Below are 69577 nucleotides of genomic sequence, written 5' to 3'. Positions count from 1 at the left end.
GGTAAGAGCTGTGAGGAAAAGACATGGCGGCAGGAGCTTTGGGGAGTGGCAGGGCCACCTTTGGGTCCGTAAAGATGACTCTCTGAGAAGGGACATTTGAGCTGGCACCTGGCTGATGTGACTCTCTGGAGGAAGGGTACTCCAGGCAGTGGAAACAGCCAGTGCAAGGGTCCTGGGGCAGGTGCAAATCTCCCACTAGAGTGAAGGCCAGTGCAGCTGGAACATGGCGAGCTATGTGGGGAAGGACCAGTTGACAAGGGGGTGAGGAGAGCAGGGCCAGGGCATGCTGGGTGAGTCTGGGTAAGGAGTTCGGCAGGTTGTAGCAGGATGGGATCTTCCTCTTCAACAGATGGCTCCGGATGCTGGCTGAGAACGGACTGGACGGCACACTACGGGAAGCAGGGTGGCAACTGCAGTTGTCCGGGTGAGACGGTCTGGTGTCTGGGCTGAAGGCAGGGCAGATGGGATGCAGGGTCCGATCAGGCATCCATTTGCCGGGAGGGTGGAGAGAAGTTTTGAATGGACCTGCCTGTGCTCTGTGGACAGACGTCCTGGGGAGCAACTCGAGGGCGGGGCCCGGTCTTACAGGGCTTTGTGCCCCCTTCGGAGGCCAGGCCCCGTGGGTACGGTAAGCAAATAACCTGCAGAGCGTGGGGAACTCCTAAAATGTCCTCGGGATGGCACAATGTGGCGAGAGATGGGCCAGGAGGAGCAGTGAGGGCGGGGGTGGGGCTGGGCCGTGACCTCAGCAGGCCCTGGAAGCTGGGCTCACCCCAGCTCTAGGGAGTCGGGAGCGTCCAGGGCGCTGCGGCGGGCCAGGCCCGGCCTGGACTTGATTAGCCGCCGGGAGGGGAGGGCGAGGATGTTGACCTTCGGAGGCAGGCTGGCGTCCCAGTGGCCCCGACACCAGGCCTGGCACCCACAGACATCCGGCCCCTCTCAAGCAGACCTGGAAGAAGCTCTAGGGTGAGGGGCGGAGGTTGGGTGCAGGTTGGTGGGGAGGATCCGGCTCAGACCTGGGAGTCCGGGGACCTGGCTTCCAGCCCCAGCTCTGTCCCCAGGCCCTGGTGACCTTGGACTAGTCCCTACTCACTTCTCGATCACTTCCCCCATCTACAAAAAGTGGTGGATGAAGCTGGTGGCCCCCTTCCAGGGGCTCCCTTCCAAACCTCACATTCCCTAGGCCTGAGACTGTGGGGAAAGTTCAGGGGGGATGAGAAGTCTCAGGGGTGGGGGAGGCCCGGCTGTGGGAGGACAGCGAGGTGACTGGGAGAGGAGGACCTGCAGAGTCATCAAGCTGCACTTGGAGGGGACCTTAGGGGATGCTCAGGGTGACTGCAGGGGAGGGGGTCAGAGGGCTCACAGCTCCTCTCCTGGCCCCTCCAGACCCTGACGGTGCTGCTTTACCTTCTTCCACAGGGGATGTGGCTCGAAGCAGCTTCTACTGCTAAAGATCAGCTTGCAAACTCCTGACCTAGGCCCATCCCATTTCACGGATAGAATGGCCCAGAGAGGGAAAGGGACCAGCTTGAGTCACACAGCAAAGAAGGCTGAAGGGACAGAGGTAAGAGAGGAGCATCCACGCCACCTCCCTTATCCCCTTAACACTAGCATGGTTGCCTCTCAAGAAAGATCTTTAATCTACCCAGGTGGGTTCATGCAGGCACAGAAGAGGCACCCAGAGGTGTACCCAGGCCATTGGCTCTTCTGACATCTTTGGGCAACCCAATCTCATTTATTCTTCGTTATTTGTCCCTACCTCCTCAGAACGCCAGGCTGGTAAATTTTTCACTTCATTCCACTCAGAGAGGTGGGATAAGGTGGGAAGATCTGCAAATGCCCCCGGCTTCCCTGGCAAATGCAGGGGAAACCTAAAAACAAGCAAGGAAACAAGAAAGCAAATCAAATCCTTATGGACTATCCAGTAGGGCCTGGATAGGATACCTATGTCCAGATGTAGCACTATTGCCCCCACTTGGCAGATGGGGAAACTGAGGCTTAGAGGGGTGAAGGGACTGTCTTGGTGTTCCCAGCTGGGACCAGAATCCAGGCCCCGGGACTCTACAGTGCATGATGCTTGCTATGGTGAGGCTTTCCACGCCTCTCCCAGTGTCTTCCCTTGGGTGCTGAACAACTCCCCTCCTGCCCATCCACTGGGTCAGCAGCATCTTCGGGCGTCACTTGCCCTTGCATGAGCCTGGACCACAGCGGCAAGGCCCAGAAGACCCCATTTCAGAGACCAGGGCGACCCCTGGTGGCAATTCATGAGTATGACATGCTGCTAAGTGCTTTGGGAGTAGCCCGGGAAGACGCCAGGAACTTTCACTCTCTCCTTTCCTCAGACGCTGCTCAGTGTGCCTGTATAGAAGGCCTGCTCTGTGCCAGGCATAGTCCAAGGTGTTAGGGACACAAAGCCAAATGTGATCTTTTCCTTCAAGAAACCTCCAGCATGCGAGAAGTTTCCCTCAAGAAACTTCAAGCATATAATATTGTTATATAATAATAATTGCAATGCAAAGCATGAAAACCAAATTTTCACATATTTTTTCCTCTTAATCAGGGCAAATTAAATCCTATATGGAAGGGTAATTTTACAGTAATATCCAACACTACTGGACATTTACTACAGGCCAGGAACTGTCCTAAGTGCTTTACCTGAACAAACTCATTCAATCCTCCCACCAACCTTAAGAGGCAGGCACTGTCATCAGCCCCATTTTCAGATAGTAAGTATATTACTAGCAACATGTGATATCATGTACATGGTAAGAATATTAACTCCATTTGCAAATGAGTGATCAGAGAAGCTGAGTAACCTGGCCAGGGTCACACAGCTTGTGAGACAGAGTCAGGATTTGAACTCAGGCAGGATGGCTCTAGAAGCCTTGCCCTTCATCTCAATGTCACACTGCCTCTGTGTACAGGTTATACAAGTGAGGCTTCTCTGGCTGAAAGGAAGGGGGGTGGCTGAGGAGTCATGCTTGTTCAGCCCACCCCTCACCTCCTCTGGACACCCAAGGGGTCATCAACAGCTGTTGACCTCAGTGTGGAAATCAGTGCACACCTGACATGGAGATGTTGACAGATTTTAAGCACAGAAGAGGAACAATTAGATTTGCATTTTGCAATGATTACTCCAAGGTGGGCTGTGGACAAAAAATACTGCCTGCCATTCCAGTAAACAACGAATGTTGCCTGCCATCAAGCCACCAGCCACTGCAGCCTCCCCCAGTGGTGTGCCCTGAGGGGAATTCAAGATGAAGAAAACAGGATACTGGCCCTAGATAGTTAAGAGGCATATCTAAGGAATAATTTCATTGAACTCAGACTCTTGCATCTTCCCATACATAGAAAAGCACTAAAATCATTAACTTGAGATGTCTGGGTTTTTATGATTAGCAGTAATCTTTTAATATTTGACTACATTTTTTTTTTTTCAGCAAAAACTCCTATATATCCTGGCTTCTCCCTTACCTTTTGGGAACTTCCTCAGAGCTAGCCGAGAGGCTCTTTCCCAGGCTATGGTCCTCAGTAAGGTCTCCGAATACAACCTAACTTGCAACTTTTAGGTTGTGCATTTTTCTTCAGTTGACAGGACCAAGGGGCTCAGGACTGGAGACTGTGATCAGAGTTAAGGGGCTGAACTGGGCCAGCAGCCACAGAAGCAGAGGGCAGGAGGGGAGAGGTGAAAAAGTGATTGGTCTTCACCATGGAGAACATATGGCCACAAGCCTAGTTTTTTTTTTTTTTTTGCGGTACGCGGGCCTCTCACTGTTGTGGCCTCTCCCGTTGCAGAGCACAGGCTCCGGACACGCAGGCCCAGCGGCCATGGCTCACGGGCCCAGCCGCTCCGTGGCATGCGGGATCCTCCCAGACCGGGGCACGAACCCGCATCCCCTGCATCGGCAGGTGGACTCTCAACCACTGCGCCACCAGGGAAGCCCTAGTTTTTAATTTACTTGGAGGTTGGGGGTGGGCTATGTTTCTAGTTTGCCTCAGGAGCCAATCAATTCGTTCAAAAGTATTTATAGAATCACTGCTATGTGTCAGCCATTGTTCTAGACGCTGATGATATAGTGGGAAACCAGAATGCATTGTGGGCTTTGATTTGCTAATATTTCGTTGATAATTTTTGCATCTATGTTCGTGAGAGATGTTGGTCTGTAGTCTTCTTTTCTTGTCACATCTTTGTTTTTGGTGTTAAGGTAATGCTGGCTTCATAGAGTGAGTTAGGGATTAGTCCCTTTACTTCTATTAATATCTTCTTTTATTTATGATGAAACTTAGAACACAAGTGTATATGAAAATGTGTCTACTACAAGGACAATGTTAAAATCAAATGTTTGTCTACCCAAGCCAGGAAGTGTGACCTTGGGATGGTTCCTCCGTTCCTCTCTTCTCTTTCCTCATTTGTAAACTAGCATTGATCATAATAAACATATCTTACCAATAGGCCTGTTTTAAGTGTCAAATAATTTACAGCACGTTAAAGGCTTAAGCACAGCCCCAGGACATGGGGAAGGCTCATTAATATTAGATAGCGTTATGACCAGGTCTTTAATTTTACATATAGAAGTGTGCCTCAGTATAAAAGTCTCATTCATGCCTAAAGTATCAGATTGTAAATTTTGCACGAGGGACTACATTCTTCTTTTTCTCAGTGCAAAAAATAAGAATGCAAATAATGCACTCTTAACCCATTCAAAATTCCCAACTGATTCCCCAAATATCATGTAAACATATATAATAATTGACTAAGGATTTCTGCATAACATGAAGCAGCTAAAACACCGACTGCCTAAATACTCAACCTCTGTTGGACTCACGAGCGGGTCTGTTTGTCCTCAGGGTGCAGCTGTGTGGATACGAAGCTCAGGCTCCTTCGTGGATGAAGGTTGCAGGCCGCCACGCAACCATTTCTCTAGGTTTTTCAAAAGCACCCCATCACGCTTCAGGAAATGCGGTAATGCATTCCAGAACCAATAACGTCTTTATAATTATCTTTACTTTCTTACACATGAAAAAAAATGCTACTGCTGGAGGCACACGTATGTGCAAATGCACCGTCTCATACCCTCATTTCCTCCATTGCCAAGCTTTTCTATTAAGTAGATTAGATAGTCCAGGTCTCCGGACTCACCTTCTTTCTTCTCAGGCTTTTTCCCTTTCGTAGGAAACATTTACACTTCATAACGTGGGGAAGACGACAGTGTCGGCTCATGGCCCGTTACACAGTGTAGACACTGGACGTGGATGTCCGGGAAGAACCGCTGAGCTGCTGCCGCTGCTCACACAATCTTTGTACCAGATCCCCCCGCGGTGTAAATGTCTTTACGCCGTGTTCCCGCAGAATCATTAGAGCAGGGTTTCGTTCTTTAGTCAGAGAGTGAATTTGGGGTAAATATTTTTTTCAGGTCCTTTTGAGAGTGTGTGTGTGTGTGTGTGTGTGTGTGTGTGTGTGTGTCACCCTTTCTTCAGAAGAAGTCTTATTGTGATATATACAAAACAGTGGAGCGCAGAGCTGCCCGAGGAACGGGGTAGTGGAGCCCGAAGCCCCGCCCCTGGAACCACCCTGGTGGACTCCAGGCACGTCCACAAAGATATGAAGATATACATCACCGCAAAGCTTGAAGAGCACTGAACCAGATTATTTTCATATTTACAGCACTGCAGTGGCTCGATTTTGTGCTCACTTGTTAGAGCTTTTCTCAACTGGGCTTTTTATAGATGTAATTTCTCTTTTCCTTTATATCATGCCCTCCATCATTTTTGCGTTTGTTGATAATGTCTGCTCTTGTGATTGCCGGTTGCTCCTGGGGATATAAGTAAATCGATAAGTGTACTTCTGAATGCTCGCTGGGCCCCCTTGGTCCAGGTCAACATCTCCTGCCTGGATTATTGCAGTAGCCTCCTCCTTGGTCTCCCCTCTTCTAGCCTTGCATCCCTAAGGTCTGTTTACAACCCAGCAGCCTAAGGGATCCTATTAAAACATGAATCAGATGATGCCATTTCCCAGCTCAAATGCTTCCCTCTGAGTAAAAGCCCAAGCTGGGAAGGCCCCCCATCATCTGGCCCTGACACCTCTCCGGCCTCATTTCCTATTACTTGCCCCTCACACACCCTATTCCAGTATAGCTTCAACCTCAGGGCCTTTGCACGTGTACCTGCTCTGCCTGGGATGCTCTTCCTCTAGGTAGTCTCACTCCCTCACTTCATTCAGGTCTCCGCTCACATGTTACCTCCTCCGATGGGCTTCTTTGATCTGTTATATGAAACAACTTCCCTCTTCCAGAAACTCCCTACCCTCTACCCTGCTTCAATATCTCCAATCCACTTGTTGCCACCTGCCATACTATATATTATTTTCTGTCCTTCACTGGAAGGTAAGAAGCTCCAAGAGGCAGGGCCTTGACTGTTCTGTTCGCTGCTGTCCTCTCAGTGCTAGAATATTGCCCACTACACACTAGACACTCAACAAACATTTATGGGATGAAGGAATGAATGATCATTAAGTGTGAGTTAGTGTTAAGCACGATTTTTTGCATTCGGTTGCTTTGCAACTGGTTCATATGGTAACTCGGCTACCTGGAATGCAGCTATGGGAGCTAGAAGAGCTGGTGGTAGAGTGTACTTTGGTTCCCAATTAACCACTCCCCATCCCTATAAGAGGATTAGACAGCCCTGCACATTGTCACATGACTAGAGGCACCTCCCTGAGGGAGGATAGGTCTCTGCCCACTGACGTGGAGCTTTAACCAACGGAATGTGGGCAGAAGGGACAGGTGCCACGTCCGAGCAGATGCTTTGAGAGCCATCATGTGGCTTGGCCATTGTTCTTTTTCCTTCCCCCATGAGAGCAGCATATCCCAAAGAGGGGCCAAATTTTCCTCTTGAATGTAGGAATGACAAAGACACAAGGAGCAGAGCCTCACCTGACACATGGCAATCTTCAGCAATCACTTAACATCAATGAGAACTAAAACTTGGTTGTTATTAAGTCGACAAGATTTTCAGGGTTCTTTGTTACTGCAGCATAACCTCACAAAAGCTGACTGATACAGGGCTAAGGAGTAGCACTAAAGAAGTAGTTAGGTTAAATGACCTCTGAATTCCCTTCTAGGCCCTCATTCTAAACTCCCTGGCTCATTCTCAGTAAATGGGACATGAGTCACTTTAGGAAAAAAGAGACACTTTAGGAAAACAATATAGCATATCTTTTAGGGTCTAGAGTCAGGCAGTCCTGACTTGCTCCTGGCTTTGCCACTCACCAGCCACGAGATCTTTTTTTTGAACTCACCAAGCCTTAGTTACCTTCTCCACAAAATGGGGATGGTAATTTCTCTGCCTCTGAGGGTCAGTATGAGGATTAGATGAGATAATGCCCAGTGCTTGGCATGTGGTACACCCTCCATCAGCGGGAGTTGCGGTGGACATCTGTCATATTCATAGCTGCCCTGCGTCTTTGGAACAGTCTTTCTATGTTTGAGGAAATGCCCACATTACAAGTTCAACCTCCCAGAGCAGGCATCAGAACTCTAACTCCCAGCCTCGCTGGCAGCCAGCCTGCAGGCCAGTGGCCTCGGTGCCTGGGGTCTGACACTTGGCTGCAAGGTTTGGATTCAGAGGCAGTAGGCTTTGTGAGGAGCTTCCGTGTTTTGCTGTCATGATGGACGTAACCTCCTGGTGGTAGGATTCCAGGGGTTTGCAAAGTTGACTTCCTGGGGTAGAGGGGCATCGGATGGAGGATGTGACAGTGATAGTTGTCTTATTAGGCTGGTGCTCAGCGTAGTCTGAGGTCTTATTTCTGGAAACTGAGCTCGAGCCTGACTCTCCAGCCAACCCCAGTTCCCCACTCAACAATTCAGGGGGCTTTGCAAGTACCTTGTAGTAAATTTTTCTGCATGAACAACTAGACTGTATTTCGCATGCTTACAATGCTTACTAGAATTAATATTATTTCATTACCATTATTAAACAAGAGTCATCGGTCTTCGAGGCCTCCAGATACCCAGGGGGACTGCAGGCCAACTAGCATTGGCTGGTAAATCCCACACCAAGTTCATTGTCTGGTCTGGGTGGGGAATCTGCAGTTGGAACCTGTTAAGGAGACCTAATTCCATGTCTGCCCTCGCCTGGCTCTCAAGCGGGGCCTACACTCTGCTCCTGGGAGCGTGAATTGACCTGAGGCCCAGGGTGGGAGGTGGGGACCCTCCCCTGTCCCTCCCGTCCCTCCAGGCTTTCTTCTCCTGGTCTCACTCCAGGTTTCTCTTGATTGGCTGCACTGGGTGGTATGGACACCAGAGGGCGCTAAATGCTCATTTTGGAGGGAAGCGTGTGGCCTTTTTTTTTTTTTTTTTTTTTTTTTTTTTTGGTGTGCGTATGTTTTAATCTCTACATTTCTGTTAGGGAAAGAAAGGACTTGGAGACAACTAACCAGTCTGTCTTATAACCCTAATGTAGCAAATGTATGTGCATTGCCTGCAACTTACAGGTGAGGAAACGGACCCAGACAGGTGAAGATGCAAGCTTAAGGTCACATGGCTAGAAAGTTATCAGGGCAGGAACTTGAACATAAACCATCTCTCAGAGAGGAGGACTGTGTCAACACCGTAGTTTTCTTAGGGAGGGTCATGGAGAGAAGGGAAGGAAAGACTGTGGTGTTTTCCTACAGAGATCTCTGTGGCAGCGCTGACACTCAGAGAGCTTTCAGTACAAATGCCAATTCAGCCAGCATCTGTTGAGCCCAGGACTGCAACCTCAGCTGCCCATGGGGACTAGGCAGGTCACAAAAATGAGGAAACCAGGTCGGGTGGGCAATGGGGAGTGGTGGGGACTGTGGCCATCTGTTACAAATGAAGGGGACACCACACTCATGTCCACCAGCTCTTGCCCTGTCAGGATGCACGTCAGGTTGTTTGGGTTTTTCTGTTTTTTATCAGAAGCTGTATGTCTAAATGTTATGAAATCCCCCAATGTTGAAATACCTGTGACAAATGCAAAACTTTTTCAACTCAACTCTCTGAGCCTTGGCGTTCTCAACCTTACAATGAGGAGACTGTCTACACCATTGGCTCCTTGGGCCACAGGAATGTTCTTTTTAGCCTTGTGCCTGTTTCAGGGAAGGATCTCACGCTGGTTTTGCGCAGCTCCACCCAATGGCAGGAGTGAGAGCTGCCATTTCTAGTCCCCTTTTGGTAGCAGCTCCCCATCCATCTCAGGGACTTAGGAGTATCTGGAGACACCAAAACAGGGTTGTCCAGAGAAGCCTTTTCTGTTTTCTGCTTTTCTGCTCCAACAACTCTTCCCTGTGGGCACAGAGGTCACAAGAAATGGTCTCTCATGGGATCTACTGGGGTTCAAGGAGAAAATGATTAGGATTGCTTTATATTTGTTGATTTTTATTTTTGTATATCTTGAATATTTTAAATAACTTTTTATCTTGTCTTTTCAAATTTTGCTTTGTGTATGGCTCAGAATAGGCCAAATGGTAGCAAATTAGTGCATACATCTCGATTAAAAATAAATAAACTAACATACATTGGCATGGGGGCTCATGACTGGTTGGGGTACCCAACTCCTGCCGTGGGGTTGACCTGATGCCTGAAAGGGGAAAACAACAGGCATAACAGGGAATTGTGGATGCGGAGACATCACTCAATAGTTTCAAAGTTACCCAAGTGCCACAGTTGTTAAAAAAAAAAACCTTCATAATATGTAAAGCACTACACAAATGCTTGTTATCAAATTAGTCAAATATACCCAGTCATTTTTAAATTGTCTGGAACATGGTAAGAGTTTGCTTTAAAAATGGAGGCTCTGTTATCATTTCTGCCGTTGCTCTTGGTATGGTAACACCGTGGGGCACCACTGCACTGGTTTCTGGGTCAGCTTGCCCACTGTGCTGAAAGCCCCACTGAGGCCAGGGCTGCGTGAGATTAACCCCTGGAACTTCAGATGTAGCAGGGGGCAGGGTGGGATTTGAGCAGGGGTCTAAATGATCTTTGTTAAATGGCTGAGAGGGAAAAAAATCAACGGCTCAGCCTCTTTGGTGGGAACTTGGATCCTGTCCCAGCTACAACCCAGCTCTAAGGGGCTCAGAGTTTAGATCCCCATCCAGCTCTTTGGAGAAGAAAGGCCCTGGCCCTGTTGAACCCATTCAAATGCAGGAGTTACTGTGCTTAGCAATAGACTCAGGCTTGATAAATTGCTATCAACCATTTCCTGGCCCAAGACGCAGCAAGAGGACAGAGTATAGAGCAGATTTATGTCCAGCGTCCGGGACCAGCATTCTTTCTGCTTCTCAGGCGGGAAGCAGGGTCCTTTCAAGGCCCTGGCGGGTGCTCTTTGATGCAGTGTGAGCCTTTAGGAATAGACCACATGGCTTAGTGTTGGTGGTCAGAATCTGGGTACCTAGGTCCTAGGCAACTTGGGCTTTTCCTGTTACGGTCAATTTCTGCAACCGAAAACTAAGTTGGCTATAAACTATTACTTCTCTTTCCTCTGTCACTTACTAGTTGTAGGACCTTGAGCTGGTTACTTACCTTCTCAATGCCTCCATCCCCACATCTTGGAAATGGGCATCGTAATAGTACGTACCTCCTAGGGTCGTTGTGATGAGGATCCAGGGGTGCTATTTAAGTGTATAATGTTAAGGAAACCATGCAGGGCGAAGGGAGGGAGGTGCTAAATCTGTTCTGAGTACTCTCTGAAGAAGGATGGTCCTAAGTAACCTAAACACTCAGGACTAAGCGTCTGCTGCCAGACCTCTGATTCATTTGTGCATAAATGGTTGTGTAAGAAAATATTGGGCCCCTTTTTCTTTACATCAGCTGAATTCAGACTCTCAGTTCCCACCAGAGGAATATCTACTCCAGTCATTCCGAGGTCCCACTTGGGACAGACTGTGTTTTCCAGATTGAGTTTCCCACCAACTAGAATATCTGCAACTATATTGTCTGCCCTGCAAGTGCTTCTAGAACTTTGCCACCCCTCATCGAGAGAAGGAGACTATGTCCCCTCCCCTTGAACCAGGTGGGCTTTCGTAATTGCCTCCACTCATAGAATACAAAGGAAGTGATACTACATGATTTCTGAGGCTAGGTCATAAAACGCCATAAACTGCCATATGCTTCTATCTTGTTCTCTGTTAGCTCTTGAAACCCAGCCATCTTGCTGTGAAGAGGCCCCAGCAGCCTGCCGAGAGGCCTCATCGAGAGGAACTGAGGCCTTGGGCGCCAGCTCTAGCTGAGCTCCCAGCTGACAGCCAGCACCAACTTGCTAGCCAGCTGAGTGAGTGCACCATCTTGAAAGTGGATCCTCGGGCTTCCCTGGTGGCGCAGTGGTTGAGAGTCCGCCTGCCGCTGCAGGGGACACGGGTTCGTGCCCCGGTCCGGGAAGATCCCACATGCCGCGGAGCGGCTGGGCCCCTGAGCCATGGCCGCTGAGCCTGCGCGTCCGGAGCCTGTGCTCCGCAACGGGAGGGGCCACAACAGTGAGAGACCCGCGTACTGCAAAAAAAGAAAAAAAAAAGAAAGTGGATCCTCAACCTCCAGCTGAATCAGCTGATATTGTCTAGAGCAGAGAGATAAGCCTTCCCCACTGAACGTACCTCAAATGACAGATTTATGGGCTAAATAAATGACTGCGTGGTTTGTTACCTAACAATAGGAAACAGATGCACCACTCTCCCCCATCCCTCTCCTCCTCTTTCCTCCCAGAGCTGTACAAGAGCCTTGGGGCTCTTCCTAGGCCCAGACACCGATGAGACCCTGACACCCATGTTCTTGTCCACAAGGACCTTCAGATCTCCTGCTTTGCCACCTTTGGGGTGGAGCATCTTTGGGAGGCTAGGAACCCCATGGCCATACCCTTTTGAGGTCTTATAACCACCATCTCCCCTACCTCCAGGTTGGCCATTTGACATTTTTTGGCCATGCCATGTGGCTTGAGGGATGTCAGTTCCCCGACCAGCAATTGAACCCAGGCCACAACAGTGAAATCCTGTAACCCTAACCACTAGGCAACCAGGGAACTCCCTAGAGTGGTTCTTCTTGCCCCTTTTCCTGCCTCCAAAACTCCTGGTTTCACCTCTGGAATGGACTGGAGAATTTCCCAAAAGATGGAAGTAATCTCTCACTAGAGGTGGCTGTGCTCTCTGCCTAGAAAAGTGACCGAGGTAAGTCACGGTGAAGCCTGACTCCCGCTGGAAGAGAGGAAATGCTGAAAAACCAACCCAATTTGACATTTCAGTAAATAACTGAGACACACATCTATTCATTGACTGTCCGTTAAGCTCCCAATGTGTGCCCAGCATTACGCTGGGTGCTGGGAAGACAAAGCTGAATGGCAGTGCCACCCACAGACCTGGACAGGAAATCCACCTGTGTCCACCCAAAGCCTGCACCCCACCCTCCTCCTCCATCATGCTTCAGGTATCTAAAAACCTAGAAATCTCTGCCGAAACGGCCCAAGCCCAGTTTTAGGGCTTTTACACAGCGACTTCTCCAGGTCCATCCGTCTGAGGGTACAACATGGCCCCGTGTGCACCCCTAGAGGGGTGACTTGAGTGGTAGCTATAGGCAAGGTGTGTGGACAGAGTTTGGGCATGTGAGCTGAGGTGTTCACAGGCCTGAGTCCTAGGCTACTTGTGACACAGGACACAGATGGTGCTAGGAAGAGAATTAGGGCGGGTGTGCTGAAGACTAGTGTCAGGGCTGACTCACCCCGACACCCACCATGTCCCTGCATAGAATTACAAAGAGTACAAGGATTCTAAATTTCAACATGGCCTCCTTGGTCATTATAAAGAATACTTCTCAAGGCAGGAGAATAGACATATTTTATTTTACAGTCTGTTAAATGTTTAGATATATATGTGGGCCTCGGTTTTCGCTATCAACATGTCAGAGTAGCTCTGTGGTACAGGACCAGTGCCCCAGGCTGTAACTCCTATGGGAAACCCTCTTCTATGGGCTGCAAAGGATGGTGGGAGAGTCTGGCAGAGATTCCAGAAGCTGCCTGCAGACTGCCCTCCATGTTGCCCCAGCTGCCTCCATCTCTAATCTGGAGTGACAGAGACAGGAAGGGGTGGCAGAAGGGACTCATGTGATCTAATGCCTGCCTGGGGGAAGGGGGGCATTGCTGATGGAATCCAGCTGTTTTGCCACCTGCCAATCACCATCACCAACACCCCCAGCTTGAGGGGAGGGGACCCGGAGCAAGGTAGGAGAGGAAGGTATTTCATGCGCATTTTGCACAGATTGGCTAGGGTGGGAGATGGAGTCCAGGCCAAGACAGAATAGCACTGTGGTTCCTGAAGTATGGTCTCTGGACCCGTAGCATCGACATCATCTAGAGCTTTTTAGGCTCTTGGCCCCTTGCAGGAAAGATGGTGTCCTTCTGTAGGAAGGGCAACAGTATGGGACACTTCTGGGCTTAAAGAACTCCCCAGCCCCACTCCTCCGGCTTGGTGTGGAGATTCTATGAAAGGGACTTTTTACTGGAAAGAAAACATTTATTTACTGAGCATGCACAGTGTGCAAGAGTGGAGAAAGACTTCACGAGCACTTCCACATTTAAGCCTCAACAGCCACCCTCGAGATTGCTATGATTTTTATTATCATGATATCTTTTTTTTTTTTGCGGTACGCGGGCCTCTCACCGCCGCGGCCTCTCCCGTTGCGGAGCACAGGCTCCGGACGCGCAGGCTCAGCGGCCGTGGCTCACGGGCCTAGCCGCTCCGCGGCACGTGGGATCTTCCCGGACCGGGGCACGAACCCGCGTGCCCCGCATCGGCAGGCGGACTCTCAACCACTGTGCCACCAGGGAAGCCCCATGATATCCCTTTTAACGGCTCAGTCTAGAGGCGTTAAGTACCTTCCTTGCCTCGCCTTGGGTCACAAGGCTCCCGGGAGGCTACTTGGTCTGTGTGATTCTCAGAGCACACTTCTTCACCTTTATGCTAAACAGTGGTTCTCAAACTGAAGTGTGATTCAGAATCACCTTGAAGCCTTGATAAAGCGAACTGCTAGGCTCATCCCCCAGAGTTTCTTACTCAGTAGATCTGGGATGGGGCCCCCAACACACATTCCTAACAAGTTTCCAGATGCTGCTGCTGCTGCGGGTCCAAGGACCTGCTTCGGGAACCACCGTGCTGGGCGGGGATCCAGCTCCCGGCCCTGCTCCACCCATGCAAGACCGGCACAATCAGACCTTCCCCACAATGACGTCCTTGTGAAATGCCAGTGAGATAATGGGAGTGAAAGAGCTTTGTCAGCTGCACAGCTCAATGGCTCTGGTCATAACCCAGGGACCTGAGGCTGGTCCCTGGGGTCTGGGTGTGTGGAGGGCTGGGATGCAGGTGGGGGTACCACAGCCATCCGGAGATCTTTTGCAGCCCATCTTAATTCTGAGCCACTTCTCAAGGGAGAAAGCCGTTTTCTCAGGGATGGACCAGCAGCCCCTGCTGCCCCCCAGCTCATCACCCCATGCCTTCTCCCTTACCTCTGGCAGCCTGCTAGCACTGCCTCAGCAGACGGCTGGTCCGGGCTACTCCTCCAGGGGCCAGTCCAGGCAGGCTGGTGCAGCATCAGGCCTTGTGATTCACGGCCTGGGACTGGGTCCTGCTCACCAACCTTGTGAGACTCAGAGGCCGTGACTTCCCTTCTCTAAGCCTCAAGTTGCTCATTGGCAACATGGGCGCAACATCTGCACAGAGTTGTGCAGACTCAACGGCCAGTACTTTTAAAGTACTTTTCTAAGCCACAGCTTGGCACACAGCCTGGCCCCTGGCGAAAGTTCAATCAGTGGTAGCTGTTAGTATTTTCAAAAAGTGCCTGGGCCCAAGCCACCTCCTGGTAGAGGCCCGGACTTGGAACGCCAACCGCTCCCACGCCGTTCCCCGGTTGCACCCGGATACACCCGCCCCGGAATGCCAGTGTGGGGATCCGGAGGCCTGCCTGCCTCGGGTAGGGTTGCCAGTGTAGGGCAGGGCAAGATTAGGGAGGCGGTGAAGCGAGGAAGGGGCGTTCCTGGGGAGAGGCCTCAAGCTAGGAGGGCCGGGGGCGGGGATAAGCCCGGAGGAGAGGGAGTCGGAGGCGGGGGTGGTGGGAGGGCCCAGGGAAGTGGCCAGCGGCCTGGGAGGAGCGTGGGAAGGCTGAGGGAGGCCGAGGAGGGGCGGGACCATTAGGAAGCGCTGGGAGTGAGGTTTCCCACCCGGCAGGGCTGAGGCTCATGCCCACCCAGACAAGGCTTTATCCGGGCAGGGCCCGGGGCCTGGAGGGGCGCAGAAGACCCGGCCGAGGAGGCAGGCCCAGGGAGGGCCCCATCCACAGGGTGAAGTTGGGCCGTAGCGGGGCGGGGCGAGGGGCGTAGCTCCATCCCCCGCAGGACCCGGGCCGGGGCTGGCCGGTTAGAGCAGGGAGGCCGTAGCGGACAGAGCCCGATCCGGCTGGAAGCCAGTCAACATTCCTGCAGGGTCTGGGGGCGGGGCTGGCGGGCCCAAGTCAGGAGGCCGAGGGGGTGTGTCTGGGGCGTGGCCTCCGGAGGGCGGGGCCTGGCCGAAGCCTCTGCGTTCCCCGACGACTGCCGGGAGGGGGACGATCGAGCTAGTGAACCCAGGGCTGCGCAGTCGGACGCTGACTGGGGCGCGAGCGGGCGACGCCAGGCTTGCAGCGCGGAGCAAAAAGCAGAGCCAGCAGGTGAGAAGGGGGTCGGGGGAGGCCTGCCGGCAACCACGAGCAAAGTTAGTTTTCGTCCCCACTTCCAGAGGCCGCTCGGACAGTTTTCTCGCAACAAGTGACAGGTCGGGCCAAGAAGGCAGCTGGTGGGTGAGAAGGAGCTTAATTAAGTTCCCAAGTCCTGACCCCGAGTTCTCCGGCTCCTCCGTGCTCCAGCTGTGTGAGCCCGGGCGCGTCCCCCGACCTTGCCCAGGACCTCTCGGGTTCCAGTAAAAGGAGGAGGTTGGACTAGGTGGACTCCGTGTTCTTACTGCCCTTTCTCACTGAAACCCCGGAAGGTGAGGCTGGCAGGTGAGAGCAGACTCAACAGGTATTCGGATTGCGTCGCCCAGACTACAGTTTGTCTCCCTGCAGAGTGACTCTGAGCAAAGCGAACTCTCTGCGAGCGTGAAGCGAATTGCTTTAAAGGTCACACTAGTTCCTCGCATGGGACTTGAACCCACAGGCCTGGGAACCGGGGGCAGAGCCGGGGGGGTGGGGGTGGGGTGGGTGCCCAAGTCAGGGAGGTTTCAGCCTCCCCTTCCCCCCAGCTCTGAGAGCCTAGTGAGACTTGGGGTGGGAAACTCAGCAGGGCATTTGTCCCCCTCCCAGGGCTTTTCCAAGTGAGCTGGCTTGGGAGGCCCCTGGCGGAAACTAGGGGACAAGTTCTTATCCGGGTGAGTGGGGAAGACAAGGGAAAACCCCGCAAACATTGGGCCCAGAGTCAAGCCCAGAGCCGGGGCTCTTGCTGCATGCCCAGGGTCCCTTCCTTGGGCTGGAGGTTTCTGTCCCTGGTGGCGGTAGGTGCTCTGTGCCAGGGGCCATAGTAGTTGGGCAGCCTAGTTCAGTGGTCAAGGACTTGGGACCAAATTTGGATTCCACTCCCCCTTCAAACTTCAGTTTCCTCATCTGTTAAATGGGGGTAGTGATGGTACTCAACGGTAGTAGTGAGGACTTAATAGAATAACGTGTATATAGTGCTTAGCAAGGCGCCAGGCACCCAGTGAGGCCTCATTGTATGACAGCTGCTCTGATGTGGATGGGCAGGTGATAGACTGGCTTCCTGCCTGGGAATGAGACTGTTTTTGGAGGGCTGGCTGCAGCTCCTCTTGACCTTGTGAGAGCCAAAACTTGCCACCTGCCACCAGCATCACTTTGTCCATTTTGGGGTTGGGGAATGTGTCATCTGGACCAAAGAGTAGCTGAGTTTTCAGTAATATTGCTTGCAGTTGTTAGGTGTCCCATTAAATAAACCTCCAAATGTTTACTTAGCACCTACTATACATTAGAAGGAGCTAGGTGATACAGAGGTGAACTAGCCTCTGGGTTCTGCCCTCATTTTGAGCTGCTGACAGTGAGGTCCCCATCCCCACCATGCCTCTGCTGGAGAGGATAACTCACACCCAGAGCTCAAGGCCAGATGAGGTCTCATGGGTTTGCACTGGTCTGGTGGCCAGAATCCAGCTCTTCCATTGCATGCTTGGCTCAGGGTGGCGGTGAGGGCCAGTGTGGGCACCTTTTATCTGTTTGATCAGGGTTGGGCACTGAAGGTGGCTGGCTCCCTGCATCTCCTGGGGAGATGAGCCCTACACTGTGGAACCAGCTGGAAAATACTATGGGACAGTGTTGGACTGAGGGCTGTGCTATGTGGAGGAAACAGCTTGTGTATGTATGGGAGGGTGGTGCTCAGGGCAGGTGAGACACGGGAGAAAGGGAGGTAGTGAGACTTGAACAGGACTTTCTGCCTGGGATCCCAAGTCCTGGTTGGGCTTGGATCAACTTGGGGCCCCAGACTCCCCTCTCCAAGCATTTGAGTGGCTTAAGATTAGAGTTTGGTCTGGTGGGGAGGGAGAGGGGTCAGTAGGTGTTGCCTGTGAGGGGGGCAGGGAGGAGATGTTCATTTCAAACAGTGCTTAGTAAACATCTACTGGAAAGTCCTCCTACCACCCCTCCACCCCATGTGATGAATGACGGACGATGACACACTGACCCCATCCTTAGTTGCTTACCATGTGGTGAGGAACTTAGACAAGGGGACTGTGATAGGAGATAGATGAAGGGTCAGAGGGATCTTTAGGAAAGCTTCATGGAGGAAGTGGAGTTTTGGGTGGGCCCTAAAGATTGCAAAGGTTTCAGTAGCCACAGCAAATATAGTGTTTTGGGAAGAGGAGGTTGCCGAGGGGAAGGCAAGGAGGTCAGTGTGTTCAGGGGATTTTTTTGTTTCAACCTTGTTTGAAAGTAGCCCACATACTATATAGCAGACACTCTGAGCACAGCTCGGTACTTTTACCACCACCAAGACCAGGGTTCAGATCCGATGGGAAAGGGAACCAGAGGGTTCCGGGGATTTTTAGGAAACTGCTAGATGGATCAGTCTGGCTGAGGAGCTGGGACTGTGCAGGGATGCGAAGGGGGAATGGTCGGTTGGATCAACTTGTAGAGGACCTTGAATGCCAAGGTGAGATGTTTGGATTTGATTTGTAGAAAGTGAGGGCCGCTGAAGGTTTCTGAGCAGGGGAGTGACATAGTCAGGGTGGCACTTTTGGAAAGATAGTCTTGCCAGATGCTCTGGGGTGCAGGACCCAGTGGTCAAGGGATAACGAACCGATGGCTGTGATGATGGAGAAGCAGGGGCCTGGGGGGCTTTGGGGATGTCTGCAGCTGGGGGATAGGAAAGACACTGTTGGAGGGGAGGGGGAGCAAGTGTCCCAGTGGGTGCCCTTTGTTTCTTTCAATCCCCCATGGAGCCTAGACCCTGGTGCATAGCGGGTGCTCAAGAAGGTGGCTGGATTGGGTGGGTAAAGGCACTGGGGAGGTGACAAGTGCTACAGAGTGATAGAGAGGGAGCCGCCCAAGAAGGCTCTGTGTTTGCCCAAGAAGGGGAGGCCTCTGGGCCAAGTGAAGGGAACTTGAGCCAGTCAGCAGGGGCTGGGGGGGCGGGAGAGCAGGGCGGCTGGAAAGAGGTACCTGCAGCTCTTCCCTCTCAGTTCCAGCCCAGGGAAGGCCAGGGTGAGAGGTTAGCCAGCGGGATCACAAAGTTCCCACATGCGGCAGGGGGGTGGATTTTGGGTTCCTCCAGGGCTCCTCTGAAGTTTCTGCAATGTGGGGCAGTCCCCTCTCTCTATGGCCTCAGACTTTTGAACCACTTCCTGGAAGCGCCTCACCCCCTTCTCTTACCCTCCAACCCTGGGGATGCAGCCCCTGTTCACCCTGAGGACCAGACAACCCCTCCTGGCCCAGGGCAGAGCAGCCCCAAGCCCCGAGCCTTCCTTTCGATTTCGAGCATCTGGGGCCAGCGGACACCCCCTGGTTTGGGCTCAGCTTTGACCCCCTGCTCCAATTCTTTAAACCCACTTCCTCCACCCCACGGGAAACTCAGGGGGCGGTTATGATTTCACGGAAGAATCAAACAGTCAGGAGTTGGCTGTGTGAGAGGCGGGCGGGAGGGAAGAGCCTGGGCCCCTGTGTGCGACAGGCCGGGGCCAGGGTTGGGGGTCCGGTTTAATCTCAGCAGGAACTGCCCTGCCCACCGGCTTCCCCTCCTCTAAGCCTGGATCTGAGGGGCCGGGAGGGAAGCCTGGAGGTAAACATTGGCCGAGCTCCATGCTACACTTGCTTCCCTCTTCCCTTCGGCCCCTGATGCTGCCTGTGAGGAGGCCAGCCACAGGCCCAGGGCCTCTGTGATGGCCCCGCTGGTGTCTGGGGGCTGTCTGGTTCCTGACTCACCCCTGGGGTTCCCCCTACACTGTGGTTTTCCTGTCAGCAGCTGATTCACTCTGTGCTGACATGGAGACGCAGCTGAGGTGAGGAAAGAGGCCTGTCTTCTGGTTCTTAGAGTTAGTTCCAGCTCTTCTGTTTACAGGCTGTGTGACCTTTCATGAGTTCCTTCTCCTCTCTGGGCTTTCCTTCCCTCTCTACTAATGGCCTATTCTTTACTTGGCTCTCAGGGGATTCTGTAACCTGGACTCTGTCGTTTGTAAAGTAGGGCACATGTGAGTGCACACACACCACACACATACAACACAGGGTCTCAATACAAAGTGGAACTGGACAATTCCACCTCCTAACCTTGCCTTCCCCCCACCTGAAGCACCCTTGTCTACCTTCTGCCTGTCCGCAGATTAGGGAGATGGTACAGCATGGTGGTGAAGAGTTGGACTTGGAGCAAAATCTTGGCCCTGACCATTCCTAGCTACTTGACCCTTTCTGAGCCTCAGTTTCTGAATCTCTAAATTGGGGATAATAATGGTAACTACTTCATAGGGTGACGTGAGGGTAAAACAAAAAAGTGCATGTGTTGGGGCTTCCCTGGTGGCACAGTGGTTGAGAGTCCGCCTGCCGATGCAGGAGACACGGGTTCGTGCCCCGGTCCAGGAAGATCCCACATGCTGCTGGGCCCATGAGCCATGGCCGCTGAGCCTGCGCATCCGGAGCCTGTGCTCCGCAACGGGAGAGGCCACAACAGTGAGAGGCCCGCGTACTGCAAAAAAAAAAAAAAAAAAAAAGTGCATGTGAAGCGCTTTGCAATTTTCTACCTACACATGGTGTATCCTCCATGAATGAGCTGCTGCTGCGCTTGTTTTCGTCACCTGGCCAGTCTTCAAGGCTTACACTAGGCTGCTTCTCAGGCTCCCAGAGACATTCCCCAGAGCACCAGCCTTCCGTATGGGCCCTCTGTGCCTCTCCAGCGTGTGTGTACGTGCTCCAAGACACCAGTCATTTCCACCTGCGTGGTGCTCTTCCCGGGGGTGGCTGGGTCTCCCCACCGTGACTCTGAGCTTCCTGAGGGGAAGTAGGTCTGAACGTCAGTGGCAGACTTTCTCCAAAACCCCTCCTTTCCCTTCCCCTCTTTCCTCTGCGCTTGCCTACACTGAGAACTTGCCTCTTTGCTGCTGTTTGGTGGCCTATGGAGTATCTCTGTGAACCCTCCCAGCCAGGGACTGCCCCATCCATCTCTGTGTCCTGACTCCTGGTACAAGGCCTGGCCCACAGCGGGCACGCAGGAAATGTTGGTTGAATGAATAAGTGATTCTCCTCAGGGTGGCCCAGTAGGACCCAGTTCAGAGCCAGATCCTCGGTGGCTCCTTTTGGCAAAGGCGGAGCTGGGAAGCAGGGTCTGGATGCCCCTGCCTTGCCCTGCAGGCCTGCCCGTCCCGTGCCTGCAACCGGGGTCCAGGGAGGTGGGAATGGTGTGGCTGGCCTGGGATTTCTTCAGCCCGGGCTCTGGCTTCCCTCATGAGGCCCAGCCTTTCCCCTCCTGAGAGGGGAAGAGCCCAACTTCCTCCAGCCCCAGGCTTGCGGGAGCCACTCTGGCCCTTAGTGAAGCCCGACTCAGCCAGAAAAGGCACGTTCAAGTCAGCAGTTATTTGTGGAAGGTGTTCCTGCCCCGTGAGGCGTGGGCGCAGGGCTGGGGGATGGGAGGATGCCCTCCAGAAGGCCCACCCCTGACATTATCCCTGGAGACCACCAGGTGGGCAGCTCTGGGGGGCCCCGCCACTCTCTCCTCTGGCTTCTTTCCTGGAAGTGGGAGCTTCTGCCTTTCTTTGGGCCCCACCCCTGACTTTCCCTTCTGTGTCAAGAGGTGATCTGGGGTGGGAGTTCCTGAAGATTCTGGACCTAGGCTCATAGGACCCATGCAGAAAAGTGGACGAAGTGCCGGAAGCTGGGCATTAGGAAGCGTGGGTTCGGCTCCTGGCTCTGCTGTGACGTTGCAGAGTGAGCTGCTCCAGGGGAGTGACCTCCTAGGCTAGTTTGCTTACTCCTCAGGCAGAAATGCTCCAGAAGCCTGCCTGGGGTCCAGCTGGCCCTGGCCCAGGAGAGTGGAGGACGAACCATAGGCAATGTCGTGGACTCTGGAATCAAAGTGCCCAGGGATGCTCATTTCTGCCTCTGCTCTTTACCTGCTGGGTGAGACCTTAGGCAAGTGTCTTAACCCCTGTGTACATCAGTTTCAGCATCTAACATGGAGTTGGTTATAACACTTACTTCATAGGGTTGTTTGAAAATGATACGAATCAGTGTGCGTGAAGCATTTGTGAGACGTGCCTGGCACACAGTGAGTGCTTTATATGGACCAGATGTTTTGGATAGCATTGCTATTATTAATAGGAAGCAGGATTTAAGTCTTTGGGGGCAGTCTTTGGTGAATGGCTTGAGTCTGGGAATTTGGAGACCTGGGTTCTGATCCCAGCTCATCCTTTACTTGCCATGTGACCTTGGGCAAGTTGCAGCCCTTTTTGGGCTGCAAAACTCTATTATCCTGCATTTGCTGCACTTGGCTATTGTAAGACAGGCACATGTGATATCACAGTGCGGAGCTGCAGGGTTTTATTCAGGGAAAGGACTTCTGGGTGCCCAGCCTGTTCTCCTGCCCTGAGACAGCCACAGTAGGTGGGCAGGTTCCCACACTGTCACAGAGGTACTGCAGACACAGAACGACAGGGCAGCCCCCCACAATGGCACTCAACAAGGCTAAAAAGTAGGTGAAACATTTAAATATACACATGATGGGATTATCTAGATCATATTACAGACTTTTTTTTTACTTTTCCCCATTTTCTGAATCTTCTGCAGTAAGTCCATATTATTTTTATGCTCCAGAAAGAAAGAAAGAACACACTTATACAATAAAGCTATCAAAAAACGTACTATAAATATTTAAACAAAAATGCATTATATGAACGTGGGATCATGTTGAAGTTCTTGTTGTTGTTAACAAATCATATTTATTTCAAAAGGGGGTCGGGTGTTGGTTTGAAGTGAATGTCAATTTGTCAAGCCTCAGAAGACTGAGGGAGTGTCTTTGGAGGGAGACAAGAGTCAGATTCTGAATGGGATCATAATCCTAGTTCCATTGTGGTGGACACACCCCAAGTGCCGCCTGGCGTTTAGAAAGCTTTTCAACAATGCTTGACGCCGACGGGCTTACTTTCTTCACGCGTAAAATGGGGATAATAATAATACCTAATTCAGAGCGGTGCTGTGAAGGTTAAAGGAGCTTCACACTTGTTTAAGTTGTGAGGGAAGCCCTCTTCTTCTGAATTTGGAACCAAGTGAAAAGAACAGTCGGCAAAGATGGAGCTCCAAAGGAAGCCCCGAGAACGTGGCTTTAGATCCAGTCCCCAGAGGACTGGCTAACCGTCTGCCCTGGAACTGGCAGAGTTCCGGTCCGGTCACAGGCAACTCTGAACAGGGGCCAGCCTCCCTGCAGGGCCTGGTATTATGCAGAGGAGCAGCCCGGAATGGACGCTGCCTGCGGGCAGCCGCCGAGCGTGCCCTGTACGTCTCCCAGATGAACCAATCAGATAACCCACTGCTGGGGTCCTGGCCTGAAGCGAAGAAGTGGGTGGAGCGAGGCCAGAGGTGTTCTCCCTGTAGAGGTCCCTCCTCAGGGAAACAAGTGGAGAGAGAAATACGTGTTCCTCCTCATAAGTACAAGGCGCTTCCAGCGATGCCTGGTAGGCAAACACTCAATGTTAATTTGACGTTGCTAACAATAATGGTAGCAATGAGTAATTCTACTACTGAAGTTGGAAAATTACTCTCCCACCCACTGTCTTAGGATATGGAACATTAGAATGTTGTTGCAACGGGACATGATGAGACGTCCTCATTTATAAAGGAAATAGAAACTCAGTGGGGCTGGGGGATGACAGATTTGTCTGAGATCCCACCGCAAATGAGTGGGTGGCTAGCTAGGCCCTGGGTCACTGACGGTCACGTAGGCAAGTCACCTCCCTGACGCTTTGACCTCTCTGAACTCACAGCAGAGGAGTAACTGCGGCAGGAGGCTGTGTCATTCAGGGGCTCTCAAATGCCCCTCTGATCCCCTCTCTCACCAATTTCGGTGAGGATTAAATGAGATAATGGCTCTGGGTAACATGCTTAGTGGTGGGCCCAGCACGTAAAACTCCTTCCATACAAGCCAGAGGTTGATTAGGGTGATAGTGATGAACGAACGCTGCGCCTTCCACCCCTTTGAGGAAATGACAGAGTCCTCCTCCCCAAAGACCGAGGTCCCCGGTCTGGAGTAAAGGAGCTTTCCAGGGCCGTTTGGAGATCTGGGGGTCAGGAGGGCCTTAGGCCTCTATGGGCCTGGTCCTCTATAAGACAGTCTGAGCCCAGCCTCAACCTGGGTGCTTTTGACTTAGCATGAGGGCAAAGATGGAGCCTCGTGACTAGATTCACAAGATCGTAGTCTTGTGAGCAGCATTATAGCTCATTGAGTCAACCTACCTACTCAGTCCGATCCCACGGACAACATTCAGCCTTTGCTCGCACACCTCAAGGCTTGGAGAGCTCACTACCTTTCATGTCTGGGCATATCTGACTCTTAAAAAATATTGTGTAGAATTTGAACAAACCCACTCTCCCTTGACTTGTTGGTCCTGATCATGCTTTGGGGACCACTTGGGGACCATGTGGAGTACGAAGGCTCTCTGGGTGTGGGGGAGGGTAACCAGACCTCCCTTGTAGCGCCCCGCCCCACCCTCAGGCCAGAAAGAGACATTTCTGTCAACTTTTTGTTGTTGTTTATTTTAATTTTTATTGGAGCATAGTTGATTTACAATGTTGTGTTAGTGAATCAGTTATACATATACCCACTCTTTTTTAGATTCTTTCCCCATTTTGGTCATTACAGAGTGTTGAGCACTGTTCCCTGTGCAATACAGTAGGTTCCTGTGAGTTATCTATTTTATACATGGTAGTGTGTGTATGTCAATCCCAATCCATTTCTGTCAACTTTTTTAAAAAGCCTTCATCTCTGCCTGAACCAATGGACCCTTTAAAAAAAGGCCCATTGAAGACATAGTTTTGTGGGAAAAGTTGGAGGGTGAAGAACAGATGCAAAGGAGGAAATAACCGCTCAGAGATGTCCTGTGAACAGTTTGGTGTTCACACACACACACACACACACGATTGGGATCATACCCTATGAACCACTTCCTGTGCTGCCACTTTTAGGTTAACACTGTAGAGGGAGGATTTTTCCACGTTATTCAATATTCTTCCACAGCGTGTTTCCCGGCTCCCTAGTATCATACCACGTGGATCTGCTGTGACCCAGTTAAGCATTCCCCTGCTGTTGCACACTTAGGCTGTTTAGAATTTTTCATTAGTACCCACATTGCTATAGTGACCAGCTGGTCCGTACGTCTGTTTTGTTCTCAACTTTAATGATCTTCACAGACTGAATTCTTCAAAGTGGCTGTCTCGTCAGATGGTTTTTAAACTCAAGGTCCAAGGACCAGATTCTTGGGAGAAAGCCCTTTCCCTGATACGCACCAGCGTGTACCCGCACATGTCACTCCAGCTCTGGGGCGAGAGGCACTGTCCGTCCCTCTGTGCTGATTAGCAAGCTCACGGAGGGAAGGGGGCAGGCTCTTGGGGCGTGTGTGGGTGCACAGGAGTCAGACAGAAAGAGAAAGAGAAAAGAGGAGCTGTTCCTCCTCCACTGTAGTCTGACTTTGGACCCTCCTCCTCTCCGGGAGCCTGCGGTGTCATTAACTAATTATGGGATCTTTACTCTTTAATGACCTCTCTCCATGGTGACTCCTTCCTCCCCAACAGCCTTCTGGGAGCCAGGGAAAGTGAGATGAGTCGGTAGGAGGAGGTTTCTCTGGAGTAGGGCTGGGGGGGTCATGGGCTGGCGCAGTGGTTCTCAAACCCTGATATACCTCAGAGTCTCCTGGAGGGTTTGTGAAAGCACAGATCATACCCCCAGAGTTTCTGGTTCCATTGGTCTGGGGCGCAGCCTAGGAATGTGTGTTGCTAACATGTTCCCAGGAGATGCTGCTGCTCTGGGTGTGGGACCACACTTTGAGAACCAATGGAGTAGTGGATTGGGGCAGGGGAGGCTGTGTAGTGAATTTCAGCTCCTGGGGCTGCTGCCCGTAGGAACCTTGCCTTGTTTAATAAAGGCTTGTGTGAGATCTGAACTCACCTTCCCCCTACCCCCACTTCATCACCCCTTCTCCAGTATGCACTCTCCAGTAGCCATATGCAAGAGGATAAGATGATTACCACCATCCCCATTTTACAGAAAGGAAAACTGAGGCTCTGACAGGCGATCTGATAGATCCAGGGATGCTCTGAAAGCCGGCAGGAGCGCTAATACAGGACCCCTGGCCTCGTCACCTCTCCCTGCTCCTCCTGAATCTCATTCCCCCCCCCCCCCCCCCCCCACCAACACACACACACACTCTCTGGGCTTACCTCGTGCAGGTGTGATGCAGGAGCAGAGGTGCCTTCCCTGAACCCTGTGCCTGCCCTGGGGGACTCCAAGTGAGGGGGCTGGGAAGGCAGGTTCCCCATCATCTCTGAGCCAGGGTCTTGCTCTACTTTTTACCCCCACTAACCATTCAGCAACGTGATCTTCTTCTGAGATCCAGTGTTCTCCAGCCAGTTCATGTTCCCAGTTATTGTTCTGGGCCACTCTTCCGGGAGGCTAGAAACTTTCTCTGGTTGAGCCTGGGCACTGTGTGGTGGGCACAGCAGAGGGAGGGGAGAGAACCCTCACCTGTTGAGCATCTGATGTGTGCCAGGCCCGGCCCTGGGCACTTTGCAGCCGTGATGTCAGGTCATCCTCCCAGCAGCACCCTCCCCCCAGCAGAGGTTATCATCAGCCCCTATTTACAGATGAGGGAACTGAGGCTCCCAGGGCTGAAATGACTTGCCCAACGTCACAGCTGAAGGAGGCAGAGCTGGGCTTTCAGTTCCAAACTCCAAGGCTGGGCCCCCTGGTCTGGAGTGGCAGCGGATCCTGGACGGAAGGAGCTGGGATGTGGGGGACTCAGCCTGTGCTCCACCACCATCCATGCAAAGAGGGTCAGCCCGAGGGGCAGGGCTCCCCTGGGACTCAGGGTCTTGCAGTGGGAGGACCCTGGCCCAGCCACCAGGAGACCCAGTTCAAATCATACTTCATTCACCTCAGAATGATACCTTATGCTTTACAGCTTTTAGCAGTGGCCATTTTCTCACATACTTACTCCTGCAAGCCTCCCAGCACCTTATGAAATAGGCAGGGAGGGCATTATTACCGAGCCCATTTTACAGATCACGACAGAGGCTGTGAGTGAGCTGCCCAGGATCCTACAGCTAAGGAGGGGATAGAGCCAGGACTTGAATCTGAGTTGTCTTTGCTCCCCGTCCTGAGGCTGGTCCGTCCCCACAAGCGGCATCCTCAGTAAGGAGGGAGAACTCTGGGCTCCTCTATTCTCAGCTCAGGATTGTGGGTCCCAGGGCTCTTAGTTGGGGTGGTGGCTCTTGGGTGCCAGGGGCCCGGGACCCCGGGAAAGGCTGGCCGGAGATCCTCACTCTGGGCCAGAAACCTTGGGGAAGGAAGATAGGGTGGTCCAGGCTGCCCCTGTTACCGGTTCCTGCCCAGACCCGGACATTTGAGGTCCCTGGTGGGAAGGGGGGTCTGGCCACGGTCCCCCTCCCACCTCAGCTTCTGGTTGCTCTGAGGACTGTGCCTGCCCTCCAGATACACGATACAGAATTTTCCAGCCTCTCAGGCCTCTGTGCCCCTGCCCTGTGGTTCAGCCTGAATGCCCTCAGCTCATCCCTTATCTCCTGATCTGCATCTTCCTTGTCCCTCCAGACCCAGTTCTAGCCGCCTTCTTCCCTGTGGCCAAGCCAACTCAACTGTCTTGGGTTCTGTCCAATGAGTAAACTGGCTAACAGGGTTAGATAACTCACCAGGGTGGCCATGAGAGCAGGGACTGTGGTTCCATTGGGCCCAAGCCCCGGGGGGTCTGCCAGGCTGGCAGGGTTCAGGGCGCTGGGTCTGCATGGGCTGGGGACAGCTGAGTCCCTCAGGGTCAGCCTCAGACCTGTGACTCATACTTTGGCCCCCCTCCCCCCCGCCCCACCCGAGCAAGCCACTTCTCTTCTCTAACCACTGGCTTCTTTATAAAAATAAGAAAGCTGTCTTCCTCACCAACCACTGTGAGGCTGGCGTGAGATGCAGTATGCAAAACACCTGCCGCTGATGTCTCATGGGTTCCAGGTGCTCGGGAAGTGCAGCTCCCTCCCCTTGCCTGCAATCAGCTTGGGTTTCATTCCTCCTCCACCCACCCAATCCCCTGGGATGGGTGTCTGGTTGGGCATTGGTGTCAGGCCTGAACTCTATCTTCTCTAGCTGGGAGGTATTCAAGGCAGATAACAGGGGAAGGATTGGGCAGAGGGACAGAATTAGCTCCAAACAGGCTCTGCCAGCCTCACGTTGTGAGCCTGGGCACAGTACCTCCAGAGCCTCAGTTTCCAGGTCTGTGGAGGGGGCATACGCCTGTGACCTGTGTTCTCAGGGTCACACAGGGCTTCCTGGGAGAGCTGGAGGAGTGGGGGTGGGAATCCAGGTGACCTGAAGTGCTGCGTGCTCCCTCGCAGGAGCCTGGAGTCCGGCCAGTCCCAGTTCATTTCCATGTCCGCTTTCCTGCTGCGACACAGACAGCCCCCTTTCCCTCTGGCCACCTGGAGGCTCACCAGGCTGCTGTGCTCTTGGCTCTGGGCCTGGCGTACGGGGTCACCATCCGTCTGGACTCGTTTCTTCCTGTGCAGCTCAGGGAGCCGGCCCAGGCCTGAAGGCCTGCCTGACTCAAGGTCCCTGCGCTGAGAACTCTCAGAACCCCACCCTGGCCCCTAGGGCTCACTGGGGGCACAGACCCCTTCCAGTAGGACCAAGCCCCTTTCCTTTCCGTTTCTGTCTGCACACACCCCTCCTACCTCTCTATGGCCTGGAACCTTCTCACGGTGATAATAATCACCATGGTTCCCTTTGTTGTGCTGGAGCATTCTGATTCCTCAAGCCTGTCTCCTCCCCGTAAGGTAGGAGTGAGTTGCTGTCATCCCAGAGAGGGGAAAGGACTTTTCAGAGCCCGCAGTGGGGACTCACGACCTCTCTGCCCAGCCCCGTCCCCCAGCCCTCAGTGTAGGCACGCCCCTGGAGTTGGGAGTGGGAAGTGGGTTGAGAGAAGGCGAGGGTGGCGGAGTCCTAGGTCTCCAGGGTTGCAGGGGCAGTATCCCTGCTTCTGGGGCTGGCGTAGGGACTGTCCCCATTGCTGAGGGGGGGAAGTTGAGGTTTAAGGGAGAGGAATGAGATAGTGAGGACCTGGCTGGGCTTTGCTCTTTCCTCTCCAGGGCTTGAGTTGGGGGGATTCCATGGGGCTGTGTGGGACCTGGGTACTCATTGTGCCTTAGGCGCTGCGGGCTGAGGTCAAGTCCCTCACCCTGTCTCAGCTCCCGTAGGGCCTGGGAGTGGCTCCAGCACCTTTCTGGTGATAAAGACCCAGCCTGCTCACGAGTCTCCGGAGGGGTGCGCGCGCGCGCGCGCGTGTGTGTGTGTGTGTGTGTGTGCGCGCGCGCGTGTGTGCGCGTGTGACGGGGTGGGTGTGTTTGTCCAGGCACCACTTGGCACTCCCAGAATCTGGGGGAGGCCAAGGCTAAGAAGAATGGTCTGGGGAAGGGATGGGCCATTGTTAGAGACTGGGGGCGGAGGGTGGTGAACAGCCCGGCTGGGCTGCAGGGCAGAGCTGGGCTGGCTCCCAGGGTGGGGTCCTGCCTGGGCCAGCGAGGCCTGCGTGCCAGGTGAGCTTCTGCTTCAGGCCCCCCCGGGGGCTTCCCATGGAGACCAGAGAGGGCCTGAGGTCTGTGGGCTGGAGCCCTGGCTGCACGGGAGGCTCCCTTCACCTGGGATCTGTCTGTCCTTCTCTGCCTGCCATTCTCTGTCTCTCTTCCCTCATCTCTGCCTCTGCCTCTCTCACTCTCCCCTGCCTCTCTTTTTACCTGCCTCACAGCCAATGCCCCCTTCAGTCTCCCATGCCTCTGAAGCCAGAGCATCTCCGGAGGGTGTAGCAGGTGTTGAGGCCCAAGGCCACCCTGGCTGAGCCCAGTCTAGGGGAGCTGGAGCCGTCCCAGCCCCGCTCCTTAGCAATCCCTGAGGACCCAAGAGGCCCAGGGAGCCCTGGACAGGGATCCCTGACAGGCTGTGCTGGTCTCCTCTGTGACCCGCTTTCCTGCCCCAACTGCCAGGTGTCCGGGTGGGTTAAACGGCCGCCGCCCTGCCTGGGAACTTGGGGCTTGGGCTCTGCCTGCCATGTGGGAGGTGCAGCCCTTCCTCCCAGCCCCGGAGGGCCTGGACCCCTGCAGCTGACTGTGGAAATGGGGCCCCCGGGCCACCCCTTGCTGGAGCCAGGTGCCCGCCACGGGGAGGATTGGCTGTGCTGGAGTCCGGGCCCTGTGTCTGGAGTGAGTGCCCTGGGTGCTCTGAGGCCCTCAGGATATGAGAGGGAGAGGCCTGAGAGCTGGTCTCAGAAACAGGGAGGGACGGACAGAGGGGAAGGCTGGAGGAAGCCACCAGCAGAGAGAGGGACAGGTACAGAGGGGAAGAGACTGGGGAGGCGGAGGGACTGAAGGACAGAGTGGGGAGGGCCCAGAGGCCCTGCGGTGCCCCCTCCTCCCCTGGCCGAGTGGCCTCTAGCTGGGTCTCAGGTGGAAGACCCCCTCTACCCCCTACCCTGCACCTCCAAATTCTTGGAGTTACAGACCTGCCCTTGCCCCCCTCGCTCTCCATCTTTTCTGTGTTTTCCCCCAGGACCTATGAGAGAAAACGTACCTGTGTATACCTGTGTGTGCAGCACTTTGCCTTTACTGTGTCTCACTCACCTCCCTCTCTGTCTGTCTCTCTCTCATCAAATGTCCCCAAAGCCAGAATAGCTCTTAAGCCTAGAAAGGTGCTGAGAAGTACAGCTTGGGAAGTAGGAAGTATTAGCCCATTTTACAGATGAGGGAACTGAGGCTCAGAAAAGTTAAGTGACAGTGATGGGTAGACAGAGCCAGGGTTTGAACCCACATCTGTCCGATGCCCACCCTAACTACTCATGCCAAGATGATTGGGGCTGCCAGATGGTGCTCCATGAGCGTCTGTGCAGGAGGATGCTCTGGGAAGGCTGCTCGGAGGAGGTGGCATCTCAGGGGCCCCATCTCTTCCTTCCTGAACCCAGGATCTGGAGGGTGTGTGCTGTGACTGCTGCCATGTGAGGTCCCTGATTAGAGCCCCCCTCCTTCTCCCTAATCACCCTGCCACCCTGCAGAGGGCCCACACCCAGCTCCCAGCCTCCCCACACCCAGCTCCCAGCCTCCGTCTCCGCAGCCCTGACCCAGAGGGTAACCCTTTGTTAGCCACCTGTGCCCAGCTGGCCAGGCCCCGGGATGGGTGTGTGAGCTGGTCCCTGATGCCTAGTGCCTTCCCAGAGTGTCTTCAGTTGGCTGGGTCTGGAGGCTGTGTTGTGAAACCCAGTTAATGTAGGTTGGGCCTTGGTGAGGTTATTTTAATTACGTATCATTTATAACTTCATTTCTGCAGGCAGTGCAGCATGACAGTAATGCTCAGGGGCTCTGGGTCAGGTTTTGGGGTTCAACTCCCAGCCCTGTGGTCTGTGTAACCATGGGCAAGTCCCTTCACCCTGAGTCTCAGTTTCTTCAACTGTGAAATGGGGTTAAAAGCAGTACTTACCTCATAGGGTCATTGCAAGGACAAAGTAAGCCACGTGAAGCGCTTAGCACAATCTCTGGCAAATAGTAACTGTAAAAACATTGACTTTTGTTATTATCGAATACTGAGGGCTGTGTTCTGAAGAGCCCATCCCGTCCCACAGAGGAAGAGCTGGAGGCTGGGTAGAATCCCCGTGCTGCTTTAAGATGATGCTGGTGTGTAATTGCTTAGTTTCCTGTCTCTGCCTTCTCCAGACTGAGCACTCCCTGAGGGCAGGGATGGGTTTCATCCATCCACTTCCTGTGTCCAGCTCCGGCCCAGCCAGAGTTGGGGGGGGGGGGTCAAAGAACTGCATTGATTCAGGATGGAAACTGAGCAGAGATGGCCTCTTGGGAGCCCTCTGGGAGGGCAGCCCCTCAGGCCTTCTGACCCATGAGCGGTTCTGACCCCCTTGAGGTCGCCTCTGAGGGTTAGGCCTGGGTTCACTCACATCCTGGTGGTTCAGCCTGGCCCTCTGCACCCACCACTGCCATAGCTGGCTGGTCTAGGGTAAGAGTTCCACAGCCCCTGTGTGCTTGTTACACCTGCAGACACCTGGCCCCACCCCTGGGTACTCTGATTCCATGGGCTTTGATGCTGGGTGGCCCCATGTGAGAAGGCTTGGCAGTAAGGAGCAGTATCACAAAGCAGGTAGGACATTGGACTCCAGAGTCAGAGGGTCTGGAGGACAAAGTTCAGCTTGGCCACTGTCCTCCATGTGACTGGAGCAAGCGCCACCGCCTTCCTGAGCCCCAGACGCCCAGCTTGTAAAACAGAGATGATGAAGCCATGCTCTCCACATGGCGGGGGATGTGCGGTTAAACAAGATAAGATCTGTGAGGCGCCAGTTCACATGGGGATGCTTTCATTAACATTCATTTCATCAGTCCTCCCTCTGCCTGACACCTATTTCAAGTTCTTGGGTGACGATAACTTTCCAGGGTCAGTTTGTAGGAATCTTTGTGTGTCCCACATCTCAAGGGAGAGTCTCTATGCCTACCCTCCTCCTGCCACGTAAGGAAGGGACTCTTTGCCTAACGTGACCTCTTCTCAGCGACTCCTGCCTCTGTCATGCTTACTTTCTAGGCTTTGGCAAGCCGATTCCACCATCTTCCTGGACAAGCCTTGATATCCCTATTTTACAGATAAAGGCACTGAGGCTCGGTGGGGTAGGCAGCTTGCCAAGGATTACACAGCTCTGTGAAATGGGATTAGAATGTAGGTCTCCCTCAATTCAAAGTCCATACTATGAACTGGTCCATTATTCTCCCTCCCACCATGGGGCTGGGGAGGGGTCCTCAGAAGGTAGTTGACCCCTGAGAGCCCACCTGGGAATCTGGGTCTTCTCGTTAGGGCCCCTAGACTGTGGGGCTCCTGGGCAGCCTCTCATATAGTCCTAAATATCTGTCTAACTTAGGGCTTCCCAACTGATGTACCCGAATGGCTGGTTATCTCTTCAGCCCTGGGAACAGAGCTCTGTGTGGGTCACCTCAGACCAGGCCCAGTGTTGTCTGTCCACATCAGGGTGCTGAACAAATATGTGTACTTCTCTACGTGTATCATGATGTGAAGCACGTTGGGAAGTACTGACGGCTCTAACCAGTCCCCTCCCTGCCCTGTACAAATACACTCCCCAGAAGGGTGGGGATCCGTGGTCCTCTCTGGGCCTCAGTCTCTTCATCTTACAAGTGGAGACAGAAGTAGGTGATGTCCAAGGCCTTTCTAGCACTGTGAATCTGAGTGTACAAGCCTTAGAACCCGGGGTTGAGAGGGAGCAGGGTTTGCATGGGGCCCAAGCAGCCTGCAAAAAATAGGAAGGGGAGCCATGGAGAGGGAGAGGTCAGAGACTATGGCTCAACCTCAACTTGAACCTTTGGCTGCATTGGGCCAGGTGGGGAAGCTGCAAGTTTCAAAGTGTCTGCTCTCCCCAAAACTGCACCCTCTGTCAGAGTGGCCCCTTCTTCATGCTGAAAGCCCTCTGGTCTCATTGCTTGGGTTTCAGAGAAAAGCAAGGAAGGACCACATCTGTTGGCCTCATCAGCCAGTGAAGGAACAGTGTGGCCAGGATTGGTGGGGCCGATCTTTTCCTTCCTGACGGAAGCCAAGAGTCAGGCCTCAGAACTGGGGTAAGATGGGGTGTCAGGCAAGCAGACTGAGGTGTGGCAGGGTGGAGCGGGCAGGCTCCACCATTGACCTAATTCACTTTGGCAGCAGGTGAAGAGAAAGGAACTCTTGTCTCAGGTCAGACCTGAAGTTCAATCAGGGCTTAGCCACTTACTTGTGTGACCTTAGGCAAGTCACTGAACCTGAGTCTCAGTTTCTTCATCTGCTGAATAGGGGTAGTAATATCTCAGGGGGTTGTTACAGAGATTAAACGAGAGACAGTGGGAATGGCATTATACAAATGAAAAAGTGCTGTCACTCTACAGCCATAGTCTGGCCAGGGTGGCTGGTGGCCTGCATTCCGCTGCTACCCCTGGCCTCCTTCCCCCAAATGTCAGGGGTCAGTCCCAGCTTCAGGCTGTTAAGGTCCTCAGGAGAACAGGAGCCTGTCACACCGGCTCCTGGGATCATTGCTCCTTGGGTTCAGCCTCTGTAAGACAAACAGGGGGCCTTGGGCTCCAAAATCCTGCGATTCCTGGGGACGTCTGATCTGGATGTGTTTCTTCCACCCCATGGTGTTGTTGGTGGTGGCGTTTGCTCACTTGCGTTGTGAGCAGCTGACAGTGCCCCCAGAGCTCTTTATTTGCCCCATCTCAGTCCCCCAACAACCCTACGAGACAGGGGGTCCTGCTAGTATCCCCATGTTAGAGATGAGATGTTGGCCTCAGAGAGAGGTTCAGTAACTCCCTTGCTTAAGGTCACACAGGAGGAAGCAGAGCTGGGAGCAAACCTAAGTCTTGAAGGAAATGTGAGATCCTAATCGTGCTTTATGGCCTCCTGATTTTCTGGTTGCCAGGGTAAGAGTTTTTTTTTTTTTTTTTTAAATTTATGTTTGGCTGTGTTGGGTCTTTCATTGCTGCACGCGCTGGCTTTCTCTAGTTGCGGCGAGCAGGAGCTACTCTTTGTTGTGGTGCGTGGGCTTCTCATTGCGGTGGCTTCTCTTGTTGCGGAGCACGGGCTCTAGGTGCACAGGCTTCAGTAGTTGTGGCACGCAGGCTCAGTAGTTGTAGCTTGCGGGCTCTAGAGAGCAGGCTTAGTAGTTGTGGCGTACGGGCTTAGTTGCTCCGCGGCATGTGGGATCTTCCCGGACCAGGGCTCGAACCCGTGGCCCCTGCATTGGCAGGCAGATTCCTAACCACTGTGCCACCAGGGAGGTCCCGGGTAACAGCTTTTTATTTTTATTTTTCTGTTTTAACAACAAGGGGAAAAGGTAAGACCCAAGATGGAAAAATAAGGTAGTAGGAAGGTCAAAAAGCCAGCCCCTGGAGTCAGCATGGGTTTCAGGAAACACATCACCTGTCACACATGAAAACAAACACAGCCACCTGTGACCAGTCTCTTTTCACAGGCAATCGGGACAAAGTCCAGAGAACTGCAGAGCTGGGTGGCCAAGAATCAGCTTGCAGGTGGAGTGTCTGCTGACAGGCAGGTTTCCAGAGTAGAACAGCCAGGCCAGGCTTTCTCACTCCACTTTCTATCCAAGCTGACTGAGCTCCCACGGGATCAGTTGTCTGACTCACCAAACTGGCTGGACATCTAGGTGTCAGGCAGGCCCCTGAGGCACAGCCCAGAGGCTTAGGGACAGAGGCCCCCCCACCCTGTGGAGGGCAGAGGCCTCCTTCCTTAGGGGGCCCAGCCCTGCCCTGTTTCACCCCACCCCGCTGCCTGAGAGCAGCAGTAGTTACTCTCTGGCACAGAAGCCTCCAGGCTGGGCACGTATCTGGAGGCTGGATCTAGGCCCCCAGAGGGCTTCAGACTGTTGGTCATGAAATCAGCAACTTCCGGATAATCATCATCGTCATCGTCATTGGTGGCTTTTACTTGACACTTACTGGGTGCCAGGCATTTTATGGATACTAACTCATGTAAGCCTCACCATAGCCCATTATTAAGTCCATTTCACAAGTGGGAAAGTTGAGGCAGAGGGGTGAAGCGATTGCCCAAAGCCACACAGCTGGTAAGATGTGGCAGATTTGGCATCTTCAGGCAGAGAGTGGGAGGGAGGAGGGGGCCAGGGGGCCAGCATGGATCGAGCCCTGCTAGGTGCTAGCCTGATTACAGTTCACCTTCACATCTGTGAGGGGTGGGTGGGTTTAGTCTCCCCATTCACTGATAAGGAGGCAGCTCTGTAGGTTACGAGGCCCGTATGGAGCAGATCCAGGGGTGGGAACCAAGGGCTGCTGTGTGACTCTGAGTCCAGTTCTCCTTCAATCTCTATACGGAAGGCCTGGTGAGCTGGGGCAGGACAGCAGATGGAAAGAGAAAAGCCTGGACCAGGAATCTGCAGGTCCTCCACTGTGTGTGCAGCCCTGATTTTGCTCTGTGACCTGTGGTCTCCTGCTTTCTCTGGCCCCTCTGAGAAAGGCAATGATCTCAAAAGTCTTCTGCACAGTGGATATCGCTCTCTGATGAAGGATGCGGGGAATGTGCCTTCAGGAAGTGGAGGATGGAGCAGAGGTCCAGGAAGCTTCATGTGAGATTCTCCCCGGCCAGGACCTGCTGCACCAGGGACCCCAGGCCTTCCTGCATCCCACTCAGAGCAGAGGGACCAGGCCATGCTGGGTCTCAATAGATGAGAATCCCCTGGGAAACTTAAAAAAAAAAAAACCCTATGCCCAGGCTGCACCCCAGGCCAATTAAAGCAGGATCTCAGGGGCTTGGGGCAGGGGATTGGCGGGGCAGGCACCAGCACGTTTTAGAGCTCTCCGGATAATTCTAATGTATGGCCAAGACTGGGGGCCACTGCTCTAGAGCAACTGGGAGACGGGGAAAGTAAGTCCTGGCTTTCCGGGGTTAGTGGCCCCCTGAAACTGGATGAAAGCGTGCGCCTGCCTGTCTTCATGCATCTTTATAGAGAGAGGGTTCACGGCTTCTATCGGGCTTTTCTGACCCAAAGGAGATTAAAATCCAGTCCTGGGAGGAAGCAACCCCTCCCCACAAGCCAATGATGTCATTTTTAAGGCCCAAAAGCCTCCAGTTGCAGGATCAAAGTTGGTTTTTCTTATCTCCTCTAAGAAACCTTTCCTGACCTCCCCAGACTCCCCTTTCTGTTCCTTCTTCCTGCAAATACACATCCAGGGGTTACTACGTGCTAGGCACTGTCCTAGGCTCTGGGGTACGGGGCAAGTGAGACAGACGCAGCCCCTCCCCTGAAGGAACCATATTCTCATGGGGGCTCCGGATACCCCAGTGGACCAGTAGGATGACTGCAATGAGCAGGGTCATGTGACAGGCTCAGGTGTCAAAGCCGCTGTTCCTTACAGTTCTCAGGGAAGCCCCCATACCCGAGTCTGATGACTTGTGTAGGGCAAGGACAGGCGGCTGTGCATGGGCATATTTTGGTTCTAACGCGCAGCTGGAGTTGAGGCCCGCTGTATAGATCAGGTGTTCGGGTAGGGCCTCTGGGAGGAGTAGCTCAGTCTACTTATAGGAAGGGAAGGAGCCAGCCAGGGGCTTTGGGGGAAGATGCTCCTGGCAGAGGAACCGTGAGGGCAAAGGCGCTCAGGTGGGCAGGGGCCTGGTGTACAGAACAATAAGAAAGAGCGGCCTTAGCGATGAAGGTGGGATGGGGAGGACGGAGGTGCTGAGGACCGAGGAGGGGCAGGGCCAACCAGGCAGGGCCCCGCTGGCCACATAAGAGTCTGGATTTTATAGCAAAGTGTCAGCTACATCGCCATTGGAGGGTTGCAGGCAAGGGAGTGACAAGATCTAGTTAGCATTTTTCAAAGAGCCCTCCCTGCAGTGTGCATAACAGCTTGACAAGGGCAGGAGTGGAGCCTGTGACCAATCAGGGAGCAGCACTGGTCCAGGGGGGAGGTGAGGCATGGGGCCAGGAGAGGTGGTGGATTGGAGGAGACGCATGTGGGCTGTGGGATGAGGGGAATGAGGAAGAGACCCGAGCATGGCTCTCAGGTGCTGGGTCTGAGCCAGCTGGTGGGTCGAAGGGCCGTGCATCTCCTCGCCTCCTTTGAATCCTGCAGCACGTAGAGCCCAGGAGCCCTGGCCCCCAAGGGACACTCAGGGGCCTAATGTGTATTCCACGTGATGTTAGGCTGTTGAGTGAAAGATGGTTTTAAGTCAGCAGTGTTTACTGCCAGGTGTCTTGGAGACACTAAGTGTCTAATGTACAGTGACTCGGGGAGAATTGGCGCTCCACAAACTTGGTGACAGCAAAGACTCTTGTTCTTAAGGGCGTGTCTTCTAGGACTTGTGTTTGGAAGAACTACTGTGGAAAATGCTGCTGCTCTGGTCCCAGCCTGTTGTTTGACCGTTGAGGAGGCAGGTCCGGGGCGGGGGGCGGGGAGGTCCGGGGACAGTCACCTGTGCTGGGTCTCAAACAGCACGTCCCATCAGAGCAGGCGCCGAGCACGAACCTCTGGACTTGAGGGACTGCACCACCACACCACTTGGTTTCCCCAAGGCTATTCAGGGACACCCAGGTTCTGGGGTCAGGCTGGAGGGCTCCTCCCCCAACCTCAAGTGAAGGATAAACCAACCTCCTACTCTGCAGGGGTGGACTCACAGAGCCCCAACACAGACAAGAGGTTCTCTTAAAGAAGGGGATCTTCCCCAGGGGCTCCGGGGAAGGCGAGGGAGCCTTGCTTGTGGGTCCTGGCATGCAGAGGTGGCTCAGGGTGCTCACCCTACACATCCCCCACCCCACCCCTTGGGGGAAGACAGAAGAAGGCTGAAAACAGAGTCTCAGCTGATTTAGGGGCAGTGGAGCTCAGACTCCCTTTGTGTGACTGAGTACTTGAAAGTCTTGGTGTTCTATGTGGAAGTTCCTTCCCCTCCCCTTCACCTCTCCGTCTATCCACCCAACCATCCCTCCACTCATCCCTCCTTCCATCCACCCATCCCTCCATCCCCCATCTATCCCTTCATCCATGTACTCATCCCTCCTTCTCTCCCTCCATCCCTTCCTCCATCCATGCATCTAGTCTTTCGTTCAGCAAATTTGTTGGGAGCCTACTTTGACCTCGTAAATAATACATAGTCTCTCCCCTCAAGCTATCACAGTCCACGGGGGAGACGGGCAAGTAAGTAGAAAATTACTGTACAGCATCATGAGTTATAATAGTAACCTCCACTTATTGAAAACCTACTCCATGCCAGGCATTTTACCCACATTATCTAATTTAATCTCTGGGCAAATCTGCCAAAAAGGTTTTATTTTCCTCTTCTCACAGATGAGTTAGTTGGGATTCAGAGAGGTTAAGTCACTTGTCCAAGGTCACACAGCTAGGAGGTGATAGAACATCATTCAAACCCAGGCAGTTTGATGCCGGAGCCCATCGCAGGAACTGCTCTAGTATCCAGTGCCATTGGAAGGAAGCAGAGGGGGAGGGCTCCTAACCAGCATATGTGTTGGTGGGGAGCGTGTGGCCCTGATGGTGGTCACAAGGGTGGCTGGAGTAGGAGGTGTCCTGGAGGAGGTGGATGTCTGAGGTCTGTATTAAAGGATGAGCAGGAGTTAGTAAAATATTAGTAGCATAATAATTCCATTGTATAAACTGATTTGGCATAAAATTATATATTTGGTCAATTTAAATTGGAGTTGCTTAGAAATGGTCAGTTTACCTGCTATAGAGTATAACATAAAATCAGCACCTCCTTCCTACTGCTCACAGAGCTGTCAGTGCCTGTTCCAGAATTTTCCAAATAAGATGTACTTGCATCTCGTTCCCTTGTTTTGTGGCTTTCCAGACATCCTCACAGGAAAGCATGGGCAGACCTTCTAGTGTTTCTGTAAAGCACAATATTGGGAGACTCTCTCTTTGTTTAGTTTCATGAGCAAGTGAAACGCTCACCCTTCACTCCTTCCACAAGTGCCGATAAAGACGCTTACCCAGCTCCAGCTCACCCAGCCCCGACTGTGCGAGGCGCTGATCTCACTTTTCTTTATAACAGGGGGTTCAGTTGGGAAATGAGGCCCTGTGAGTCCTTTCTCTGTGGCTGTGCGTTGGCTGATCTAGAATTCGAACCCTTGTCTATTCGATTCCTGCCGCCCAGCTCGTTCTCCCCCAAGATCCCGAGCTAATGGCAGTCCTGATCCTTGCCACCTTTTACAGACACTTGTGTGTGTGCCATCTGATCCCCTGCCCCAGGGGCCTGCAAACTTCTTCCATACAGGGCCAGGCAGTAAATGTTTTAGGCTTTGCGGGGCAGTGGCCTCTTGTCATAACCGGCCCACGCTGCCGTTGCCTGTGACAGCAGCTGTGGACAATACAGCTGGGTGCCAATACAACTGAACTTATTTATTTTAATTTTCCGTGTTACAAAATAGTCTTTTTATTTTTTCCCATCTATTTAAAAATGAAAAATCTGTTCTTAGCTTGCAAGCCGTACAGAATAGAGGCGGTGGGTTGGATTTGATCCACAGGCCCCACCTGGCTAATCCCTGCCCTACACCAACCCTTATTCTTATTGTTGTGGATGAGGAAACTGAGGTTCAGGCCTCAGGGTGGGCGGGCAGAGCTAGAGCGTAACCCCGGGCCCTCTGAATCCGACTTTGGGGTCTCCTCGGGGCTTGGTGGTGGTTATGGGTTCCCTGAGGTTGATGCCAGACCCCATCACGGGGCAACCTGGATACGTCCGCAGACTGAGCTGACTCCCAGCCCTTCGTGGAACCGCCCAGCTTCTGCCCAGTATGGAGAACGTGTTCATCTCCTGCTCCCTGTTTCTGTGAGCGGGGAATGTCAACACTTGCGGGACAGAAACACTTTGTATCCTGGATCTTGGCCAAGAGGCCCTGGAGCCACGCACCCCGGGCTCTGATTCTCAGCCCCTTCTCTTCCCTCAGGCGATTCCCAGGTAGTCTCTGGGCCTGCCCTGATTGGCCAACCCACCTGCCAGTCATGGGGCTGCCTGGCTCCTGTTTTAGTGTCTGAACCCACCCAGCTGCCTCCCGGAGAGGAGGAGGCGGCCTAAGGGGCCGGGAGGACTGGGTTCTGTCCTTGCTGGTCCATGTGGCCTTGGGCAAGCTGCTTCACCACTCTGAGCTTTAGTTTGCTTGTAGGATACTGAAGGGCTTTTCTTTGCCCTACGCCTGCTTCAGTTTGTGTGAGTGACAAGAGGCCAGCGGGGTTGCCCGGAGAATCGGGGGATACCAGCCCAGCAGCCTCTGCCTCTTTGCCCACACACCAGAGCTCCTTTGAGCAGTGACCTTGGTGCTCACCACCTACCTGGACAATGGAATCCCAGCCATCCCCAGAGACCCCTTTATACAGCCTTGGCCGCTCCCCGGAAGGCAGCCCTTCACAGATCTTGACCTCGGGAGTTACCACTGCCTAACGAGCTATGTTTCTCGGGCAAGTTACCTCATCTCTCTGAGGCTGTCCCCCCACCCCATGCTCCCCAGGACAGGAAGACCTTCCGCACCTTCTGGGCAGGTCGTGAGGATTAAAGGGATGACACATGCCAATGGCTGTCCAGAGCAGATGCTGTTCAGAGGGAGGCCAGGTGTTCACTGTTGTGAACAGTGAACAAGAACTGCCCCTTTCTGAACACCCGCCGCCCAGCGAGGCTGCCTCAGACACCCAGCCTGAGCGGAGGATGTGGGAACCAGAGAGTGGAGAAACTCCCTTGCCTGTGCAACACGGCTGGCGGACATCAGTTACCAAAGGACTGTTTCAACAGTTCTCCAATTTCACAAGAATGCAGCCGGCGTCCCGTTCCCGCTGCTGCCCGCTCAAATGCTGTGCTGGAGTTCTTCTGGGGAAATGATGATTTATCTATAAGCTGCTTGGGGCTGAGAGACTCAAGCAGGTCCCTGATAGGAAAGAAAAACAGGCCTCCTTTGGTGAGAGACTCCTTCCTCTCTTGCCGTTTCACTCCGCGCCCGTTTACGAAGCGCCTGTGGTTGTCAGGCGCTGCGCTGGGAAGGGAGAGAGGAAACAAAGCTCTCCTTCATGTGGACCATCCCCAGCAGGCCTTCCTGGGGCCAGGCCTGGGTTTAGGATCTCAGATCTCTGGATCTCCTGACACGGGGCGGGGGTGGGGGGAGGGCACGGAGGGGAAGCCCTTGTTTTCTCCCCCTCTGGGCCTGGGGGAAGCCCCAGGTGGAGTTGCTGAGGCCAGACTTCCCTGGTTCTGAGTCACTGCTGTCCCCGCATTTCTCAGACCCAGGTCTTGGACGCTGGAGCCTGGAGGAGTGTTCAGTCTCATCTCCCCACGTAGCTCTTGAATTCCCCATAAGTCTTTAGTCAGATGTTGCTTCCATGCCACTTGTGACGGGGTGCTCGTGGCCAGGACGTCTTTTGCTCCGTTGGAGGCTTTGCTTCGTGCTGTGCCCGAATCTCCCCCTTAACTCCCCTACCCTGGTCACTGGAGGTGTAAAGTCGAAGCTGGGCTCCCACTTGGCAAAAATGATGCGAGAAGGGCGAGGGGACCTCCGTGTGGACAGGGGAGGGTCACAAGGCTTAGGACTGCCTTGCACCCTTGCGGGAGGAAGAAGGGATAAAGCCCATGCCTTGGGCCCTCTGTTCCCTCTGCTCAGTGGCCTGCTTCTCCCCACCCCCCAGCCCAGCTCTGCCCACACAGCTGTCCCAGTCCAGCTGTCTCGGCCCCAGCTGCCTGTGCTGGCTCCCTTAGCCCCATGGGGCCTGAGGGCCGTGGCCATTCCTGGGGTTTCTGGCCTCAGGGAGCCTGAGGGTCTCCTCCATAATTTTCCTCTAGGCTGAGCCCTGGTGAAGTCGCGGACCCAGACCCCAGCGGCCACCTACCCTCCACACCCTACTGCATGGCTCTGGGTCAGTCATCTAAGCTCTCTGGGCCTCCAGGTCCCTTGAAACAGGACCTGACCTTAGTACCTACCTCATGAGGTAGTTGGGGGTGGTGAGCTGGGATGATCTGGGGCCGGTGGGTCTGGGGTACCCACCAGCATTGATTCCCTCTCCTCTCCCCAGCCCCCAGCCAGGTCCCGCCCCGCGCTGACCGACCTGCCTTCTCCGCAGCGAGCTCCCAGACCAGCAGGATGGGGTCATCCTGCATCAAAGTCACCAAATACTTCCTCTTCCTCTTCAACTTGCTCTTCTTTGTAAGTATGACCCGTGCTACCCAGATGCCTCCAAAAGAGATGCTCCTCCCGGGCACGTCCCAGTCCAAGACCCTCCAGCCTGGGGATGGTGGTGGGGTGTGGCTGGGGCCAGGGGGCTGAGACCAGACTGTTGGAAATGGAAGCAGGTGGGAGCAGTGAGGAGATTCCCAGCATTCCCAGCTGGCTGGATGGCAGAGCACTGGATGGCTCCCCCAGCCTTTCCCCTTCTTGGAGCACCGAGGCCGCCACACCCGGGCTCTCAGGGCCGGAGGTGGGCGTGGGGAGAGGAGAACCCCCGGGGCATCCCCTGACTCCTCATGGGGAAGTTGTAGGGGAGCCTCTGGGATCTTTCTCGTCCTGTCCCGACTCTCCATCCTCCTCCGCCCGCTCTGAAGAACTTGCCTGTTAACACGTCTGGGTCTCAACTGCCCCCATCACACTCCCACCCACACGGTGGGGGGTGTCCCTGGAGCTCCCAGAGAGTGGGCAAGAGGAGGCTGGGCTCTGGGCCGGGGTGAGGACACAGTGGTCCTTCCCCAGACCCACCCTGGCAGGCGTCACCCGGTCATGAGCCCCAGGGCCGCCCAGATATAAGCTCTGTGCACATCTGGGGCTGCTTTTCCTGGGGCCCCAATTTTCCTCTCTGGTTTGGCAAGACAGACTCCTGCCTTGGAGTTGCCAGGATGATGGAATGAGTGTGTGTGTGTGTGTGTGTGTGTATGTGCGTGTGCGAGATTATGTGTAAGGATATATGTGTGTGGGTATATGTGAGGTTATGTGTGTGTGAGTGTGTGTATGTGTGAGTATATATGGGTGTGAGGGTGTGGGTGTGTGAGCGAGTGTGTGTGTGAGTGTATGAGTGTGCATGTATGAGAGTGTGAGTGTGTGTGATGGGGGTGGGGCTGTGGGGAGAGTGGCCTGGAGGGACCTTCAAAGGAGTGCTGCTGGGGACTGTGGCCTCTCATGGTGTTGGTTCACCCTATACTGTTAAAAGCATCAGATTTTTTAATAGGATATTTATTATGATTCAATTTTAGTTTTTAAAATGTACACATACATGAATATTTTTGAGAGGAGAAGAAAATACCTCCAAATGTTAGTGTTGGGATTCCTGGGAATTTGGGTTTTATTCTTTTTGCTTCTCTGCAGTTTCCAAATTTTCTACAAAAGACATGAATTTCTTGTAGAAAAAAAAAGTTTTACATTACAAGTTACATAGGATTATAGAAAGTTTGGAAAATAAAGAATCTTTCTAAACTCCCCCTCATAACTTTAACCCAACACACAGATACTTACAAGTGTATTCCTGGCACACACAAGTACACCCACGTGCACACACACACACGCACATGCACGTGGACAGCCCTGGTGTTGCCTGCCCTACTGGTCGTCCACCTTGGCTCCGACCCCAGCTCCCCTCTCAAGGACGGCACTGGGGCCCCACTGCAGCTCTGGCCCTCCACTGATGGCAGCCGGGCCTGGGCACCTGGGTTTCCCAGCTTGGCGGTCAGGTCCCTCCCAGCTGGGCCAGGCTTCTGGAAAAAAGTGGCTGCCCACACAGGCACGCCTTTCCTGGCAGGCACTTGGCTCCCAGGCTGAGGCCCAGCTTTAAGGGCCAGCTGGCCAGGGTGGGGTGGGGAGTGTGGGAGCCCTGTGGTTCTGTCCCTGGGGCTCTAGGGACTGGAGGGAGGAGTCTGGGCTATAGCCTAGGAGGTGGCGGGGCTTGGGGTTCAAGGGCACAGACACCCCCTCTCCCCCCATGCAGTGGGAGGGAGGGAGGTAGAGACTTCATGGAGAAAGGGAGAGGGGTTGATGGTTTGGGGCCAAGACGTCCCTTCCGCTCCCAGTCTCGCCTATGGAGCCAGAGCCTAGAAGAGCCTCCCTTGGGCCCGAGCTCTGGGGACCGGTCTCGCTTGGCCTCCTCCCAGCCACTCCAGGGTCCTGGGGGGCAGGTGTTCACTCCCTGTGTGCTGGGGCCCAGGACGGGGCCCATCAGGATGGTGGTGGAGGGGGTGTAGTGGGGGAGAGGGGAAGCTTTTATCACAGGAGGGTGAGAGGGAAAGGAAAGAGTGAGAGGAGACTGTGTGTGTGTGTGTGTGTGTGTGTGTGTGTGTGTGTGTGTGTTCATTCACAAATACTTCTCCACCAAATGTGTCTTCGACACCCCTGTGTATTCAGACCCCGTCCTGGGTGCCGGCTGGACATTCGCCAGCAGGAGAGCCGCGACTTCTTCACTCACAGGGCTTATGTTCTGGGGGGTGATGGGCTTTGATCAAACGCTCACTCCAATGGATGATAAAATTGCAGTTGTAGGCGCTCCTGGGAAAGATGGATATGGCCCCTAAGAGAGAGCAGATAACAAGGCACTTGACCTTGTCAGGGTGGTCAGCAAGAGCTGCCTGGAGTTCTGTGTGAGGCTGGGGAGAGCGGGGTCCCGGCAGCAGGAGCGGAAGTCCAGCACAGGGGGAGTGGGCCAGCGCGTGCCTCTCTGGGGCTTGGGTGGCGTGGCCCTTCCAGGAAGGATCTGGGTCTTTGTTTCACGCACAGTGGGAAGCAGTTACACGATTGAACTCGTGGTCTGGCAGAATCACTCTGGTTGCCGTGTGTGCTCATGCATGCACGCGGGTACACGTGTACCTCCTCGCCTTCACTCCCTCCGGACCCCAAACTCCCCAGAAAATTGCCCTGTCGTCAGCTTTTCTCAGATCCTAGGAGACCCTGAGGCCGCAGCTGCCGTGGCCGTTCTGGGGGTAGGACGCTGGCTGTGAGACTCCTGGCTCCTGTCGGGAGATTCTGGTGGGTCTGGGTGGGGTGGATTAATGTGGGGTGTGTCCCGCGGCCCCAGTCGTGGTTCACAGAGAAAGGGGGTTTTGTGGTTCCTCCCCCAGTCTGGTCGGCCCCCTGCCCTGGCCTCATTTCTGGCTGTCCCGTGGCCTGGCGCTGATCCAGGCACACCTGGTGCTCAGGCCATAGTCATCAGCGTGCAGGGGAGCTGAAATGGCAGTGCCAGGTACTTCGCTCCCTGGGTTCCGGGAGGTGAGCCGAGGAGCCTGGCTGGGCAGTCCGGGATTTTACTCTTTGGGATTATATTTGCCCAGAGGGAAGTTTCTGCCCTGTCTTGAATTCTCTATTTGGGAGGACTGTTCCCCCTGCAGCCCTGCCCCGTGAGTGCAGGAGGTGAGCGGACAGGGGCTCCGCCACGTGGGTCTGAGGTGGCAGGGGCAGACCACGGGCCAGCTGTGCTGTGAGGTGTGAGGCTGGGGTGAGCAGGGCTTCAGGAGTCTTTGGGAACCTAACTGCCGGGACCTGTAAAGCCCACCTTCCTCCCCGCAAGCTGTGCAGTCTGAGGTGCCCCCACTCCCGGGTGGGGACTTCCTCTCCCCAGAGACTGGCTTTCTAGGCTAAGGCCCGGGACGGACCCGAAGTACCCCTGCAGCTGATGTGCCGACATCTGGCGCAGCTGTATAGTCAGACCTGACTTGGAGCCCCTGATGAGTGAATTGGGTGACCTCGGGTGAGGTTAGGACCTCAGTTTCCCCATCTGTCAAGTGAGGACGATAACAGGGCCCATCTGACAAGGAGAGAGGAGGGGACAAGTGAGTGGCTGGGGGCAAATGTGGGGAGGTCCTTGTACTTTCCTCTTCCTGGTCGTCAGCCGCTGTTGTCTTTAAGGAACCTGGGCCAGGGCGAGACGAGTGAGGCACTCACTGTGGGATCAGAAACAGCGCGGCACTGCATCACATCGGGGCCCCGCTCCTTTTCAAAAGGAAAAATCAGGAACACCAAGCCTGTCTTTATTGAAAAGCTTGATATTTTGTTCATCATGATGGATTCTTTTTCCCCCATTAATTTCCATTTCTTAAACATGATTGCTATAAACTCGTTTATCTTGGTTCCTGCGTGGTTTTGGTGTCCCCTGAATTTTCACATGTGCGGCAAATGCCCCGTTCACCTTACCCAGCGTCCCAGCTCTGGTGGTTAAGATCTGTAGAGCAAGGCTGATAAAAACCCCTGGGACCGAGCGGCTCATCCCAGGCTGAGGGCGTTATCAGTAGCTGCTGCCCTTGCACCAGAGGTTACGGTATGGTGGCTGAGGCGGGGACCCAGGGCTGGTAGTAAAGGTGGGTGGTGACATGCTGGGACCCTGAGGGTGGGTTATCCCCCAGGTAGACCCAGGCCAGGCCCCAGGGAAAGGCCAGACTTATGGGGTGATGCAAGCCTCCCCGCCTCCATCCCCTCAAGGGAACCTGTGCTTTTGCCCAGACTGCAGGCCCTTCCCCAGCCTTGGCTGGCTTAATGGGGTCTTGCTGGGCTGATCTAGGCTGGGGGAGGTGGGCTCCGGTTGTGGGTCTGCCCCCTGGTGGAGGGAAGAGAGGCAGGGAATACCTGGGCCTATGCCAGCCACCCTACCCCGTCCCCACCACGATTCGTTTGCTTTTCTAATCCTGCCTTTACACAGTTGGGTTCATGAACTCACTCATCCGCCGGGGGCCCTCAGCACCTGGTGCGCCCAGGCCCACAGAGCTGCGTGCAACCCAGCCCTGCCCTCAGGGAGCTCACAGTCTAGCCAGAGAGACAAGTGGCAGAGTTAAACCCAGAGGGAAAGGCTATTAAGGAAGTGTCCCACGGTGGTTGCCACACAGTAGAGGCCCCTTAGTCTGCCTGGGGGTCAGGAAGCCTCCTGCGGAAGGTGGCCTTGGAGCTGAGAGATCTGGAAGACAGGTTGGGCTCCGATGGTCATGTCCCCCGAGGGTTTCCCCACCCTGAGCCTGGCTTGTTGGGGAAGCTCCCAGCCCCCAGGCTGGGGCAGGGCCAGGAGATAAGTAGGAGGGTACAGGCTGCACCCCCAGAGCCGGTATACTCAGGTTGACCACACGTGGGCGTAGGAGGGCCTCCCCACTCATGGCCCTGCTGTCTGGGTTGCTGGAGTTGGCTGGACTTGAGGTGCGGGGCCTGAGGCCACCCTGACATCCCTGGGCTGGACAAGGATGCAGGCAGCTCCCCTGTGTCCCCCCGGCCAGGCTGCAGGGGCAGCTGAGAGCGGCCCCCCACTAACTGCCCCTTTCTCCTTCCAGGTCCTGGGCGCGGTGATCCTGGGCTTCGGGGTGTGGATCCTGGCCGACAGGAGCAGTTTCATCTCTGTCCTGCGTAAGGACCCCTCTGCTCCGCCTGCCCCAGCTGCCTCTGAAAGGGGGCCGGGGCCGCGGGCAGGGCTGCTCCCACGAGTACTTGAACCTCAACACCGGTCCCTTTTCCAGCTGCCCTCAGGGCCTCGCTTAGGTCCTGCATGCTGACCATTCCACCTTGGGCCTCGCCCAGGTCCTGCATGCTGACCGCTCCGCCTTGGGCCTCTCTGCAGGGGTTTCCAGAAGGAATTTTCTCTCCCTCCCCAAACAAAGCTGCCGTTGTCTGGAGAACACTGGGTGGGGGATGAGAGAGGCTTGTTCTCCATCCTGGCCCCCTCCCTCTGCCCTGACCTGAGAAAGCCTCTTACACCCTCAGTTCTTCCATTTGCCAGCTCAGCAAAACATGGCCAACAGCCCCTCCCCTTCCTAGTTCAGAAAAAGGGCCAGGAGTGGCAGATCGTCAGATATGCGTGAAGCGCCTACTGTGTGCCTGGCACCAGCCAGGTGGGTCAGGCAAGTGTGCTGACAAGGAGGTGCCGGGCCCAGTGTCTGTCGTTTGTGGTCATGTTGTGCCAGGCATGGGGCCAAGCATTTGGCATAGATAAACTGTCTTAATCTCACAACAGCCCTGTGCAGTAGCAACTTCCTGCCTTACAAATGAAGAAATGAGGCTCAGAGAGACTCAAATGAGGCTCAGAGGCTCAGGCTGGCTTGAGTTCACCCAGCCTCTGAGTGATAGGTGTGGGACTCGAACCCCCAGAGCTTTGGTCCTAAATGCTGCACGTGGTAGGGGAAGCCCCTTGTCTCACTCTTGAAGCTGGAGGAAAAGAAGCCCAATGATGATGATGAGCGCCCTTTCCGATCTACTCACAGTCACCACCAGGAAGTCTGCCAGGCTTGCTGCGCTAGCGTCTAGTGGACGTCCTGAGGAGGGAGGGAAGCAGAGCAGAGCACAGAGATGCCACTCCCCTCAGCAAGTGCGGCCTTGGCTCACTTCCCCTCCCAGCAGCTGCCCTGCCCGAGGCAGCAGGTTTGGACTCAGGCCCGTGACAGCTGCTTGATTTGAATGAAACGGAACCAGGCTAGGATGGGTGATGGAGAGGCCCTGGGGGGTAGGCCTCCCCTCACACATGAAGGCAAGCAAGGAAGAGCCACCCTCCAGCCACTTCCGATGCCGTCTGGGGCTGTCAGTCCTCACTTCTGCTGGGACTGCTCCCCATTCTGGGGCTAAGGTTTAGGTTTCCAGCCCCACGCCCTCCCCACATGGGACACATCCCCCTTGGCCCTGCTCGGCCCAGGCTCCCGCTTCCTGGGCTGTGGCCCACACCCAGCGGGCACTGCGTCTCGGGGCAAAGTCTCAAGGCCCAGCCCGCCCACTGCGTTTGTGCCCTCTGCACCCCGACTGGGGCTCCAGGGACGTCCTGCTGCTCCTCCCTGTTCGGGGCTGAGAACCTCAGGCTGGCCAAGTTTTAGAGGCCCCCTGGATGAACCCGAGTGCCTTTACAAATACCAAGACCTAGCCCCCCCCAAGGGATCTGACTTCAGATCAGCACTGAGGTTTTTAAGAATCTTCCCAGGGGTTCCCCGGGCAGCCAGGGTTCAAAAACACCAATCTGCTAGCCCGGTCACTATACCCTTGGGTAAACTGAGGCTCAGAGAAGCGGAGAAAAAGACTCACTGAGAGTCACACAGCAAGTGAGGTCAGATCTGGGAACCCAGGGCCTATCGTGTGCCAGGCCTGCATGGCACGGCTCTTCCCTTACCAACTGAATCCTCTCCGTGAGTCCATGGGGCTAGGCATTACTAACCCCATTTTACAATGGAGGAAATTGAAGGGAAGGGAAGGAACTTGTCCAAGGGCACACACACAGCTAGAGGGTGAGGGAGCTGGGATGTGGACCAGGGGGCATGGCTCCTGAGACCCCATCCCCCATACCACAGGGCTCTGCAGCACGCCCCGCATTCACACCGTAACGAGCGGAATCAAGCACAGTGGTTAAGGGCACAAACCGTGGAGCCGGGCCGCCAGGGTTCCCATCCTGGCTCTGCTGTCTGCGAGCTGTGTGACCCTGGGCAAGTTACTCCACGCTCTGTGTCTCCTCATCTGTGAAATGGAGACAATGACAGACAGTATGTCATAAGGCTATCGTGAGAAATGAGGCGAGTTAATAAGAGTGTCTAGTAAATAGTAAACCCTACATGAGTGATTGTTAAATTAGTTTATAATGCCATCTGAACCTTAGAACATCTTTAAGAAGTAGGAATTAGTTTTATTTCACAGAGCCAAAAATAGAGGCCCAGAAAATGGCTTGCCCGGGGTCAGAGCCTGTCAGCAGCGAAGCTGGGATTCCGTGGTACCCTCTTCTCGTGCTCCTCAGTCCCTTTCAGTTTGGGCCACTTCCTCCCCACCTCGCTGGTACCTCTGAGGCCCAATAAAACCAAGGGAAGATGCTGGCCTTGGTTCACAGTGTGCGGGCTACCCCACTCCTTCCTAAGTCAGGTTGCTCAGATCAGGGCCAGCCTGAGACCCAGGAGGAAGACAGGGACTGGTATTGATGAAATTTTCTGAGAAAAGAGAGACGCCACACCGCAGCTCGGCTGGCCTCCCAAGAGAAGGACCCGAGTGGGGGTCTCAGCCTCCAGCCTTGCCCCTTGGGCCCCATCTGCGGCCTCTTGCCTGCTCTGGGCCTCTGGGCCCTTACAGACAGATCAGGGTGCAGATCTACCCTCATTGGGCCACGGCAGAAATTCAGCAAGACGGTTTGGATAAAGGGCCTTTTTCAGGGCTGGCACACAGTGGATTTCCAGGCAGTGCCACTTGCCTTTTGATGGGGGTAGTATTCGCTGGGAGGACTTGTTGGAACCCAAACCCAGGAAGTTTAAGAAAAGCAAACTTTGATGGCCTTCCCCTGCTGTGGTTGATGGCTGACAGCCAGGGCGGTGAGGGCCTGGAGCAAAAAGGAAGCCCCTCACTCAGCCCCTCGGGGCCTCTGTCTGGCTCCTGGGGGCTCCTGTGAGGAGCTGAGCGGGGGCCTCCCTCCCCTGGTGCCTGAGAGTGGAGTGGGCTGGCCAGGGCTTTTCCTGAGCTCCAGAACATTCTGTCTGTGCCCAGGAAGTGGATGGAGCTGGATCACACTTTCCTCCCCACCCACACTCCAGCTTTGTCGTTATTCCCTAAGGGCCCTAACGCCCCATCCGTGGTCGAGGTGGGGATCTCAGCCCCTCTGAGGTGCCCCCAGGGAATGGTGGTCAGTCAGCCTATTGACGGGCAACTGTGGCAGCCCTGGCTGTGCCCGAGACATCGGGGAAGCACATTCACCGTGCAGATTCCAGACGGTCTCCTGGAAAGTCTGCCTGGCTCTGACAGACCCGGGAGTCTGCATCCCTGAGAGGTCCTCCTGATCTGCTGAGGCTCTCCGGGATGTTCTGCCCCCTTCTGGAAACACCCCACACCCTGAGAGTGCCGCGCCAGCCTCCCTGGAGTGCCTGGGCTGTCAGGGGAGAGAGCCCGCAGCGCCCTGCCTGCCGGGGGGCGCGTCCACCCTGGTCCACCTAGCGCGTCACAGCCTCAGGGTAGAGGGGACCCCACGCACCCCACACCGGGGAGCTGGAGAAAGACATGAGCTTCTCCCTGTGTGATCCGTTGGGATTCTTGGGAAATGCTGGTCAAGTGCCCCGATGAAACGTCTGACCTCCACCTACCCCGGGGCCTCTGTCACTGCCCTTAGGCCCCTGTCTCTCCGCCTCAGGCGTGTTGCCTGTCAGACTCCTCTCTCACTCACACTGATCCGTTCTTTCTGACCTTCTTTTTATTTTCCAAACACGCCGAGCTTACTCCTTCCTCAGGCCTTTGCACCTGCTGTTCCCACGGCCTGGAATGCTTTTCCTCAGCTCTTCACTCGGCTGACGGCTTCATTCTCAGCTGAGCGATCATGTCACCTGCTCAGACCACTTCCCCCACCACCCCGGCCCCTCCCTGCCCACGTCCTTGACCTTAGCCGGCTTCAGTAGCTTCCCGACCCTTCACACAGCCGGAAGAGACACTCCTCTCCCCATCAGCTTCGTGGCGTGGGGACCTCGGCAGGCTGACGGCTGTGTCCCCAGCAGGTGGCACAGAGCCTGGCATACGGTGGGCCCCGGGTAAACCTTTGGGGGCTGAGCACATGAATGAGCGTCACGCCTGTGTCCGTACACGTGCCCGTGCTTCAGTGCAGAGTGTGACGCTGGGGGGTTGCCTGTCTCCAAGTCCCAGCTCTGGCCCATGCTGGTGGGCCTCTCTGAGCCTCAGTTTTCTCATCTGTGAGATGGCCGTGCTGGTACCTACTGGGTAGAGTTCTGGCAGAGGGGAGACGGCACCTGTGAAGCCCCTGAGGCCTAGGGAGTGGGCAAGGGAGGCCGGCATTTGGTCACGGTCGAGGAGGGAGGCAGGCCCTCAGCGTCTGTGGCCTCAGCGGAACCTGCCAGTCTGGGGTTCTTTCATTCAACAGTTATTCATCCAGCACTTTGCTGTGCCAGACACAGTTCTGGGGGCGGGGGGTTCAGCAGGGACTAGAGTCCCTGCCTTCGTGCAGCTCACAGGCTTGTGGAGGCAGCAGACAATGAGCGAGATAGGCCGGTAGAAGAGAGTCTTTTCAATCCTGGTAAGCGCTGAGGAGAAAAACGAAAGCGGGACGGTTGGGAGGTGGGGATAGGATAGATGGGGGTGGGGCGCACATCTAGGGGAGGCAGCTTCCAGAGCTGGTGAAGGAGCAGGCTTCCGGCTGGATGGCCGACCCCAGAGCCCTGACCCCAAGGCAGGGATTTGGTAGCAGCCCTGCCCCGGTTTTGTACTTAGTACGGGCGAGATAGGCTGAATCGGATGCTCTTGTCCACCCGCAGAAACCTCGTCCACCTCGCTCAAGGTGGGGGCGTATGTCTTCATTGGCGTGGGCGGCTTCACCATGCTCATGGGCTTCCTGGGCTGCATTGGTGCTGTCAATGAGGTCCGCTGCCTGCTGGGGTTGGTGAGTACGGTCCTCCAGCACCGCCCGCCCAGCCCCCCTCATCCCGCCCAGAGGGGCCTGAGTAGAGCCCTGGCCCAGCCTGGGTGAGGGCGTCTGAGGCGCGTAGGACTTGGTGGGAGCCCCCAGCTGACTCTGTGCCTGCTCTGTGTTCCCAGTACTTTGCCTTCGTCCTCCTGATCCTCATCGCCCAGGTGACTGCTGGGGTCTTATTCTACTTCAACATGGGCAAGGTAAGCACCCTCCTCGTCCCCACCCCCCGACCTGGGCTGGACCAGCCACGTGGGGTGGGGGGCAGGGTTGGCCTGGGACGGGGGCTAGACAAGAGGCCTCTTAGTTGTCACAGAGAAACCCATAGGTGGGGAATTTCCTGGCGGTGCAGTGGTTAGGACTCCGCACTTTCACGGCCAGGGGTGCGGGTTCAATCCCTGCTCAGGGAACTAGGATCCCGCAAGCCATGCGTTGCAGCCGAGAAAAGAAAGACCGGGAACCCACAGGTGCCAGGTCAGCCTCCCAGGCTTCCAGCCCCCGGTGGTCACATGGCAGAAGGTTAGAGGAGAGGACAGTACAGGTCGCTGGAGTCGCTGCTGGGCCCAGATCTTGGCTCGATCCCACGACTTTGTAGCTGTGTGGCCGTGGGCAAGCTGCTTTCCTCTCTGTGCCTGTTCCACCTTCTGTAAACTGGGACATTAATAAATTTAACTCTCAGGGTTTCTGTGATGATTCAGTGAGATGATCTTTATCTTAGCAAAACACTTAGCACAGTTCTCGGCACCTCATCCACAGATGAGGCCCAGGGAGGAGACTGTCCATGAAAACATTATTCCCGTGTCAGCGGGAAGACACTCAGCGTTGAGGAATAAAAAATCAGACATGCTGGGGCTTCAGCTCTAAGGACATTTGTTGTTGACTGAACCAGAAGTCAGGTTCGGAAGCTCGGAGGCCCTGGTTCTGGCCGTCTGTTCAGCATCCTCACTGTGACGGCTTTCCTTCATCTTGCCACTCACCTCATGGCCGCGAGATGGCTGCCACAGCAGCAGGTACAACATCTGTGCTGCTGTGGCCTGAAGAAAGGGAGTGGGCTAGTGCCAGCCATGGCCACCCCTTTTATCAGAAAAGCAAGCCTCCCGAAAGTCTCCCCCAGTCTGGGTTATTAACACACCCCTAGCTTCAAGGGAGGCTGAGAAAGTGAGTATCCAGCCTTCAGGCTCTAAAGACAGAGACGTAAGAGAGGAGGGAGCTGGCGATGACTATTGGGCCTGCCAGTCGATTGTGGCTGTCACGGTTATTGTGGAGCACCTACTCCGTGCACGTGGTATTTTCTAGAAGCTTTATACACATTGTCTCGTCCTCCCAGCAGCTCTGCCGTGTAAGTGTTACGTTGATGGGCAGAGAAGCAGATGCCCAGAGAGATGAGTAACAACGACAGCAGCGGTAGTAGTGACGATAACCCCTCATCCCTAATCCCTATTGGGCACATACCAGATACTGGGCACAGTGTTAGCCACTTTACGTTCCTTCTTTCCCTGAGCCTCACCTCCTCATCCTGCAGGTGAGGGGTGAGGGCACAGAGTGGTCAGTGGCCAGGCCAGGTGAGAGCCCAGGCTCCCTGAGGCCAGTCGGAGTTCACCCACGGCTCAGCTGAGGCTGGGACCCTGCCTTCCTCCAAGGCTACAGTTCTTGTCCACTGACTGGGCTGGCAGAGCCAGCGGCCAGGTGATCGCCTACATTTTACCACTTGAAGGTCAAGTTGCCACAGATCTCTCTTGGAAGGAAGCTGAGAAAACATTACAGCAACATCTCAACTAATGCTTAATAGAATTTAGAACAAGCCTGGCAGTAAACGCTTTGCATATACTGCATTTAATTATTCGCTCCTCACAGCAAGCCTTTGAGGTCATGGGTATGAATACCTTCATTTTCAGATGTGGAAGCTGAGGCACAGAGAGGTTAAGTCACCGGGCCAAAGGTCACACAGCTAGTAAGTGGCAAAGCCAGGATTTGAACCCTGGCAGCCTGGCTTCTGGGTTCATGCTGGTGAAATGTTCATTATAGTGGTTCCTACCTGAATCTGCTTTACTTATTTATAATCCGCCCAGCATGTTTCCCAGGAGAATTGGAGCTGGCTTCCAACATAGGCATAGAGCAACTAAAATCAGTATGAGAAAGATCCGAATGCACACTGAGACAGAAGAAGGCCATTGTTCCTGAAGCTAGGGGACAGCATACTCAATAGTAGCTGAGAGCTAACTTGAACACTGAGCTTCCTGGCAGCCAAGGCAAAAGGGGAAATAGCAGTTTAGTAGATGAAAGGAAGTTCGCTTGGTGCCAGACAGAAAGCCAGTGTTTAGGGAAGGGAAACTACTTTTCCAGTGCAAGCACTATGGGATTAGGTCTTCAGTTCCACCCTGTGACACCTGGGGCTTCTCTGGGACCCAGTCACTGTACATTACAAAGAGAGTGGTTAAGAACTGGGCCCCAGTGAGCCGGTTCCTGTGACTCAGAAGCTGGTCAACATGGCAGGGGTGTCAGGCAGTCCACCTTTTCACCCGTGTTTCCCCATCTCACAGTAATAAAGACGGTGCCCATCTGTGAGCGCCAACCACGTCCCAGGGGCTGAGCTAGTCACTCGGTGCACGTTTTAGTTCTGAGAGCATTTTCAAGTTTAAGAAACTGAGGCCCAGGAAAACAGTGACTTTGGGCCACGGTTACACTCAGCTCAGATGCATGAGAGCAGAGATTTCCATCTCCATCCCTCCGACCCAAGGCCACGCCTTCCTCTACTCCATGCTCCTCCCCTCGAGCTGGTATAATCTGCCTGGCCGCTGACAGGGAGCCATGCCTTAGAGACGCCCCCCCCCACCGCCACCCCGGCCCCAGAGCAGGGCTTGTTTGGAGAATCAGCTCTCCTGACTCCAGTCCAGGCTGTGTCTGTCGTGGTACCTCACCGTCCCCTCCTGTGCTTCCCCGCAACCCCCAGGCTCCACACCTCACACCTCCCGCCCCCAGCCCCAGCTGGCCTCACCTTGGCCCACCTCCTTTTCTGGAAAGTGGGGAAATTTCCTGGCTTTGCTGGGGAAGTGCTGGCGCCACTCGATCGCCCGAGTTGGAATGAATGATTTATTTTTTCTTTCCTAGCGCATTGTAAATCCCAGTGGAAGACTAAACATGCCCTGGTGGTGTTTATTCCTGCAGATGAGGCCCAGTTGGGGAGGTGGGACTTGTGTGAGCCTGAAGGAAGCAGGCTTTCTGGAAGGCGATGGGTCCGATCTTCCTTCTCTCTGCAGGCTCCTGGGCGGGTGGGAGGGACTGAGCCTCTGGGCTCTCCCTAAGGTGGTCTCCAGGGCCGTTATCTGTCCTTCCTCCCAGCAGCCACTGTTCCCAGGGCAGCAACAGGGGAGGCTGGATGCCTTGGGCAAAGCACAGGCCTTCCAAGCCGTGGGTTCTGTGTCTGTCAATGGAGGAGAATAGACCTCGCTGGCCCCTACCCCTGCCAGGGTTGCAGGGAACCCAGACTGCAAGGCTTGTAGAAAATATAGAGTGGTGGCCCAGGGCCTGGACCCCAGAACCAAACTGCCCATGCTGGAGCCCTGCTCTGACACCCTCAGCAAGTTACTCAGCCTCTCTGTGCCTCAGTTCCCTCCTTTGTCAAATGGCAGTAATCCTACAGGTCTGCTCTATTTATCTGCAATTCCAAAAAGTCCAAAAAACACTTTGAAAAACAAAAATACCATTTGCAACTCATTTGGTGGCAAAATAGAACCGGAACGGAAATGAGCTTGTTGATGGCCATGGTTTACCCCCTTTAGGTGCCCCTTGGGAAATATGAATGGGAGAGATTGTGGGGGGGGGGTGACACATAGCTCCCAGCCCTTCCTAAAATCTGAACGTTTCTCAGTGCCAGAGCCCACTGGCCCCAAAGGCCACCTGATAGCGTGGTGGCAAGGCTGGAGAGCGTTGACAGATGGGAAGGGCATAGTGTCCGCCTGGTGCAGAGCAGATGTTTGCTGGCATTGTTGCAAGAGTTTATTATTACTGTCACCATTACTAACTTCACTAATGCCTAGTAAGGGCCCAGTAAATGGCAGCTGTTCCTGTTGTCACCAGTATTAATGTTCGTATTAGCAAGGGCTGTGGGAACCAGGATTTAGGTGTGGAGTTAAGATTCCTCTGGCTGTTTCCTCATCTGATCACTATCTAGCCCCCGTTTAGTGGGAAAAGGACAGGTCTGGGATTCAGGGCCCTGTGTTTGGGGTTTGAGGTGGGGGGGCGCCGCTATTTGCTGTGTGACCTTGAACATGTTACCCAGCCTCTCTGAGCCTCAGGTGACCTCTTGGGCCATTCCCAGCTCTGACACTCTGGGATTCTGACTTGTTCTCTCCAGGCAGTGAAGGGTGGGAGGTCAGTGAGGAAGGAGGTGAACTTGTAACTGTTTCCCAGCATGTGCTGGGAGCTGGGTTTGGTGCACTCACGCAGGCTGCACCACTGACCTGCACGTGTGAGACCACTGAGGCTCTGAAAGGTTATGTCAGGGGCTTGTGCAGAAGGTCTGAGGGCTGAGAGCGTGGAGGGAAGTGGCTCGCAGGGTCTGGGTGGGAGCCGGGGGTTGGGGGTGGTGACCTTGGCTGGGCTGGACTGCTGTGTGCTCCCCAGAGAGGGTGGCCAGCCAGGAGAACTGTGATTCCCTCCCTCCTCCTTCCCTCTCCCACCTAAGAAGCCCAAAGTAGCCAAATAGCCATGCGCATAGGACTGAGTGCACACGTGGTGAAACGTGTTCCTTGAGGACAGTGCCGCTCTGTGAGACATCTGAGATGTCTGTTTCCCTGCGATGGAAGCTTCCTGGTCCACTAGCTTGGGTTTCTACTGCCATAGGGAGGCAGCTGGAGCCAGGACAGGGGGAGGCAATGGTGACCTTCCTCTTCCCTTTTGGGAAGGGGGGAAGAAGGCGTCCAGGCTGTCCTTCTGGAAAGGAATGTGGAGAACAATGGGCGGAGACTCTCAAGCACCTGCGTGCATGGCTCCCATACCTGACTCAGGCCCACCCTCAGGGAGCCTATGGGGGCGGGGCCGGGAGCATACCACGTGGTCCTCCTGCTGAAATCTGGGGTAACTGGTTATGTAGATTGCGGCCGGACTCTCAGAAAAGACTTGGATGGTCACTGAAAGTAAACATGCCACCCCCTCCACATTCACCAGGGCAAAGGGTCCTCATTTCTTGCCAGGATCCCAGGATGAAGCCTCAAAGCATTGGCAACACCTTCTGTGGGAAACCGGGGAGGGGACAGGAAGGTGTGGGTCCCTTACATTGCATGGGGGTACCTCATTGTAAGAGGCAATTTGACACATTAGAGCATGGAGAGAGGGCTGAACACCATCCCAAAGGGCCATCAAAGGAGCCTGGAGACTTACCCTGGGGAGGAGGGGGTAAAGGGGGACATGGTTGAGTCTCAACTATCTGAATGATGTTTGTCCTGGGAGAGAACAATTTGATTTGTTTTCTGTGGTCCCAGCTGGGACTTGGGAGGGAGAGGGAGGATAAAAACTAATGGGTAGAAGTCATTTAGGCTCAACTTAAAATGAATTACTTGTATCAAGAGCCTCCCCAACCTGCAATGTGCTATTTTGTGTGATACTGAGGTCCCCATCACAGGGAGCATTTAAGCAGAGCGTGGAAAAGTATGGGGAGGATTCTTACATTTGGTTGATATGTTGGACTCAAAGGTGTCTTCTAATTCTACCTCTCTGAGAAAAGTCACACTACAAGGTGACATAAAAGCACAGCATGGGGTTGGGGGGAAAGAGAGTCATGCCAGAGGATGGAAGGATCTCAGGCCAGGTGGAGATGGTGGGTGGCCTGCTGTGATTAGAATCTCAGGGTTCCAGAGCTGCATATGGCAGGTTATGGTCATATCTCGTCTGCTTGCCGGCTGTCTAACCTTGGGAAGTTGTTCTCACCGTCTGAGCCCTGGTTTTGTCTTCTGGGAAGTGGGGAGGATGGTATTGGGCAGAACCAGGGCTGGCTTCCTGGGTGTGTACCCCGAGCAGCCACACAGTGTCCCACACTTAGAAGGGTGCCGTGCTTGGTTTGATGTCTTGAAATTCGTAATCACTTTGAAATAAGGAGTCCTGCATTTTCATTTTGCACTGGGTTGTAAATTATGCGGCCATTCCTGGGCAAGACTCTTTATTACATGTGAAAGCAACCCAGATCTGGCTGCAGGCTCAGCTGGATCCAGGCTTCTGAAGGCTGCCACCAAGACTGTCCCTCTCCAGGCTCGGCCCTGCTCCCCTCCATTGGCTCCCTCCTCAGGCCAGCTATCCCCAGTGGCTCTTGGGGTGGCCACCAACAGCTCAGGCCCTCATCCCACCAGATTAGCAGAAATAGAGGGCCCATGTGTGTGACCTCGGGTCACATGCCCATCCCTAGACCGCTTGCTGTGGTCAGGGTGTGGAAGGCACTAAGTGGCAGCCTGGGTCTTTGCCCATGGCAGCAAGGGGGCAGGGCTTCCCAGCCACATGGAGGGATTGAGGGGTGCTTACTGCTAAGCAAGGGAACTGCTGTTTCAAGAAGGGAGAGTAGCTGTGGGGCGGGCAGAAACCACAGAGAGGTTGCAGCAGGGATGAAGTGAGATGGCGAGTGTCTTCTCACTCTCCCTCCCTGCTCCTTCTTGTCTCAAGAATGGCCTGGTTGCCAGGGTAACTTCCCTGGGCTCCTGACACTGCCTCTTGGGCATTTGCTTCAGCTCCAAGCTGAACCAGCCCCTGCAGCCATGGTCCCCGTGGCCCAGTTGTGTCCCTCAGCCCCATTCTGGGCTGGAGGATGGTTGTGGTGTTTCCATGGAAACCACCCAGCCTCAGTGGAAACCACCCAGCTTCCATGACCTTCTCATTTCTGGGGCCTGAAACAGGGAAGTCTGTGCTGCTGCTGCGGCAACCATGCCGGGTATAAATAGAGCCCAGGTCGGTGGGGGAGGGTGGGTGGGAGGATGTGGGGAGATGGCTGTCTATGCACATGCCTCTGGGAACCCCCTCCTTTCCACGCCTCAGGGATCATCTGCTCACCGGGGAGTCGAGGTGGAGCAGAGACAGTCGGGGCAAAAAGACTGAGATTCTGCAGGCAGACAACCCCCGCTGTGTGACATGGGCAAACCACTGAGCTTCTCTGGGCCCTCCTTAAAACTGCTCTGACCTGCTGCAAGGTACGGCCATGTGGTTTAAATGCCGATAGAGCTTAATGAGTAAAAACTTGGGTTCCGGAATCAGAAGAGCCTGGGTCCAAACCCCAGCTCTTCACATGTTGGCTGTGAGTCCTTGGGCAAGTTAATTAACCTCTCTGGGCCTCGTTTTCTGCACCTCCCTAATGAGGGAACGAGGTCAGTACCTGGGCCATAGGTCTGCTCAGAGGATTCAAGTGAAATACTGCATTAAAAGTCCTTAGCATGGCGCTGGTAGTAATAAGCATGAGATCAAAGTTAGCTGCAGCTGTTGTGATTACTGACAGGCAAGCTCTGCAAATTGTAGAGCTCCGTGTGCGTGATATCAAAGAAGTATTGATGCTTCGCTAAGAGTTTTATGGAAAGGGAGGGGGCAGAGAGCAGTTCCAGAGGGTGGGGCTGCCTGGGGGTGGGGCTGGTCTCGCAGGGTTGGTGAAGGCCCGCAGCAGCTCGAAGGTCAGTCTGGAGGATGTGGGTTCTCTGAGCGCTGCATTCGTGAGGAGCTGGCGGAAGCCCTGTTCACGGGCTTCTGAGCCAGGCTCTGTAAGCGCCCCCCTGGAGGCACCTGTCCCATCTCCCCAATTCCTCTTTCTCAGCAGCAGAGGACCAGGTGCGGGGCTGTCCCTTCGGTGCCCCTACCCCTCTCGGGCACCTTGCCCCAGGGTTCTACAGGGACAGCAGGTGACCATGACCAGCCTGTCCCTGCTGGGGCACCCGGGGAGGCCCCTGGGCAAAGTCGGCAGGTGGGGCCCGGCCTCTGGGCCGAGGGAAGCGTGTCCGCAACTCTTAGGCTGGTTTCGGGTTTGCCTCCCTTGCACAGCTGACTTGCTCCTGAAAAGCTGCGGTGGTGAGATCCTCTATTCAGAGCCCCAGTAAGAGGCCTTGGGGGCTGAAGCCCTTTGATCTCTGCACCCCGCTCCTGCCTTCACTGTAAATGACTGTTTTCTCTGGGGGGTTAGTGAAAAGCAGGGGTTAGTGAAAAGCAGGTGTTTTCTCTTCCTCCATGGGGGACCCTGGAGTCCCAGCACAGGCGGGATGCAAACTTTGTGGGGCCCTGGTGTGGGGCAGGTGGCGGGGTTACACACGCATCCCTTACCCGTGCTCGCCACACACTTACTCTGGCCAGGCTGGGTCAGACCCAGTCCCTGCCCCCGCAGAGCTGATGTTCCAGTGGGGGAGAGAGACCATAAATCCTGGAAACAGGGGAGCAGGTAATGACGAGACTATGAAGAAAAATATATCATGCTTCCCCTTGTAGGATAAGGAGGGTCTTGGAGGAGACAGAGAAGGGCTGACATTTTCTGGGTGGTCCAGGAAGGCCTTTCTGAGGAGGTGCCATTTGAGTAGAGCTGTAAAGAAAGTGGAAGAGTCAGCTGCATTCATATTTGGGGAAACAGGGTCCTAGGCGGAGGGGACAGCAAGTGCAAAGGCCCTGAGGCAGGAGTATGCCTCGCACAAAGACAGCAAGACCTGTGTAACTGAAATAGAGGGAGGACAATCAGAGGACACGAAGTCTGGAAAGAGCAGGGCCAAATGGCGTAGGGCCTTGTGGGCTGTTGAGAAGACAGCGGTGTGCCTCCAGAGCGTGGTGAGAGGCCCTGGCTGGTTTTCAGCAGTGACGTGGACAGATTCCCATCTAAAGGGCCATGTGCTGCTGAGTACTGAGGAGACGGTCAGGTGGGAGGGTTTTTTTTGTTTTTTTGTTTTTTGTGTGTGGTACGCGGGCCTCTCACTGTTGTGGCCTCTCCCGTTGCGGAGCACAGGCTCCGGACACACAGGCCCAGCGGTCATGGCTCACGGGCCCAGCCGCTCCGCGGCATGTGGGATCTTCCCGGACCGGGGCACGAACCCGTGTCCCCTGCATCGGCAGGCGGACTCTCAGCCACTGCGCCACCAGGGAAGCCCAGGTGGGAGCTTTTGACCCTGACCACACTGGGCTTAGCGTGGTGACCGGGGGAGAAGGTGCCCAGGAAGTACCAGGAAAGTGAAAATTGGTTGGAATGGGTGACGAAACGCTTTTGAGCTCTGAGCGTGTCCCCAGTGTTTGGGGGGAGTGGGGGAGAGTCAGCTTAAGCACATATGACCGGAGGTGGGGTGCGGGTTTCGGGGAATCTGACCTCGGTCCTCACTCTCCCCTCTGCAGCTGAAGCAGGAGATGGGCGGCATCGTGACCAAGCTCATTCAGAACTACACGGATGGTCACGAGGACAGCCTTCAGGAGGCCTGGGACTACGTGCAGGCTCAGGTGAGGGGACGTGGGAGACTGGCCTCTGTGTGTCTGTGTGTCTGTGGCTGGTCGTCTGTGGGCCTGGGTGTGCCTGACAGACAGACGATGTTAGCTGTTTGAGTGTCAGTGTGTATCTGTTGGGGGCAGGGCTCCTGAGCCGCCCCACTTCCTGCCACCCCCAGCCTTTCCTCGCCCAGGGGCCCCGGGCGCTGGAGGCTGCTCCAGGGCTGTCCCCAAGTGGCCAGAAGCAGGGGTAGCCCTCGACCCTCTCCTCTGAAGCCGGACTGGGGCGTGCTGACAGCTCCCCCTGGAGGTTAAGAAACCGGGTGCCGTGACAGTCTGCAGAATGTCTTGAGCATTTTGTAGCATAAGAGAGTTTGGTGGTTATAGCTAAAAACGGAGAACTTGTCTGGCTAACTAGTTCTCTGGAAAGTTATGTGGTTACCGGGCCAGCTGTTTGCAATCAGCTGGTTAGCAGGTTCAGAATCCTTGTATTTTATCATAAAGGTTAGAAAGCTTAAGTTTTTAAATAATGGTTGTCAGCTGAAATGCACAGCCCCAAGGAATCCCCTTGTTTCCATTTTACTTCTAGTTTAATTGGGAATGAAAGTTAACGTTTATTGACAGCTTCCATATCTATGAAAATGATTCTATGATTTGCTGATATAATAAAGTATGTTGTCAGATTTCTTACTACTGATTAGGCTTAAATTCCTAAAATAAAAATATTTGATCAAAAAAAAAAAAAAGAAACTGGGTGCCAGAGCTGAGATGCTGACGCAGGTCCGAGTGGAGGCTGCCTTTGGGGAGGAGCCGCGGGAACCTTCAGGGGTGAAAGGCATGTTCTATTCAAATCTTGGTCCAGGTGGTGGTTATGCCAATATGGGTGGCAAAGTTCATCAAGCTGAATTTGTACACTTTGGTGTGTGTGTGTGTGTGTGTGTTCCACCTCAAAGCGAAAGAGAGAGACTGGCTGGCTGGCTGACTGACTGACTGACTGCTTGATAGAATGACTGACTGACTAACAGAATGACTGATTGGCTGACTGACTAACAAGCAGACTGACTGACAGAATGACTGACAAACCGGCTGAATGACTAACAGAATGACTGACCGATTGTCTAAATGAATGAATGACAGACTGATGGATGAAACAACTGACGACTGACTGACTGACTGACTGGGTTCCCAGCCTGCCTCGATGATGGACCAATCAGCACACACGCAAAGCGCCCTCAGTGATGGGACCCCAGCTGCCCCGCTTTGGTGGTCCCAGGTGTTGTGTGCCCTTGGCCAGGAGCCGCCCTCTCCATGCTGCAGCTCCCCCTCTGTCACAGAGGGCCCTGCAGACAACAGTCACTTAGGACCTGCCGGCACTGCCTGCCGGCTGCCTTTGGGGAGACCTGTGGGATGTGAGGGGCAGGGACAGGACAGCACGAGAAAGCCTGACACCAGGAGAGTGTGGAGACTAGAGATGGGTCTCTGTCCCGGCAACATGGGCATGTCCATCATCTAAGCTGGGAAGAAGGGAGGGTAACACATTCTAGCCTGCGTGCTTCACAGAGTTTTGGTGACACAGGGGGCCTGTGGCATCTGGAGGGCTCCAGGAGCACAGGGAGACGTTTTTCATGCCCCCTTTGGTTTGATCCGCAGTGGCTGAGACCCTCTGCTAAGATTAGAGGGAGCGGGGTGTCCCAGGGTGAACAAGTGTTACCCTTCAAGGAGCCTGGGGACAGAGGCGGGTCCCTGGGGAGGTGATGAGCACCCGTCATGGGAGGTGGTGGACTGGCTTGGGGATTCCTGCAGGTTGCAGGGCCTCTGGGTGATTTGACGTCTGTCAGATGCTGCTTGGGATGGTGGTAAGAAAACAGAGGGTGAGTCAGGCTCCCAGGGCTGAAATACAAAACTCAGCTACTTCCTGGCCAGGCCTTCTCTGAGCCTGTTTCCTCATGTATAAAATGGGACTGTTGACCCATGCTTACGTGAGATGAGTTTATAAAGCCCGAGGCACTTATCATGTGGCATGTGGGTGGTGATGTTTAATCATCACGCACAACCACTGAGACACCGGGGGCGTCAGTGCAGGGGCTCCTGGTGAGCGGGGCTTTGCCTGCTGCAGTTGAAGGACCAAGGCAAGCTGCTTCATTTTGCTTGGGTGTGGGAGGGCCTGTGGGTGCCCCTCAGAGGTCTGAGGTGCCAGCCTTTCTTGCTGGAGAGGAGGCAGCCAGGCACCTGCAACATAAAGAATAAATCCTAGACCAGCAACTGCCTGGAGCCGGAGAACGCCTGAGCGAGCCTGGCACGCCCTCTGCTGGCCACCACGCTGCTGGTCAGGCACTTCCCACCCGAGATAGGAAGGAAGCAGGTGGGGAAGCGACCTCGCGCTGGGCAAGGTGTCACACAGCTCTCCCATGCTAGCCCTTCAGCCTCCCGGGGGCCCTAGCAGAGTGGCTGTCATCACCCCATTCTCCGGTGAGGAAATCGGGGCTCAGAGAAGTGCAGCGGCTTGCCTGTGCACAGGGTAGGGCCAGAAATGGAAAGGACCCTCCCCCGACTCTGCTCTGCCTTCCCGGGCATTTCCCGGCACAGGCTTAGTCCCTGAGGTCCCAGTCCTGTCGGGAATTCAAGCCCACGTGTGATCTGAAGCCTCTCGGGGTCCCCTTCATGAGTCCCCAGAAAGACTCTTTGCCTCAGGAACTAGAGCATTTTCTCCTCTAAAAAGGCAGATGTACCGTGTTTCCCCTTTCATTCTGGCAACCAGGAAACTCAGTGCCAAACCTCAGCTCCAGCATGTTCTCAGAGCCGAAAAGTGGAACTGGCCTTCCCCGGGCGATTACCGTGCTCTCCAACCTGAGCTGGATGCCTTGCCTGCCTCGTCTCATTTAGTCCTTATAACAGACCGAGTTAGGAACCTTTGTTCCCTGCATTTTGCAGATGGGGAAGTTGAGGTCAGCACTTTGATCAGAGTTGAGTAGCTGGTAGGTGGCAGAAATGGGATTTGAACCCGGTAGCCTGACTCCAGCCCCCAAACCCTTAGCCATGTGCCGTCTGCCCGCCTCACGTCCCGTATACCTTGACCATCTTCTTCCAACTTGACCGTCCCTCCTGCTCTGCTTTATATTTTTGCTGATTTTGTTTCCTCCTGTTTTCATCGTTTATGGTATATCCCGAGAGCCCCTTTAAATCCCTTGTGGCTCACAAATGCCAAAGTGAAGCGTAAACTCTAATCCTGGTGGATTGGCCGAGACCGGGCTTGGGGGCAGCTGGAAGGGGCAGATCTGAGCTCCTGTCCAGGAAGACCCCAGCTGAGCGGGCGATGGACTCGAACAGCCTGTCCCCTTCTCTGCCCAGGTGAAGTGCTGCGGCTGGGCCAGCTTCTACAACTGGACAGAAAACGCTGAGCTCATGAATCGCATCAACATCACCTACCCCTGTTCCTGCAAGAACAAGAGCAAGGACAACAGCAGCATTTCGCCCCAGACGGGCTTCTGCGAGGCCCCCGTTGGCAATGGGACCCAGAGCAGCAACAACCCTGACGAGTGGCCTGTGTACAAGGAGGTGCGTGATGGCTGTCGGGTAGGGCTGGGCTCGGTGCACAGGGGGTTCAGACCCTCAGTCCCCCTGGCTCGCTCATCTGTGTATTCATCAATGTCTCCATTCAAGGAACACCCAGACCCCTCTCTGCTGGCCCTCCAGGCTGGGGGTGGCCCCTCCTGGGGATTCTGAGTGATGGGGTGAAGTGGCCCATCGTGGGGTGACGTGGCTGTGTTCTCCACTTGTAGGGCTGCATGGAGAAGGTGCAGGCCTGGCTGCAGGAGAACCTGGGCGTCATCCTTGGCGTGTGTGTGGGCGTCGCTGTCATCGAGGTCTGGGTCCCATCCCCTCCAACCCTCCCCATGCTGCCCTGCCGGGTCGTCCCTGCTCTGCAGGCCTCCAGTGCGGGGAGGGGCGGGTTGAGGCTCTTCAGCTTCTAGAGGCCCTGCGGCTAGCGTGGCCTGACCGCTGCCCCTCGCCGGCCCCTCTGCCGCCTGAATCACGGGCTGGTCCTGAGGCTCTAGCTGAGGATCAGCTTCATCCAGGTCACGTCCCGTGTGTTGACCTGGGGCCTCTGGGGACCTGGGCAGCCCGGCCTGACTCTGACTCTCGCCTTCTCCCTCGACAGCTTCTGGGGATGCTCCTCTCCATATCCTTGTGCCGGCACATCCATTCCGAAGACTACAGCAAGGTCCCCAAATACTGAAGTGGCCGCTGTCCCCACCTCCCTGCCTGTCCCCCAACCTCAGGGCTCCTAGGGGTCTCCCTGGCTCCCCCTCCAGGCCTGCCTCCCACCTCACTGCCAAGACCCCTTGTCCGTCCTGTGCTGGCTGGAAGTGGGGGGCGTCCTGGGGCCTGGACCCCTCTCCTTTGCTTTTTTGCCGCCAGCCTTAAGCCCCAGCTCTTCTGTGGCTCCTCCGCTCACTGTCTGCCAGGGTTGTCTTAGCGACTCCGAGAAAACGCTCCCTGCACAGGTGGGCTGGGTTTCTACCTGCCTTGGGGGCTGTGTATATTGCACGGGAGGAAGTGTATTAAAAACTTGGGGGCGGGGTGGATAAGGCGCCCTGGGCTGTCGGGTGACTGCCCACTGCGTGGGTCAACTTTGTTTCCACTACTTTGTTTCTACTGTCCTCGGTTTTCACATTTTCGTTGAGGTGGGAGGGGGGGCTTTACCTGACATGAGGAGAGCACCCCTTCCCCAGCCTGAGCCAGCCCCACCCGGGCAGCTCAGATCAGTCTGGGCCGTGCTGTGGGAGCGGTGCCTAGGTGAGCTGGGCTGGAGCGGGACTGCCTGGGCCAGAGGGTCTGGACTGGCCCTGGGCCGCCTAGGAAATCAGACGGGTGCACCCTCCGGGTGTGGCACAGAGCTGGCCCTGCATTCTCCAGGACCCTGAGCTGTCCAGGGAAGCTAGAGGATGCTTTTTCCTGTCCTCTGTCCCCTGGGGACTGGGTGGGTAAGGCTGTGCCTTGTAGGGGAGTGGGGAGGGGCCCTGTGTACAGTTCTGTAAAACATAGATGACTGATTATTAAAGAGATTTGTAACGATCCAGCCGGCCATGGTGGGGATGCTGCTTCCCCGGGTTGGGGGAGGACCGCAGGGGAGAGGTAATGTTAACAGAGTGGCTGGGTCTGCAGGAGAGCGTTGTGGGCGCCTGACTGCTGTCTCCAGGGCCGGGGGCCCTTTGGGGTCATCTCTGGTCCCCTGTTCAAGCTGGAGCCATGAGAAGTGTGACGCCTGCCTCTTGTCCATTTGCATGGCTGCCGGCGTGGCTGGAGTTGGATTTGTGTGTTCAAACAGGTGTAGATGGTACCCCTAGGTTCCGGCCTCCGAGACCAGGGTACAGGTGCCCCTGGGCTGGCCGCGGGGGTGCATCAGTGAAGCCACAGAATGAACTCCGCCTCTTTCTAGAGCATCTGTTTTTCACAAAGGAAGGAAACGTTTTCATATTAAAGAAATGTGATGGAGTAAGATGTGCAGAGTTCAGGAGGTTTTTAAAGACGCAAGATGAGACTTTAAAGGAAGCTCTTACTTGTGCACAGGGGTGAGCCCCACACACCCCCTGCCCAGCATCACAAAGCCCAGAGGAGGTGTTCAGATGCTCTGCCATCATGGTGGCTTTAGGACATATGAGGAGGAAGTTCCCTGGGGTGGAGGGGGCGGTGTGGTGGGTGGGGAAGGCTGGGAGAATGGCCAGTCTAGGGTGGCACTTGTTCTGCCATCTCCTCCTCTCCAACTTCTCCGGGACGGGGCCCTGGAGGCAGAGGAAGGGGCCGTTGGGGGACTTGCCTCCCTGAAGTGGGGTGAGAAGGGTAGTGGAGGTGTTTCAGCGGGACCCACCAGGTGGCGCTGCCGCCCCAGCCTTGGAGCTGGTGGAACCCAGAGTTGTTGTCAGGTCACTCCAGGTGCGTCACCAGCTCCAGGCCTGTGGGTCTCTCAGTCGGGTGGGTTGGTTAAAGTGCAGATTCCAGGGCTCAGCAGATCTGGGCTGGGGAGAAGGAAACTGCATCTTTAGCAGCCCTCCAAGGTAATTCCTGAATCAAGTTGCTTTAGTTCCTCAGGCTCTGAAAAGATGTTAGCTACAGATGCTCCCCAAAGAGAGATGGGCTGGAGGGTGGACCTGGGAAAGAGCCCTTGTCTGGACAGGAAGGAGGGAGGGGTGCACCTTAGAGACAGTCTAATTCTTGATCTGAATCCAGTTAATTTCTTGCAAGAGGCTTTCTGCCGCTAAAATCCAGGGCAAACCCGCTCTCGGGCCTGTGCGAGGTGCCGGGCACAGCCCTGGGCTGAAAAAACCTTCAACTCCAAGGGGCTGTTCGCCGCAGTCAGGGACTCTCCCTGGAGCTCTTCCCAAGCTCAGAGGGCTGAGGGCTCTGAGTGAAGCTGTCCCAGCTTATTTCGTGTATAATCTGCCTCATTCCACAAAGGAAGTGCATCTAAAAAAATATAAAAACTTAGAGAAAAGTAAAGTTATGAGGAAGTATAGACTTGGGTGAAATAAACACACGTTTATTTGATTTGCCCAACCTGCTGATGGCAAATGCACAGTGAGGGGCTGCAGGAGGAGGGCGCTGAGGAGCCCGGGGCCCTGTAGGCAGTGGCGGGAGAGTCTAGGTGGCCACATGGCGGCGCTTCTCTGCCCTTCAGTGACGCCTGCGGATGGGGCCCCTAGTGGGACACCTGGAAAGGTAGGTGTGAGGGTGTTGGGTGTTGCAGACAGGGGTCTCTGCCCAGGCGCTTTCTCAGGATCCATCAGGACCCAGGAGTTGGGGACGACACCAGGCTGGGGCTAGTAATCAACTGAGCACAAGGAAACCTCGGGCCCCTTTCTTCCCCATGCACAACTCTCCTCCACCCTCCTCGTCCTGGGTGGAAGAATGGGAGCGCCAGGATGGTCCAGGAAGCCCCGAGCCCCTTCCCCAAAGAGCAACAGCAGATGTTAGCTGAGAACACAGCGTGAAATGCCTGGGACTCTGGGGCTGAGGCTGGGAGTCTCAAGAAGGTGGGGGGCAAGCGAGACCTGAGGTAACTCCTGTCCCAGCCACCAGCTGACCTCCGACCTAAATGGACCTTGGCTACCTCCCTCTCGAGTGGGTGAAGGGGAGGGATGGGGGAGTATAGAAGGTTCTACCTGGCCTCTCCTCACGGGTCCTGTGCCACAGAGAGTAGGAGTGGGTTCAAAACTGTGCCTGAAAATATTTTAGAGAAGACAGGGAAGATGTTGTAAGTGATTAGGGGGTGGGCTAAATGCCGCAGCCGGCTTCCTCTGGCATGCCCACCTCCTGAGGCACGTGCTGGCCTGGCAGCAGGACTGGAGCGTCATGGAGCGGACTCTAAGGACATCCTCCTGCCTCCACAGCCTCCCTCTGCCCCAGATTTCCTGGGATGACCCCAGGGTTGTGTTGTGAAACCTGGTCACCATCGCCCTGAGCCTGCTGGCCACTCACTCCTACCTCCTGGGAGGACCGAGTTTCTCCTCCCGCTTCTGCCCCAGGCCCGTGAAATTCCACAGGGAGGTGCTGTGGACTGG

General features: G+C 54.8%; 1 protein-coding gene across 8 annotated transcripts; it reads left to right on the top strand.

The window, feature by feature from the left end:
• Positions 1 to 14948: 14948 nt before the first annotated feature.
• On the top strand, positions 14949 to 67518 carry CD82 (CD82 molecule). Of its 8 annotated transcripts, none has more exons than XM_027114933.1 (9): positions 14949 to 14966; positions 42366 to 42448; positions 47524 to 47596; positions 52453 to 52577; positions 52733 to 52807; positions 61932 to 62033; positions 65367 to 65573; positions 65798 to 65881; positions 66178 to 67518. In XM_027114933.1, exons 2-9 carry the CDS (start codon positions 42386 to 42388, stop codon positions 66253 to 66255), a joined length of 807 nt encoding a protein of 268 aa, XP_026970734.1. In that variant the 5' UTR covers positions 14949 to 14966; positions 42366 to 42385; the 3' UTR covers positions 66256 to 67518. The 8 variants fall into 8 exon arrangements, with proteins under 8 accessions (XP_026970734.1, XP_026970737.1, XP_026970735.1 ...); XM_027114936.1 differs by lacking the exon at positions 14949 to 14966 and adding an exon at positions 15210 to 15698; XM_027114934.1 differs by lacking the exon at positions 14949 to 14966 and adding an exon at positions 15211 to 15698 and having other exon boundaries at positions 42318 to 42448.
• Positions 67519 to 69577: the final 2059 nt, after the last annotated feature.

The sequence above is a fragment of the Aethalodelphis obliquidens genome, unplaced genomic scaffold, assembly GCF_003676395.1.
Source record: "Aethalodelphis obliquidens isolate GAN/ISIS:26980383/991018 unplaced genomic scaffold, ASM367639v1 scaffold14, whole genome shotgun sequence".
NCBI classification, from domain to species: Eukaryota; Metazoa; Chordata; class Mammalia; order Artiodactyla; family Delphinidae; genus Aethalodelphis; species Aethalodelphis obliquidens.
Note: the sequence above shows the minus strand (reverse complement) of the source record. Positions and strands in the feature narration are given on the sequence as shown.

Coding starts and splice junctions, on each gene's coding strand:
- CD82 (XM_027114933.1), top strand. CDS start 42,386: ATGGGGTCATCCTGCATCAAAGTCACCAAATACTTCCTCTTCCTCTTC. Junction 52,578..52,732: donor TCCGCTGCCTGCTGGGGTTG/GTGAGTACGGTC, acceptor CTGTGTTCCCAG/TACTTTGCCTTCGTCCTCCT. Junction 65,882..66,177: donor TGGGCGTCGCTGTCATCGAG/GTCTGGGTCCCA, acceptor CTCCCTCGACAG/CTTCTGGGGATGCTCCTCTC.